This window comes from Lepisosteus oculatus, chromosome 19 (assembly GCF_040954835.1).
Source record: "Lepisosteus oculatus isolate fLepOcu1 chromosome 19, fLepOcu1.hap2, whole genome shotgun sequence".
NCBI lineage: Eukaryota > Metazoa > Chordata > Actinopteri > Semionotiformes > Lepisosteidae > Lepisosteus > Lepisosteus oculatus.
In genome coordinates, this window is record NC_090714.1 from 165,531 (window position 1) to 226,478 (window position 60,948).

A 60,948-nucleotide genomic window follows, 5' to 3' on the forward strand; every position below is an offset into this window, starting at 1 on the left:
TGTCACACTGCGTGCTTGAATATCACGAGATTCAGTTCATTCTTTCCTGCAGGTTAACTTCCTGTTTGACATTGTACCGCTGTCACTTCTTTACAAACTCATAACTCGCCGTGTTCAATTTTGTGTTGAGTTACAGGAACCTCAGCATCAGATGAAATATTCTCCAGCGCCCCAGGGAGACTGGGGGACTTGCCAGATTTTCAGCTTTATTACTGGGTCCTTCGGCTCAGGGCTGTTGAGCAAAGTGCTCCCCTCTGCTGGAGAGCCACAGGGGCACTACAGAGCGGCCTCGTCTCCCCTGCTCCTGTGAGAAATACCGTACACAGCATGGTTTCAGGGGCATCGTGGATACAGCTGTCGTTTAGGAGGGTTCTGCTGGTCTGCAGAGACCTGCATGGGGTACTGACATACAGACGACGTGATGGATGGATGGATTGATTAAAACCCGCATTCATTTCTTTCTTTTTTTTTAATGATATAATATTAGCATGCCCAAAGGGGTTGGGCAGCCAGTTGACCTTGGACCCCTAGAGGATTTTATTCTCCTTACTGAGGAGCCTTTGGTTCCTTTCCTCCATTGTCTTCAGTTCTGTATTCACAAAATGTATATTTACTTGCACTGTTAAGCACCTTGGGGCAACCTTGTTGTGAAAGGCGCTATATGAAAATAAATTGAATTGAATGACAGAGTCACGGCTTTTCCAGTTTCCTCTCCTATTATCTTCTTTATCTGCACTCTAAAGCACAGCGAAACCTTGAACCTTTCAACTGGACCACTGCCGTTCTACATCACAATGACTTTAACTAGGACGGAGACTTGAATGGGATGAAAAAGGAAAAGGCATTATTTGCAGGAAGAAATTAAACTGTTACACCTGATCACTTGCTAAACAAAGTGATTCACTGGAGTGGAGGCGGTGAAAGCTTTGTGAATCAACTTACAAAAGGATACATGTAAGAAACGTAGCTCCCATATTTAACCCTTGAAAAATCTCTGAGTGTTATGTGCAGGTGAAAGTATTGTTCAATTATTCTAATAAAGCTCACTCAACTAAGACCCATGTTGGAAAAGTACCAGAGTATTCTCATCTAAGAGGAAATACTAACAAGTAGGATGTTAAAATGAAAAGCATTAAAAACTGAATGATCTTCAGTAGCGAAACGATTACTGAGCTCTGGGTCACGGTGCTCTTCAAAAAAAAATCAAATTTGAGCAGAGACGCCCATGGACAACAGGTGAGTGAATGAGTTGTTTATTTTGTTTCCTGTGAATTATGTAGAATTCACAACGTTTTCCATTTGTACAGGAAAACCATTGCGAGCAGATTCACTTCTTCTGCACTAGAATGAATGATTTCCATCTTCACTCTAGGGTACTGTGCTTTATAGCACTGTATTGTATTCTGCATATATGTCTGTTATGTATACATTTTCTTTCTCACTTTGTCTCTCTATCCATTTGTATCAGTTTTTTGGAGAGCACCATCACACCAGCATCACAACATTTATTCTACTGCCTTATTAAGCAAATGTCTCTGCTAAATTATTTTTATATACAAAACAAGACCACGCATTGAGCAGAGCAACTGAGCAAAAGCACACTATCGATCTATCCAACCCAGAAAAGCACACATCTCTGTGATACAGAGGCTAAGGCAACATGTGAGTAAAGGATTTTGAATCAGCAATTGCGCTGATGAGCCAGTCAGCAATTTTTCAGAAACAGCAAAAATGTCGTCAGCCTCCAGGAGCTGCAGAAGCTTGTGAGATATAAAGGAGTGAAACCAGGGCAGGAGAAACCGATTCCTTCTGCAGGAAGCTGAGGAAAAAGATGCACACCCTGCAGACTGAAAGGAAGACAGCACAAACTATCGGTCATGTCAGCCTAGAAGAAAGTGTAGTGCAGTGTGAGTTGCAACTAAGTTTTTGTTCAATATTTGTTTTGTCTGAAAGAGTCTATTTTGATTAGATGCATGCAACACTATTTCTTTCTCATTCTCTGTCTTTCTATGTCTTATTTGGATCACAAAGCTCATAACCCCGCCAGTTGCTTTGGCTCTGAAAGCATCCCTCAGCAGGGACAGCCCTGATCCCCAAACACAGGGCTGCCCTTCCCACTGCCCGTCTGCTCTCTGCCCAGTGGAAGTAGCGTTTCTGCCCCGCAGCTGTGTGAGAGAAGATGAGCTGAGAGCACTAACCCACCTCTGGAGAGGGAAGAGTCTCGGCCGGAGGGGAGCAGGAGCTGCCGGGCTGCCGCAGACAAGGCGCCGCTGAAATGACAGAGAAATCTTTTAGAATCAAACGTCACCTGGCTCAGTGTTTAAGCTGTAGTACACGATCACATTAGATTATTAAAACATGCAGACTGCCATTTCCATTCTGTACAAACAAAGGGTTTTCCATTGTAGAAAACACCACCGTATATCCAAAGCGGAGTGCACTGGGACTGCAGTCCAGAGAAACCCATCATGTTACAAGAACTGGAGGCCATTTCACACCAAAACTGTACAATAGGATTCTTTCTGCACACCCAGTACTGGGGGCTGTGTCGGAGGCTCCTCACCGGAAGAGACTTGCATTCCTGTTGGCTCCTCTCGTTCTGTGATGATTTTAGCCGTCGAATCGGGCAGGAGGCAGCCGCTCTTCGGGAGCTCTCGTCCCGTGCTATAACTCGGACCACGCGATGGCACAACCGCTTCCTCCGTACAAACAGAAACCCCAACAAGAAATCTGCGCACACTTGGACTCCTGCTGCAGCTGAGCAGTCACGCACACACCTCCTGTTGCTCCCAGAGAGAAACAGGCCCAGGGTCCCAGCGCTGCCACCCGCTGCGCCGCGTCTCTCACCTTTTCACCTCCACATGCAGATCATGACGCGACCGGAGACTCGCCGTTTCAACAACTTTTACAGCTCCGTTGACACGGCAACCACGTTTTATTGACAAAGTAAAATAAACACAGGAGAAAAGTTTGCAAACAAGACTGGAGCTAAAAGAAACACGAGGACAGTGGGTTTGCTTTATGTGCCGAGTCGATAAACCAGCGCTGCAGACACGTGAATAAAAGAAAACATACACACAAGGGAACACAGAAGAGAGAGATAGAAATACAAGAGACGATAAATACGCTGAAATTGTATTAATATAATTAATTCTTACGTTCAATCAAATCAGCGAAACACGGGGGCAGGGCAGCCCAGTGAACTAGAGACTACATTACCCATAAGCCCTGTGGGCGACAACATTTTGACGTCATCGACTCGCGTCTTTTGTATTTTTTATGAGATCAAAAACTACAAGAAAACATAACGCAGCAATCGTATTGTGAGGGATACATGCAATAATACATGTACAGTTAGTGGAAAAAAAGATTAAACAAGGTAAATGCAGATAGGGTCCGTCCATGCTTCAACGTTCTTACTTCTAGACACAGTACGTCTTTACATCTGTTTGAAACTGTTCAAACAGGGTCTCCTGGACACCATTCCGTTAATAATTATGTTGCGCAAGTATAATAATTTTTAAAAATACAAACGATATTTTCATCTTCCTTTCAAGGGGATTAAAATGTAACAAATGTATTCCTTTAAAAGTAAATTAGTCTCTTTCTTTATATAAGTTTGTAAAAAAAAGTCCTGAATTTTTAAAACATTTCTGAGGTACAGAATTTTCAGAGAACCCAAACACCGGAAATAAAAAGATGCCAAAGACCAGCTCTAATCGTGCCATATATTAAAAAAAAACTAAGAATTTTTTATTCCTTTTTTTCCTCCAAGATAAAAGATAGTCCATTCATTTATGCTTCTTTTTTTTTGGCAAAGCCGCATGTCTCCCGCCTCCTGCTGAAATCTCAGCGCCGATTGGACAAAAGCTGCTCACAGTCCGGATCCAGTGGAAGGCTGATCCAGTCTGGGTTTTCCTTAGCCGACAGTCCGGATCCAGTGGAAGGCTGATCCACACCGGGTTTTCCTTAGCCGGCAGTCCGGGTCCAGTGAAAGGCTTTTCCACTCCGGGTTTCCCTTAGCCGACAGGGAGAGAAGGAATCATGACATTGAATACGGGAACAGTGGAGCTGGCGAGATTCAGGGAGGGTTTTCCGGACACATTTGAGTTGATAGTGGAATACACGTTTTTCTTATTGCGCATCAGGAATTTCTGTTGTAAATGTGAATTAGGTTTCTTATTCTAATTCCACACTTCACAAGGATCCCTATCTCATGTCTCTCCAGCGCTGGCTGGGATTACCATTTCAGTGGGCCAGCACTAAGAAACAGGTCTGCACCACCCAGAAAGACAGATTAATTTTTTTCTGTTCAAGCAAGATTGTCAGCTTGTGCCACTGTGAAATCACTTAAAGGTTATTCCTCAGAGACCAGCTCTGCCCCTGTGTTGTTCTACTTACTGTAGTTTTGCAGGACTGAGGCTACAAAGACCTGGCTGTCCATCTTGAAAGGGGCATCACTGTTCCATTTCAGATGGGACACAAGCAGGCAGCCAAAGGGAGCAGAAAACACACTGAGGTGCTGGATCATTCAGGCACATTGTGTCATTGAGAGAAGCTGCTGTAGGAAACCGGAGAAACTGTGCAGAGCTGACCTGGAGACGTGGAGGACATGAGCCAGACAGATGTTCTACTTTAACACTGAAAAGCAAACCTTAATACTGTGCGTAAAAGGCAGAGCTGGGGTGATAAAGGAGAGTCAGAGCGGTGCAGAGAGAGGGCAGGGGAGGTCCAGTCAGTCAAGATGAAGACTAGACAGTGAGAGAGGGACTCTGCAATGGGAGAAAAACTAATGTAGCATTAGTATGAGACCAGTCCATGCGTCAACAGCACAGGCCAACAGAGGAAGGGAGGAAATCAACAGTTTAGGATTCTATATGTGTATTACAAATGAGAAAGTAATAAAGTCCGGCTGTGCCAGGAGATATTTCACACTGTAACGACCTAAGAAAAGCAGTTCATCAGCCTGACAAAGTTTTATTTATCTCATATTCCTTCTTCTTATATTTTTCCACTTTTTGCACAAAATCAAGTAATTATGATCTTTTCTTGATTTTCTTTTCCTGGAAACTAGTTAAGAGATCAGGAGCTCTTGGGATCCTAAGAGGCGACCACTGCATTTAAACGTGAAAGAGTTTTTAATACCATAAACCGATATTGCACTAACCGGAAGCCTTTCCAAATCCTACATGAAAACAGACAGCTTCCCACTTTACAACGCCAGCACGAGTCCGATACAGACGGCTGCATTGGACAGTTTCCCGCACATCAGATACACTCTGTGCAGAATATTAAATAAAGTTCACGATGTACGGAAATACACTGTGTACGTCTTTCCAGACCCTATTCCACTGTTCAGGCCCCAGATGTTCAGCCAGGTCCTTCTCCCAGATCAACTCAACCGCATGACATGCCGATACTCCAGAGTTCCTGTTAATTCAATATAGCTGACAGTCTACATGCGCATACGTTTTAAATACACCTGTGAGCTTGCAAGAACTGCACTGTGAGCTGCAAATCACTTTTTGTTTGATGGCATTTTTTTGTCAAATACACTCTGTGCTGAAAATTAAATTATAGACACTTATGATGAACGGAAAGAGACCCTTTTGTATTTCAATATAGTTTAAGGGCTACATGTTTATAAGTTTTAAAGATCGCTGTAAGTCTCTCCTCAATTCTGACACTATTAGGTGAAGAGTATTTTTACAAAGTAAAGTACAGCTCATACATGTTAGTCTTGAAAGAATCTAGGAGCGTTATTTGGGGACTAAACAATTATACGAATATTTGTGGATGTAATTAATTGTTAAGATCTCTGTTGCAAGATGACAATATCCACGCTGTTACAGTATATTGGAATTTATCATTTGTAAATGGGGTTGTTTTGAAAAAATGTGCATGCTGACCACCCGAAAAGAACTACCAGAACTAACACAAAAACACAACCACACTACTCTGATCTGTGAGCTTTTTGGACAAGCACACGTTCAAGAAGAAAAGCACAAACACAAACAGACAACTCTCAGACATTGGAGGATACTTTCAATGCATAAATTCTATATATCCTATATAATGTAATCTATAGGAGTCCATAAATCAAAACTATTTCTAGGAACAATGGAATCATTGAAATGAATGAAAACCAGCCTCCAGAATGGATCAGTCTGGAAAACATACTGTGAAAATGTCTACCGACAGATCCCAGACACAGAAGCATTAGACCAGAACAACATATATGTAAACCTGAAAATATTCCAATTGGCTATAAGAGACCACCCAACCCCTTAGACTCCCCAGTCACTGAGCAGGAGCCACTAGACAAACCCCAGGCCCTCAGACCACGAAAGGCCTGTGGCCAAGACACAGTCGACAACACTTGACTCAACTGAAGAACAACACTTTGAAACACAACCAGCTACACATACCTCTGACTGACAATCAGTTCATCTGGGGGTTTTCCTGACAGTGAAGTCACTGAAGGACCAGGCACACGGGGCTTTCCATGCCAGTAAAAGGAGGCTCTACAACATCAATCCCCCAATACAATTGGCTCTGAATATTAAAAGTGCAATCAAACCCTTTGCCCTATGCAGCAGGGAAGTGTGGGATCCCTTCACTGAGCAAGATGACACTAAATGGGACAAACAGCCTGTAGATACTCCACGCACAGAGTTCTGTAAAAACATCCTCCCAACTGGAATGCCACAGAATCCTAAACAGACAATACACGCAACACACACTAACTCTGTTAACCATAACATTATGCGATGGTACCATTCATTTTTAACAAATCGTACACAGTATGTCAGGCTCAACAAAACTCTTTCCACGTCACGATCTATGAGCACAGGTGCCCCTCAGGGCTGTGTGAGCTCTCCAGTGCTGTTCACACTTTATACAAAAGATTGTACAAGCAGTAGTCAAAGCATCTTCATTTTCACATTCTCAGACAATACAGCTGTCCTGAACAGCATCGCCAGTTAATGCATAGAGGTAGCAGCTGATCTGTATACATGTCAGAAATCCAAAGGTTTGTGCAATGGCATGACAACAATAGCCTAATTCTCAATGTTAAACAAACAAACGAAATAGTCTTTGATCCCAGAGCAGTTGGTGATCACACGCATGTAGTTATCCACAATGAATTTGTCACTCAGGTTGACGGATACGATCAGGTGCAATCAGGTGGGGATTCTGTTTTCCTGGGGGGGTTTAGTGGTGCACCTTGACTTGCAAATTCATTTTTATTTGATGACAATGTTTTGAGTTGTTTTAAAGAACTTACTGTTTTGATTAGATGTATCAGAGATTGTGACTCTGCTTTTAGCTTCCCATTCCTTCCAAACAAAGGGTCTTCTGTTGTAGAGAACAGCACAGCATATCCAAAGCGAAGCGCAAGGGGACTGCAGTCCAGAGAAACCTGTAAGTTTACAAAGAATGGAGGCAATTTCACACCTCTGGTTGTGCCAGAGGGTCCTCAGTGGAAGAGATACCGGGGTCCCCAGCACTGCTGTCACCTCTTCTGTACTCCTCCTATGCTAACAACTGTGTATCTACTGCTGACTCTGTGAAATGAATCAAGTCTGAAGATGATCCCACCAGAATAAAAAAAAATCTGTAGAGGAAGGAGGTCATTGCTATAGTCAGCACCCCAGAAATCCGGACCCACGAGAACATAAGCAGAGCATGCAAACTCCACACACTCACAGCACCCAAGGAAACCAGACCCACGAGAACATAAGCAGAGCATGCAAACTCCACACACAGCGCACACAAGGAACTCGGACGCACGAGAACATAAGCAGAGCATGCAAACTCCACACACACAGCACCCCCAGGAAACCGGACCCACGAGAACAGGGGCAGAGCATGCAAACTCCACGCAGACAGCACCCCAGGAATTAAATCCAGGGTCTCAGTGCTGGAACCCACTGCGCCGCCGTCTCTCACCTTTTCACCTCCACATGCAGGAGACAGGCAGGTCTCGACCGGAGACCGGAGACTCCTAACTCCTGCAGTAACACACCCAGCAGGACTCGCTCATGGTCCAGTGAGCCCAGCGGTTTGAGTCTGGTTTCCAGCGCTGATGTGTCCCTGATAGTCCTGTCCCACAGCCTGCGAGTCACCGTTTCTTCCTTTTCTTCTGCATAATGTCCACAAAATACTCCAGCTAGCGCTTTCTAGACTAACGTTTCTGCTTTGCTCGCTGATTAGATTAAAAAAGCCATCTGTTTATCTGCTGGAGGTCAGATCGCAACAACTTCTGCAGCACCGTTTCCCCGGCAACCACGTTTTATTTAACAAAGTAAAATAAACACAGGAGGAAAGTTTGCAAACATGCAGGCAGGATGAGCGCTGCAGACACAGGTTTGTGAAATACACAGAACAGAAAACAGAAAGAAAAATACACACTAGAGTACACATAACACAATCAGGGGGACACAATACTCCTGCTCTTTACACAAACAGGTCGGCGCAGCTGTCATGATGTCTCATTTACAAAGAGTCTGAAGATTTGCTCGTCTCTTCCCAGAGCAGCTTCACTCCGGAGAGCAAGAAACAGCTCCTGCCGAGTCCGTCTTGTAAGAGAGACATAGAAATCCGCGACACGATTAATACGCTGAAATTGTATAATTAATTCTGATGCTCAATCAAACCTGCGGAACGCGTGGGCAGCGCACGTGTTCTGTAGTGCGCTATAGAGCACTTGAGAGACTACATCTCCCACAAGCCCTGTGGGCGACTTCCTTTTGACGTCATCGATTCGCGTCTTTTTTCTTTTTAATTAGAACAACAATACATGCCATAAAAACAAGAATACATATAACATAGAGTATAGTCGGGGGTACATACGATAATACATGTACATGTTATGCAAAAAGATGAAACAAGTAATCTTGTTTAATAGTAAACAAAAGCAGATAAGGTCCGTACATGTTTCAAATTGTCTGTACAAACGCATTTACATCCGTTTTAAAGTGTTTAAACATGGGTCCCCTCCCACAGCATGTCGTTAGTTATTATATCGTGGAAGTATCATATTTTTTTAAATACAAACGACATTTTCATATTACTTTCAATGGATTTAAATGTTGCATGATTTTACTTCTTTAAAAGTAATGCCAATATTAGTTTCCTTCTTTACATTAGCTTTCAGAGTTGCTGTCACAAAAGTCACAGTTACCATCTGTTTTGATTTTCAATCTCTGCACAACGAGGATCTGTAAGGAGGCGCTTCAAGATTCGCCGCCATAGACTCGTGTATCTCTGTCGAAAGTGCAGTTCTTTTTGAACTCTTGTAGCAATAAAAATAGATACGATACAAAACAAGAGTATATATAGCAAATCAATAATGTCATCAGGGGTACATAGATAGTATAAAATATTTACACTTCTGAAAAAAAAAATCAATATCTGCACAACAAGTCTTCGACAGCGCTTTGAGACTCACCGCCATAGACTCGTGTATCTCTGTCGCCACCCAGTGGCCATTTCTCGGAAGTATCACCGCACGCCGTAATTCAGTACGGTCCCGGAATAGAAATTCTGATTGGACAAGAGCCGTATCCATCCCGCCTCCTGCCGAAACTCGGCGGTGATTGGTTAAGAGCCGAGTCACTCAAGGTGGGGGCGGTATTTCCGTTTAAGAACACGGAAGTCCGCGGTGATTGGCTAAGAGCGGTGTCACTCACCCAAACGAAAAGGAAGTCCCGCCTTTTCCCACCCAACGGCGTTGATTGGACACACCGTGCGTCACTCTTATGACGTCACTTAACCACGACGGATCCGGATCTGATGCGTGATTAGCGCGACAGCCGGTCCGTCGCTGAGATCGGTGTGGAGCCGCGGCCCAGGATGCTATGGTTCCGCTCTCTGCTCGTCAAGCACTGCGGACTCCCGGAAAACCGTATTGCAGGGCAGAGAGTTATTGAACTCCAGACGTCGCCGGAGAGTTACTTTACTGGCGAGTCGCCTCACGTTGTTGATTAATTCGACCTTATTGTGTTTTCTCTTCTTTAACATTTATATTGCAATAGTAAAAATGCTATTCAATGCACACAAGAGTACATTACAGATCTTACATTACAGACCGGGGTACATTATACAGGCAAATACAGACTAGGTAAGCACAGCTTTCATGTTGGGACATTTAGAAATAGTTTGGAGACGTGCCCTCATGTGTTTCAGATGTGACTTCTTTCCATTTGGAAGCGCCTTACTTCTACCAAGGAAAGAAAAGGCTTCGATAACGAGATCGTAATGAAGAAATAGTAACGATCATTTCATCGATTCTGACATTTATTGGTGAGAAATAGGTGTTATTTTACTGCTGTTATATTGGGCGAGATTTCAAACGGATAATCAAACGAGAACGGGTTTGCCCTGGAATCCATTCCACTGCCGAAACTGAAAGTCAGAGCAACAGAACGGACGTATTGTAAGGCGATTGTGGTGTTGCTCGACCACATCAATTAGGCGAGAAGTACACTCTGCTACTACGACATACGGTCTAATTATTAAATGCTCGATTATTTTTTATCTTTAGGCTATGTACACATATTATAACGAGCAAGTATAATGATTAAGTCAGTGATACATTATATGTTATATTCGGTTCAGCAGTATTGAGCAGTAAAATAACATCTATTTCTCACCAATAAATGTCCGAATTAGAAACCTTCTTTACACAATTGTGCCGATCAATTCAGTGTTTTAATAACAGGACAAAACAAAAACAAACGTGAGGTTTCTGGGCTGCTTTGAAAAAGACAATTATCATCTATATTACTTTTAAATCTCTGCACACTATGTATCTTTACCGGGTCGATTCAATGTACAATATTGTAATGACGCCTTAACCTTATTATTCATACAAAATGTGTTTGACAATCGTCATGTTTTATTCCACTCAGTTTCCCCAAAGAGGTGCTCCAAAATAGTTTGACAAGATATTGTGAGATTGCAAGAGGGATCTTAAGTATTTATTAGTACAAGTAGAACTAAATTGTTTTCCTTGTAGTCTAATAAAGGTTGTAAATCCTTCTATAGTTTCTGATGGGCTACTGTTAGTTTCTTAAAAGCATCAATACCTCTCTAGGAGTAGCTCTGGTTACGACGGATTGTTATCAGACTTATCACAAACATTATATCTATTCATAAAATCTTCTTGATTCTACATTTCATCATCCACACCAGTTAATTTGTTGACCCCACTTATACTATTTTAAACCCAGTTTTCAAAGCACGGGTTTATTTTTTCTCTGTATTCTAGATGATGATATCAATGGGAGGTATGTTTATCTATAAGAGACCACGTGAGGGGAACTTCTTCATGGACGCTGGCACGTTTTGGGGGGGTTTCCAGCATCCAAATGACATTCAAGTAAAAAGTCTATACCCGTTAGTTCCTGAATGAAGTTGACACTTTCCAACAGCCACCAGTTCACTTTTCTGATATGTAAAGAAAGACCAGATACAGAGGAAATGACTTGTAAATACATTTAATTGCTTTGTCCACCTCTGTGTGCTTTCTCAGAGAGACAGTTGTATCCTCAGCCAATTGGGAACACCTGTAATCTCTTTATCCCGTACTTGAACACCCTGAAACTATTTGTTATAGGAGCGTAGGCAGTGGGAAGAGGAGTGGGCTCGTGTCGAATTGCCTTACCCGTTCCCAATCTGCAGGAGGTCCCACGACGGAAGGTAGCTGCTCCAGTCGCTGGAGCTCAGTTCGCTGTCGAAGGAGGACGAGGGCTCTGGCTCGGGGGAATCACGGCTCCACAGCTCCTACCTGTTGCAGAGTGTTTCTGCCCTCCCGATGGCCTCTTTGTTTTAGAAGGATCCATCCCTCTTCGCTTGCTTACACCACAGGTTTCATCGACGATAGTGTGCATCCTGAAGCAGTGAGTAATCGGAAGTTACCGCTGTCACTTCTTCACAAACTCATAACTCGCCGTGTTCAATTTTGTGTTGAGTTACAGGAACCTCAGCATCAGATGAAATATTCTCCAGCGCCCTAGGGAGACTGGGGGACTTGCCAGATTTTCAGCTTTATTACTGGGTCCTTCGGCTCAGGGCTGTTGAGCAAAGTGCTCCCCTCTGCTGGAGAGCCACAGGGGCACTACAGAGCGGCCTCGTCTTCCCTGCTCCTGCCCGTGCCTGTGGACGGCCAGTGTGACCGCGCGCGAGACAAAGTAGTGCATTCGTGGTGTAAATACAGAACGTTCACTAGCTGACTGAGGAAAGTTACAGAGACGGAAGTATACGTTCTGAAATAATGTGAACCACTGTTACTACACACAGACAGACTACTCAAAAATCATGTGGCTTTTTAAGGTCATTTTGTCTGCCTAAAGTATGTTAGATTTGTCACAGCAAAGAGTTTGAATACTTACAGAATGCAGCAGCTAGAATTGTTACTCGGAGCAACAGGTATGAGCGCCCCCTGCTGGCCCCACTAACACCTCTTCCAGCAGCAACCTTAGTTTTTTTCCCAGGAGGTCTCCCATCCAGGTACTGACCAGGCTCACACCTGCTTAGCTTCAGTGGGTTGCCAGTTGTGAGTTGCAGGGTGATATGGCTACTGACGAATAGAAAACTGGATCACCCCAGGGCTGAATCTTCTCCCTCTCTTACACACGTTGTTCATGAACGATTACAAGAGCAAACACATAGACTGACTTCTCACAAAGTGTGTCGATGACACAGTCCCGGTCAGCTTACTAAAGGACCCAGAAAATCACCACGGGCCAGTCTGAACAGTTTCTCGGAATGGTCTGTTGACTTCTCTTTGATGTTTCACGTTACAAGAGCAAAACAATACTCACTGATTTGAGGATAATTGCGCCATCCCTCCAGCCTACTGAAATGAACCGTCAGACTGCAGAAGCTGTCAGTGACTACAGGTCCTTGGGACTGGTCAGAGAAACCTGAGATGAGACAAACGTTGTGAGACCATTTATAAGCTTGTGACCTCAAATTAAACAGAAGTCAGACATTTTCAAAGGGGGCAACACCGCGGCACAGTGCTTAGCATCGCTGCCTCATAGCACCGGGGCCCTGGAGTTGATTCCAGGGGTCCTGTCTGTGTGGAGTCTGCATGTTTGTTCACGCTGCAGGGGACACCTCACCCCCACAGGGCAAACAGACACAAACTCACACCACAGCCCATTTTCCCACAACACAATCAACCCGCCAGTATCAGTCTGTGTTCAGTGCTGGGGAGGTGCCTTGTCCTTGCAGAACAAAAACAAGGTGATCAGGACTGACGGCAAGACTCAGGTATTCAAGTACCCAGTAAATCCAGGGCTCAAATGGGGGAACTGTTTCACGAGCTACACAATATCCTCACACACGATGACAGAGCCTTGGAAAGCCGTGTGGAGAGTGAGGTGCTCGTACCCAGCCGGAGTTAAAAGACCACGCATTGAGCAGAGCAACTGAGCAAGAGCACACTATCGATCTATCCAACCCAGAAAAGCACACATCTCTGTGATACAGAGTGCAGTGTGAGTTGCAACTAAGTTTTTGTTCAATATTTGTTTTGTCTGAAAGAGTCTATTTTGATTAGATGCATGCAACACTATTTCTTTCTCATTCTCTGTCTTTCTATGTCTTATTTGGATCACAAAGTTCATAACCCCGCCAGTTGCTTTGGCTCTGAAAGCATCCCTCAGCAGGGACAGCCCTGATCCCCAAACACAGGGCTGCCCTTCCCACTGCCCGTCTGCTCTCTGCCCAGTGGAAGTAGCGTTTCTGCCCCGCAGCTGTGTGAGAGAAGATGAGCTGAGAGCACTAACCCACCTCTGGAGAGGGAAGAGTCTCGGCCGGAGGGGAGCAGGAGCTGCCGGGCTGCCGCAGACAAGGCGCCGCTGAAATGACAGAGAAATCTTTTAGAATCAAACGTCACCTGGCTCTGTGTTTAAGCTGTAGTACATGATCACATTAGATTATTAAAACATGCAGACTGCCATTTCCATTCTGTACAAACAAAGGGTTTTCCATTGTAGAAAACACCACCGCATATCCAAAGCGGAGTGCACTGGGACTGCAGTCCAGAGAAACCCATCATGTTACAAGAACTGGAGGCCATTTCACACCAAAACTGTAGAACAGGATTCTTTCTGCACACCCAGTACTGGGGGCTGTGTCGGAGGCTCCTCACCGGAAGAGACTTGCATTCCTGTTGGCTCCTCTCGTTCTGTGATGATTTTAGCCGTCGAATCGGGCAGGAGGCAGGCGCTCTTCGGGAGCTCTCGTCCCGTGCTATAACTCGGACCACGCGATGGCACAACCGCTTCCTCCGTACAAACAGAAACTTCAAACAACAAACCCCAACAAGAAATCTGTGCACACTTGGACTCCTGCTGCAGCTGAGCAGTCACGCACACACCTCCTGTTGCTCCCAGAGAGAAACAGGCCCAGGGTCCCAGCGCTGCCACCCGCTGCGCCGCGTCTCTCACCTTTTCACCTCCACATGCAGATCATGACGCGACCGGAGACTCGCCGTTTCAACAACTTTTACAGCTCCGTTGACACGGCAACCACGTTTTATTGACAAAGTAAAATAAACACAGGAGAAAAGTTTGCAAACAAGACTGGAGCTAAAAGAAACACGAGGACAGTGGGTTTGCTTTATGTGCCGAGTCGATAAACCAGCGCTGCAGACACGTGAATAAAAGAAAACATACACACAAGGGAACACAGAAGAGAGAGATAGAAATACAAGAGACGATAAATACGCTGAAATTGTATTAATATAATTAATTCTTACGTTCAATCAAATCAGCGAAACACGGGGGCAGGGCAGCCCAGTGAACTAGAGACTACATTACCCATAAGCCCTGTGGGCGACAACATTTTAACGTCATCGACTCGCGTCCTTTGTATTTTTTATGAGATCAAAAACTACAAGAAAACATAACGCAGCAATCGTATTGTGAGGGATACATGCAATAATACATGTACAGTTAGTGGAAAAAAAGATTAAACAAGATAAATGCAGAAGGGTCCATCCATGCTTCAACGTTCTTACTTCTAGACACAGTACGTCTTTACATCTGTTTTAAACTGTTCAAACAGGGTCTCCTGGACACCATTCCGTTAATAATTATGTTGCGCAAGTATAATAATTTTTAAAAATACAAACGATATTTTCATCTTCCTTTCAAGGGGATTAAAATGTAACAAATGTATTCCTTTAAAAGTAAATTAGTCTCTTTCTTTATATAAGTTTGTAAAAAAAAGTCCTGAATTTTTAAAACATTTCTGAGGTACAGAATTTTCAGAGAACCCAAACACCGGAAATAAAAAGATGCCAAAGACCAGCTCTAATCGTGCCATATATTAAAAAAAAACTAAGAATTTTTTATTCCTTTTTTTCCTCCAAGATAAAAGATAGTCCATTCATTTATGCTTCTTTTTTTTTGGCAAAGCCGCATGTCTCCCGCCTCCTGCTGAAATCTCAGCGCCGATTGGACAAAACCTGCTCACAGTCCGGATCCAGTGGAAGGCTGATCCAGTCTGGGTTTTCCTTAGCCGACAGTCCGGATCCAGTGGAAGGCTGATCCACACCGGGTTTTCCTTAGCCGGCAGTCCGGGTCCAGTGAAAGGCTTTTCCACTCCGGGTTTCCCTTAGCCGACAGGGAGAGAAGGAATCATGACATTGAATACGGGAACAGTGGAGCTGGCGAGATTCAGGGAGGGTTTTCCGGACACATTTGAGTTGATAGTGGAATACACGTTTTTCTTATTGCGCATCAGGAATTTCTGTTGTAAATGTGAATTAGGTTTCTTATTCTAATTCCACACTTCACAAGGATCCCTATCTCATGTCTCTCCAGCGCTGGCTGGGATTACCATTTCAGTGGGCCAGCACTAAGAAACAGGTCTGCACCACCCAGAAAGACAGATTAATTTTTTTCTGTTCAAGCAAGATTGTCAGCTTGTGCCACTGTGAAATCACTTAAAGGTTATTCCTCAGAGACCAGCTCTGCCCCTGTGTTGTTCTACTTACTGTAGTTTTGCAGGACTGAGGCTACAAAGACCTGGCTGTCCATCTTGAAAGGGGCATCACTGTTCCATTTCAGATGGGACACAAGCAGGCAGCCAAAGGGAGCAGAAAACACACTGAGGTGCTGGATCATTCAGGCACATTGTGTCATTGAGAGAAGCTGCTGTAGGAAACCGGAGAAACTGTGCAGAGCTGACCTGGAGACGTGGAGGACATGAGCCAGACAGATGTTCTACTTTAACACTGAAAAGCAAACCTTAATACTGTGCGTAAAAGGCAGAGCTGGGGTGATAAAGGAGAGTCAGAGCGGTGCAGAGAGAGGGCAGGGGAGGTCCAGTCAGTCAAGATGAAGACTAGACAGTGAGAGAGGGACTCTGCAATGGGAGAAAAACTAATGTAGCATTAGTATGAGACCAGTCCATGCGTCAACAACACAGGCCAACAGAGGAAGGGAGGAAATCAACAGTTTAGGATTCTATATGTGTATTACAAATGAGAAAGTAATAAAGTCCGGCTGTGCCAGGAGATATTTCACACTGTAACGACCTAAGAAAAGCAGTTCATCAGCCTGACAAAGTTTTATTTATCTCATATTCCTTCTTCTTATATTTTTCCACTTTTTGCACAAAATCAAGTAATTATGATCTTTTCTTGATTTTCTTTTCCTGGAAACTAGTTAAGAGATCAGGAGCTCTTGGGATCCTAAGAGGCGACCACTGCATTTAAACGTGAAAGAGTTTTTAATACCATAAACCGATATTGCACAAACCGGAAGCCTTTCCAAATCCTACATGAAAACAGACAGCTTCCCACTTTACAACGCCAGCACGAGTCCGATACAGACGGCTGCATTGGACAGTTTCCCGCACATCAGATACACTCTGTGCAGAATATTAAATAAAGTTCACGATGTACGGAAATACACTGTGTACGTCTTTCCAGACCCTATTCCACTGTTCAGGCCCCAGATGTTCAGCCAGGTCCTTCTCCCAGATCAACTCAACCGCATGACATGCCGATACTCCAGAGTTCCTGTTAATTCAATATAGCTGACAGTCTACATGCGCATACGTTTTAAATACACCTGTGAGCTTGCAAGAACTGCACTGTGAGCTGCAAATCACTTTTTGTTTGATGGCATTTTTTGTCAAATACACTCTGTGCTGAAAATTAAATTATAGACACTTATGATGAACGGAAAGAGACCCTTTTGTATTTCAATATAGTTTAAGGGCTACATGTTTATAAGTTTTAAAGATCGCTGTAAGTCTCTCCTCAATTCTGACACTATTAGGTGAAGAGTATTTTTACAAAGTAAAGTACAGCTCATACATGTTAGTCTTGAAAGAATCTAGGAGCGTTATTTGGGGACTAAACAATTATACGAATATTTGTGGATGTAATTAATTGTTAAGATCTCTGTTGCAAGATGACAATATCCACGCTGTTACAGTATATTGGAATTTATCATTTGTAAATTGGGTTGTTTTGAAAAAATGTGGATGCTGCCCACCCGAAAAGAACTACCAGAACTAACACAAAAACACAACCACACTACTCTGATCTGTGAGCTTTTTGGACAAGCACACGTTCAAGAAGAAAAGCACAAACACAAACAGACAACTCTCAGACATTGGAGGATACTTTCAATGCATAAATTCTATATATCCTATATAATGTAATCTATAGGAGTCCATAAATCAAAACTATTTCTAGGAACAATGGAATCATTGAAATGAATGAAAACCAGCCTCCAGAATGGATCAGTCTGGAAAACATACTGTGAAAATGTCTACCGACAGATCCCAGACACAGAAGCATTAGACCAGAACAACATATATGTAAACCTGAAAATATTCCAATTGGCTATAAGAGACCACCCAACCCCTTAGACTCCCCAGTCACTGAGCAGGAGCCACTAGACAAACCCCAGGCCCTCAGACCACGAAAGGCCTGTGGCCAAGACACAGTCGACAACACTTGACTCAACTGAAGAACAACACTTTGAAACACAACCAGCTACACATACCTCTGACTGACAATCAGTTCATCTGGGGGTTTTCCTGACAGTGAAGTCACTGAAGGACCAGGCACACGGGGCTTTCCATGCCAGTAAAAGGAGGCTCTACAACATCAATCCCCCAATACAATTGGCTCTGAATATTAAAAGTGCAATCAAACCCTTTGCCCTATGCAGCAGGGAAGTGTGGGATCCCTTCACTGAGCAAGATGACACTAAATGGGACAAACAGCCTGTAGATACTCCACGCACAGAGTTCTGTAAAAACATCCTCCCAACTGGAATGCCACAGAATCCTAAACAGACAATACACGCAACACACACTAACTCTGTTAACCATAACATTATGCGATGGTACCATTCATTTTTAACAAATCGTACACAGTATGTCAGGCTCAACAAAACTCTTTCCACGTCACGATCTATGAGCACAGGTGCCCCTCAGGGCTGTGTGAGCTCTCCAGTGCTGTTCACACTTTATACAAAAGATTGTACAAGCAGTAGTCAAAGCATCTTCATTTTCACATTCTCAGACAATACAGCTGTCCTGAACAGCATCGCCAGTTAATGCATAGAGGTAGCAGCTGATCTGTATACATGTCAGAAATCCAAAGGTTTGTGCAATGGCATGACAACAATAGCCTAATTCTCAATGTTAAACAAACAAACGAAATAGTCTTTGATCCCAGAGCAGTTGGTGATCACACGCATGTAGTTATCCACAATGAATTTGTCACTCAGGTTGACGGATACGATCAGGTGCGATCAGGTGGGGATTCTGTTTTCCTGGGGGGGTTTAGTGGTGCACCTTGACTTGCAAATTCATTTTTATTTGATGACAATGTTTTGAGTTGTTTTAAAGAACTTACTGTTTTGATTAGATGTATCAGAGATTGTGACTCTGCTTTTAGCTTCCCATTCCTTCCAAACAAAGGGTCTTCTGTTGTAGAGAACAGCACAGCATATCCAAAGCGAAGCGCAAGGGGACTGCAGTCCAGAGAAACCTGTAAGTTTACAAAGAATGGAGGCAATTTTACACCTCTGGTTGTACCAGAGGGTCCTCAGTGGAAGAGATACCGGGGTCCCCAGCACTGCTGTCACCTCTTCTGTACTCCTCCTATGCTAACAACTGTGTATCTACTGCTGACTCTGTGAAATGAATCAAGTCTGAAGATGATCCCACCAGAATAAAAAAAAATCTGTAGAGGAAGGAGGTCATTGCTATAGTCAGCACCCCAGAAATCCGGACCCACGAGAACATAAGCAGAGCATGCAAACTCCACACACTCACAGCACCCAAGGAAACCAGACCCACGAGAACATAAGCAGAGCATGCAAACTCCACACACAGCGCACACAAGGAACTCGGACGCACGAGAACATAAGCAGAGCATGCAAACTCCACACACACAGCACCCCCAGGAAACCGGACCCACGAGAACAGGGGCAGAGCATGCAAACTCCACGCAGACAGCACCCCAGGAATTAAATCCAGGGTCTCACTGCTGGAACCCACTGCGCCGCCGTCTCTCACCTCCACATGCAGGAGACATGCAGGTCTCGACCGGAGACCGGAGACTGGAGACTCCTCACTCCTGCAGTAACACACCCAGCAGGACTCGCTCATGGTCCAGTGAGCCCAGCGGTTTGAGTCTGGTTTCCAGCGCTGATGTGTCCCTGATAGTCCTGTCCCACAGCCTGCGAGTCACCGTTTCTTCCTTTTCTTCCGCATAATGTCCACAAAATACTCCAGCTGGCGCTTTCTAGACTAACGTTTCTGCTTTGCTCGCTGATTAGATTAAAAAAGCCGTCTGTTTATCTGCTGGAGGTCAGATCGCAACAACTTCTGCAGCACCGTTTCCCCGGCAACCACGTTTTATTTAACAAAGTAAAATAAACACAGGAGGAAAGTTTGCAAACATGCAGGCAGGATGAGCGCTGCAGACACAGGCTTGTGAAATACACAGAACAGAAAACAGAAAGAAAAATACACACTAGAGTACACATAACACAATCAGGGGGACACAATACTCCTGCCCTTTACACAAACAGGTCGGCGCAGCTGTCATGATGTCTCATTTACAAAGAGTCTGAAGATTTGCTCGTCTCTTCCCAGAGAAGCTTCACTCCGGAGAGCAAGAAACAGCTCCTGCCGAGTCCGTCTTGCAAGAGAGACATAGAAATCCGCGACACGATTAAACGCTGAAATTGTAGAATTAATTCTGATGCTCAATCAAATCTGCGGAATGCGTGGGCAGCGCACGTGTTCTGTAGTGCGCTATAGAGCACTTGAGAGACTACATCTCCCACAAGCCCTGTGGGCGACTTCCTTTTGACGTCATCGATTCGCGTCTTTTTTCTTTTTAATTAGAACAACAATACATGCCATAAAAACAAGAATACATATAACATAGAGTATAGTCGGGGGTACATACGATAATACATGTACATGTTATGCAAAAAGATGAAACAAGTAATCTTGTTTAATAGTAAACAAAAGCAGATAAGGTCCGTACATGTTTCAAATTGTCTGTACGAACGCATTTACATCCGTTTTAAAGTGTTTAAACATGGGTCTCCTCCCACAGCATTTCGTTAGTTATTATATCGTGGAAGTATCATATTTTTTTAAATACAAACGACATTTTCATATTACTTTCAATGGATTTAAATGTTGCATGATGTTACTTCTTTAAAAGTAATGTCAATATTAGTTTCCTTCTTTACATTAGCTTTCAGAGTTGCTGTCACAAAAGTCACAGTTACCATCTGTTTTGATTTTCAATCTCTACACAACGAGGATCTGTAAGGAGGCGCTTCAAGATTCGCCGCCATAGACTCGTGTATCTCTGTCGAAAGTGCAGTTCTTTTTGAACTCTTGTAGCAATAAAAATAGATACGATACAAAACAAGAGTATATATAGCAAATCAATAATGTCATCAGGGGTACATAGTATAAAATATTTACACTTCTGAAAAAAAAATTCAATATCTGCACAAGAAGTCTTCGACAGCGCTTTGAGACTCACCGCCATAGACTCGTGTATCTCTGTCGCCACCCAGTGGCCATTTCTCGGAAGTGTCACCGCCCGCCGTAATTCAGTGCAGTCCCGGAATAGAAATTCTGATTGGACGAGAGCCGTATCCATCCCGCCTCCTGCCGAAACTCGGCGCTGATTGGTTATGAGCCGAGTCACTCAAGGTGGGGGCGGTATTTCCGTGTAAGAACACGGAAGTCCTCGGTGATTGGCTAGGAGCGGTGACACTCACCCAAACTAAAAGGAAGTCCCGCCTTTTCCAGCCAATGGTGGTGATTGGACAGGCCGTGCGTCACTCTTATGCCGTCACTTAACCACGACGGATCCGGATCTGATGCGTGATTAGCGCGACAGCCGGTCCGTCGCTGAGATCGGTGTGGAGCCGCGGCCCAGGATGCTATGGTTCCGCTCTCTGCTCGTCAAGCACTGCGGACTCCCGGAAAACCGTATTGCAGGGCCGAGAGTTATTGAACTCCAGACGTCGCCGGAGAGTTACTTTACTGGCGAGTCGCCTCGCGTTGTTGATTAATTCGACCTTATTGTGTTTTCTCTTCTTTAACATTTATATTGCAATAGTAAAAATGCTATTCAATGCACACAAGAGTACATTACAGATCACCGGGGTACATTATACAGGCAAATACAGACTAGGTAAGCACAGCTTTCATGTTGGGACATTTAGAAATAGTTTGGAGACGTGCCCTCATGTGTTTCAGATGGGACTTCTTTCCATTTGGAAGCGCCTTACTTCTACCAAGAAAAGAAAAGGCTTCGATAACGAGATCGTAATGAAGAAATAGTAACGATCATTTCAGTGCATTCTGACAGTTATTGGTGCGAAATAGATGTTATTTTACTGCTGTTATATTGGGCGAGATTTCACACGGATAATCAAACGAGAACGGGTTTGCCCTGGAATCCATTCCACTGCCGAATCTGAAAGTCAGAGCAACAGAACGGACGTATTGTAAGGCGACTGTGGTGTTGCTCGACCACATCAATTAGGCGAGAAGTACACTCTGCTACTACGACATACGGTCTAATGATTCCATTTCGATTATTTCTTATCTTTAGGCTATTTACACATATAATAACGAGCAAGTATAATGATTAAGCCAGTGATAAATTATATGTAATATTCGGTTCAGCAGTATTGAGCAGTAAAATAACATCTATTTCTCACCAATAAATGTCCGAATAAGAAACCTCCTTTACACAATTGTGCCGATCAATTCAGTGTTTTAATAACAGGACAAAACAAAAACAAACGTAAGGTTTCTGGGCTGCTTTGAAAAAGACAATTATCATCTATATTACTTTTAAATCTCTGCACACTATGTATCTTTACCGGGTCGATTCAATGTACAATTTTGTAATGACGCCTTAACCTTATTATTCATACAAAATGTGTTTGACAATAGTCATGTTTTATTCCACTCAGTTTCCCCAAAGAGGTGCTCCAAAATAGTTTGACAAGATATTGTGAGATTGCAAGAGGGATCTTAAGTATTTATTAGTACAAGTAGAACTAAATTGTTTTCCTTGTAGTCTAATAAAGGTTGTAAATTCTTCCATAGTTTCTGAGGGGCTACTGTTAGTTTCTTAAAAGCATCAATACCTCTCTAGGAGTAGCTCTGGTTACGACGGATTGTTATCAGACTTATCACAAACATTATATCAATTCAAAAAATCTTCTTGATTCTACATTTCATCATCCACACCAGTTAATTTGTTGACTCCGCTTATACTATTTTAAACCCACTTTTCAAAGCACGGGTTTATTTTTTCTCTGTATTCTAGATGATGATATCAATGGGAGGTATGTTTATCTATAAGAGACCACGTGAGGGGAACTTCTTCATGGACGCTGGCACGTTTTGGGGGGGTTTCCAGCATCCAAATGACATTCAAGTAAAAAGTCTATACCCGCTAGTTCCTGAATGAAGTTGACACTTTCCAACAGCCACCAGTTCACTTTTCTGATATGTAAAGAAAGACCAGATACAGAGGAAATGACTTGTAAACGCATTTAATTGCTTTGTCCACCTCTCTGTGCTTTCTCAGAGAGACAGTTGTATCCTCAGCCAATTGGGAACACCTGTAATCTCTTTATCCTGTACTTGAACACCCTGAAACTATTTGTTATAGGAGCGTAGGCAGTGGGAAGAGGAGTGGGCTCGTGTCGAATTGCCTTACCCGTTCCCAATCTGCAGGAGGTCCCACGACGGAAGGTAGCTGCTCCAGTCGGTGGAGCTCAGTTCGCTGTCGAAAGAGGACGAGGGCTCTGGCTCGGGGGAATCACGGCTCCACAGCTCCTACCTGTTGCAGAGTGTTTCTGCCCTCCCGATGGCCTCTTTGTTTTAGAAGGATCCATCCCTCTTCGCTTGCTTACACCACAGGTTTCATCGACGATAGTGTGCATCCTGAAGCAGTGAGTTATCGGAAGTTACCGCTGTCACTTCTTCACAAACTCATAACTCGCCGTGTTCAATTTTGTGTTGAGTTATAGGAACCTCAGCATCAGATGAAATATTCTCCAGCGCCCCAGGGGGACTTGCCAGATTTTCAGCTTTATTACTGGGTCCTTCGGCTCAGGGCTGTTGAGCAAAGTGCTCCCCTCTGCTGGAGAGCCACAGGGGCACTACAGAGCGGCCTCGTCTTCCCTGCTCCTGCCCGTGCCTGTGGACGGCCAGTGTGACCGCGCGCGAGACAAAGTAGTGCATTCGTGGTGTAAATACAGAACGTTCACTAGCTGACTGAGGAAAGTTACAGAGACGGGAGTATACGTTCTGAAATAATGTGAACCACTGTTACTACACACAGACAGACTACTCAAAAATCATGTGGCGTTTTAAGGTCATTTTGTCTGCCTAAAGTATGTTAGATTTGTCACAGCAAAGAGTTTGAATACTTACAGAATGCAGCAGCTAGAATTGTTACTCGGAGCAACAGGTATGACCACATAACCCCCATACTTATCTCTCTTCATTGGCTTCCTATCATGTACGGGGCGGACTTCAAACTCCTTCTACTTACTTACAAGGCTCTCAGAGGTCAGGCACCTGTCCTGCCTCGCAGGGATACTGCAGAGGAGAAATACCGTACACAGCATGGTTTCAGAGGCCTGTCCGTCATGGGCTGGGCACCATGTGAGTTGAATGCTGCATCAGTGCCATGGATCCAAGAGGGGCATGGTAGATACAGCTATCGTTTAGGAGGATTCTGCTGGTCTGCAGAGACCTGCATGGGGTACTGACATACAGACGACGTGATGGATGGATGGATTGATTAAAACCCGCATTCATTTCTTTCTTTTTTTTTAATGATATAATGTTAGCATGCCCAAGGGGGTTGGGCAGCCAGTTGACCATGGACCCCTAGAGGATTTTATTCTCCTTACTGAGGAGCCTTTGGTTCCTTTCCTCCATTGTCTTCAGTTCTGTATTCACAAAATGTATATTTACTTGCACTGTTAAGCACCTGGGGGCAACCTTGTTGTGAAAGGCGCTATATGAAAATAAATTGAATTGAATGACAGAGTCACGGCTTTTCCAGTTTCCTCTCCTATTATCTTCTTTATCTGCACTCTAAAACACAGCGAAACCTTGAACCTTTCAACTGGACCACTGCCGTTCTACATCACAATGACTTTAACTAGGACGGAGACTTGAATGGGATGAAAAAGGAAAAGGCATTATTTGCAGGAAGAAATTAAACTGTTACACCTGATCACTTGCTAAACAAAGTGATTCACTGGAGTGGAGGCGGTGAAAGCTTTGTGAATCAACTTACAAAAGGATACATGTAAGAAACGTAGCTCCCATATTTAACCCTTGAAAAATCTCTGAGTGTTATGTGCAGGTGAAAGTATTGTTCAATTATTGTAATAAAGCTCACTCAACTAAGACCCATGTTGGAAAAGTACCAGAGTATTCTCCCCTAAGAGGAAATACTAACAAGTAGGATGTTAAAATGAAAAGCATTAAAAACTGAATGATCTTCAGTAGTTAAGTGATTATTGAGCTCTGGGTCACAGTGCTCCTGAAAAAAAAATCAAATTTCAGCAGAGACACCCACGGACAGCAGGTGAGCACCAAGCTGTGCCAGTGTCTAAGTGTATGAATCACAGTTTCAAGGAGCTTTTTTCAGTTTCGTTCCACTGATCGGCCAACACGGGGGGCACTTCAGTCTTACTCGCCCTATTGCATTAAGAAACTGTACAACATTCTCCAATAACCTCACCTAACGAAAAGCAATTTGCGTAGCTGGGAAAGACTGGACTCCCCCACTGGGGATTTTTGTTTTTCATCCCGATGGGGATGTGCACTATATAGAACGTTGCTGGACCCATGTGCAATTGGTGTCATTTCTAATCTAGAGGTCGAAGCTGTGAAACTTTCTAAGAGATGGAAGATCTCTTGCGAGACACCGATTCACAGAAGGGGCTAATGAGATCTTTGCTTGAAGTCTCATTATGCTGCACTATTTCATTTGTCAGTGGGCACGACTCACAGGCATCTAAAATCATTTCAGTGAGGGACTAAACAGGCCTCTCGCAAAGACTCGGGAACGGACACAGACCTTATCATCTCTGCTCCTCGGGAAGCGTACAGAGATCACATTAGATGTGTTGCTCAAGCTCTTTATTGTCACGTACAGTAAACCCAGCAGTGTGGTCAGTGCGGGATGTGTTCTGTCCCGAAGGCAAGGTCGGCAGCCAGAGGAGACCTGAAACACAAGACGGAGAGGTAAGACACTGATTCCGACAGAGAGAGCTTTCACACCGGGTTACCGACAAGAGGAGCAATAAGAGAAGAGTTGTAAAGACACGCCGAAGAGAATATTCTCATCTAAGAGGAAATACTAACAAGTAGGAAGTTAAAACGAAAAGCATTAAAAACTGAATGATCTTCAGTAGCGAAACGATTACCGAGCTCTGGGTCACGGTGCTCTTGAAAAAAAAATCAAATTTGAGCAGAGACGCCCACGGACAGCAGGTGAGTGAATGAGTTGTTTATTTCCATTTGTACAGGGAAACCATTGCGAGCAGATTCACTTCTTCTACACTCGAATGAATGATTTCCATCTTCACTCTAGGGTACTCTGCTTTATAGCACTGTATTGTATTCAGCATATATGTCTGTTATGTATACATTTTCTTTCTCACTTTGTCTCTCTGTCCATTTGTATCAGTTTTTTGGAGAGCACCATCACACCAGCATCACAACATTTATTCTACTGCCTTATTAAGCAAATGTCTCTACTAAATTCTTTTTATATAGAAAACATATTTTTGGACATGATATACACAAATGGCTAATTATACCTTCTGATAATATTTCCATCTTAGAAATGAAGCATTTCTCTCCTGCAGTTTGAGGTTGTTAAATAGAAAACTGGATCACCCCAGGGCTGAATCTTCTCCCTCTCTTACACACGTTGTTCATGAACGATTACAAGAGCAAACACATAGACTGACTTCTCACAAAGTGTGTCGATGACACAGTCCCGGTCAGCTTACTAAAGGACCCAGAAAATCACCACGGGCCAGTCTGAACAGTTTCTCGGAATGGTCTGTTGACTTCTCTTTGATGTTTCACGTTACAAGAGCAAAACAATACTCACTGATTTGAGGATAATTGCGCCATCCCTCCAGCCTACTGAAATGAACCGTCAGACTGCAGAAGCTGTCAGTGACTACAGGTCCTTGGGACTGGTCAGAGAAACCTGAGATGAGACAAACGTTGTGAGACCATTTATAAGCTTGTGACCTCAAATTAAACAGAAGTCAGACATTTTCAAAGGGGGCAACACCGCGGCACAGTGCTTAGCATCGCTGCCTCATAGCACCGGGGCCCTGGAGTTGATTCCAGGGGTCCTGTCTGTGTGGAGTCTGCATGTTTGTTCACGCTGCAGGGGACACCTCACCCCCACAGGGCAAACAGACACAAACTCACACCACAGCCCATTTTCCCACAACACAATCAACCCGCCAGTATCAGTCTGTGTTCAGTGCTGGGGAGGTGCCTTGTCCTTGCAGAACAAAAACAAGGTGATCAGGACTGACGGCAAGACTCAGGTATTCAAGTACCCAGTAAATCCAGGGCTCAAATGGGGGAACTGTTTCACGAGCTACACAATATCCTCACACACGATGACAGAGCCTTGGAAAGCCGTGTGGAGAGATAGGTGCTCGTACCCAGCCGGAGTTAAAAGACCACGCATTGAGCAGAGCAACTGAGCAAGAGCACACTATCGATCTATCCAACCCAGAAAAGCACACATCTCTGTGATACAGAGTGCAGTGTGAGTTGCAACTAAGTTTTTGTTCAATATATGTTTTGTCTGAAAGAGTCTATTTTGATTAGATGCATGCAACACTATTTCTTTCTCATTCTCTGTCTTTCTATGTCTTATTTGGATCACAAAGTTCATAACCCCGCCAGTTGCTTTGGCTCTGAAAGCATCCCTCAGCAGGGACAGCCCTGATCCCCAAACACAGGGCTGCCCTTCCCACTGGCCGTCTGCTCTCTGCCCAGTGGAAGTAGTGTTTCTGCCCCGCAGCTGTGTGAGAGAAGATGAGCTGAGAACACTAACCCACCTCTGGAGAGGGAAGAGTCTCGGCCGGAGGGGAGCAGGAGCTGCCGGGCTGCCGCAGACAAGGCGCCGCTGAAATGACAGAGAAATCTTTTAGAATCAAACGTCACCTGGCTCAGTGTTTAAGCTGTAGTACACGATCACATTAGATTATTAAAACATGCAGACTGCCATTTCCATTCTGTACAAACAAAGGGTTTTCCATTGTAGAAAACACCACCGCATATCCAAAGCGGAGTGCACTGGGACTGCAGTCCAGAGAAACCCATCATGTTACAAGAACTGGAGGCCATTTCACACCAAAACTGTAGAACAGGATTCTTTCTGCACACCCAGTACTGGGGGCTGTGTCGGAGGCTCCTCACCGGAAGAGACTTGCATTCCTGTTGGCTCCTCTCGTTCTGTGATGATTTTAGCCGTCGAATCGGGCAGGAGGCAGGCGCTCTTCGGGAGCTCTCGTCCCGTGCTATAACTCGGACCACGCGATGGCACAACCGCTTCCTCCGTACAAACAGAAACTTCAAACAACAAACCCCAACAAGAAATCTGTGCACACTTGGACTCCTGCTGCAGCTGAGCAGTCACGCACACACCTCCTGTTGCTCCCAGAGAGAAACAGGCCCAGGGTCCCAGCGCTGCCACCCGCTGCGCCGCGTCTCTCACCTTTTCACCTCCACATGCAGATCATGACGCGACCGGAGACTCGCCGATTAGATAAAAAAAGCCATCTGTTTCAACAACTTTTACAGCTCCGTTGACACGGCAACCACGTTTTATTGACAAAGTAAAATAAACACAGGAGAAAAGTTTGCAAACAAGACTGGAGCTAAAAGAAACACGAGGACAGTGGGTTTGCTTTATGTGCCGGGTCGATAAACCAGCGCTGCAGACACGTGAATAAAAGAAAATATACACACAAGGGAACACAGAAGAGAGACATAGAAATACAAGAGACGATAAATACGCTGAAATTGTATTAATATAATTAATTCTAACGTTCAATCAAATCAGCGAAACACGTGGGCAGGGCAGCCCAGTGAACTACAGAGACTACATTACCCATAAGCCCTGTGGGCGACAACATTTTGACGTCATCGACTCGCGTCTTTTGTATTTTTTATGAGATCAAAAACTACAAGAAAACAACGCAGCAATCGTATTGTCAGGGGTACATGCAATAATACATGTACAGGTTATGGAAAAAAAGATTAAACAAGGTAAATGCAGATAGGGTCCGTCCATGCTTCAACGTTCTTACAACTAGACACAGTACGTCTTTACATCTGTTTGAAACTGTTCAAACATGGTCTCCTCTCACACCATTCCGTTGATAATTATGTTGCGCAAGTATAAACATTTTTTAAAATACAAACGATATTTTCATCTTCCTTTCAATGGAATTAAAATGTAACAAATGTATTCCTTTAAAAGTAAATTAGTCTCTTTCTCTATATAAGTTTGTAAAAAAGTCCTGAATGTTTATAAGCCACAACATAACCAAAATAAATGTTGTTAGCTTTCAGGGCTGCTTTCAGAAAGGTCACAGTTATCATCTATATTGATGATCAATCTCCGCATAAGTCTTTCCAATAGCGCTTTAAGACTCGTGTATCTCTGTCGCCGCCCAGTGGACATTTCTCGGAAGTGTCACCGCCTGTCGGAACTCGGAAAAGCCCCGGGACTGAAGCCGTGTGACTAGACAAGAGCCGCATGTCTCCCGCCTCCTGCTGAAATCTCAGCGCCGATTGGACAAAACCTGCTCACAGTCCGGATCCAGTGGAAGGCTGATCCAGTCTGGGCTTTCCTAAGCCGACAATCCGGATCCAGTGGAAGGCTTACCCACTCCGGGTTTCCCTTAGCCGGCAGTCCGGGTCCAGTGGAAGGCTGATCCACTCCGGGTTTCCCTTAGCCGACAGGGAGAGAAGGAATCATGACATTGAATACGGGAACAGTGGAGCTGGCGAGATTCAGGGAGGGTTTTCCGGACACATTTGAGTTGATAGTGGAATAAACGTTTTTCTTATTGCGCATCAGGAAATTCTGTTGTAAATGTGAATTAGGTTCCTTATTCTAATTCCACACTTCACAAGGATCCCTATCTCATGTCTCTCCAGCGCTGGCTGGGATTACCATTTCAGTGGGCCAGCACTAAGAAACAGGTCTGCACCACCCAGAAAGACAGATTAATTTTTTCCTGTTCAAGCAAGATTGTCAGTTTGTGCCACTGTGAAATCACTTAAAGGTTATTCCTCAGAGACCAGCTCTCCCCCTGTGTTGTGCAGTCAGTCAAGATGAAGACTAGACAGTGAGAGAGGGACTCTGCAATGGGAGAGAAACTAATGTAGCATTAGTATGAGACCAGTCCCTGCGTCAACAACACAGGCCAACAGAGGAAGGGAGGAAATCAACAGTTTAGGATTCTATATGTGTATTACAAATGAGAAAGTAATAAAGTCCGGCTGTGCCAGAAGATATTTCACACTGTAACGACCTAAGAAAAGCAGTTCATCAGCCTGACAAAGTTTTATTTATCTCATATTCCTTCTTCTTATATTTTTCCACTTTTTGCACAAATCCAAGTAATTATGATCTTTTCTTGATTTTCTTTTCCTGGAAACTAGTTAAGAGATCAGGAGCTCTTGGGAGCCTAAGAGGTGACCTCTGCATTTAAACGTGCAAGAGTTTTTAATACCGATATTGCACTAACCGGAAGCCTTTCCAAATCCTACATGAAAACAGCCAGCTTCCCACTTTACAACGCCAGCATGAGTCCGATACAGACGGCTGCATTGGACCGTTTCCCGCACATCGGAGACACTCTGTGCAGAATATTAAATAAAGTTCACGATGTACGGAAATACACTGTGTACGTCTTTCCAGACCCTATTCCACTGTTCAGGCCCCAGATGTTCAGCCAGGTCCTTCTCCCAGATCAACTCAACCGCATGACATGCCGATACTCCAGAGTTCCTGTTAATTCAATATAGCTGACAGTCTACATGCGCATACGTTTTAAATACACCTGTGAGCTTGCAAGAACTGCACTGTGAGCTGCAAATCACTTTTTGTTTGATGGCATTTTTTGTCAAATACACTCTGTGCTGAAAATTAAATTATAGACACTTATGATGAACGGAAAGAGACCCTTTTGTATTTCAATATAGTTTAAGGGCTACATGTTTATAAGTTTTAAAGATCGCTGTAAGTCTCTCCTCAATTCTGACACTATTAGGTGAAGAGTATTTTTACAAAGTAAAGTACAGCTCATACATGTTAGTCTTGAAAGAATCTAGGAGCGTTATTTGGGGACTAAACAATTATACGAATATTTGTGGATGTAATTAATTGTTAAGATCTCTGTTGCAAGATGACAATATCCTCGCTGTTACAGTATATTGGAATTTATCATTTGTAAATTGGGTTGTTTTGAAAAAATGTGGATGCTGCCCACCCGAAAAGAACTACCAGAACTAACACAAAAACACAACCACACTACTCTGATCTGTGAGCTTTTTGGACAAGCACACGTTCAAGAAGAAAAGCACAAACACAAACAGACAACTCTCAGACATTGGAGGATACTTTCAATGCATAAATTCTATATATCCTATATAATGTAATCTATAGGAGTCCATAGATCAAAACTATTTCTAGGAACAATGGAATCATTGAAATGAATGAAAACCAGCCTCCAGAATGGATCAGTCTGGAAAACATACTGTGAAAATTTCTGCCGACAGATCCCAGACACAGAAGCATTAGACCAGAACAACATATATGAAAACCGGAAAATATTCCAATTGGCTATAAAAGACAACCCAACCCCTTAGACTCCCCAGTCACTGAGCAGGAGCCACTAGACAAACTCCAAGCCCTCAGACCACGAAAGGCCTGTGGCCAAGACACAGTCGACAACACTTGACTCAACTGAAGAACAACACTTTGAAACACAACCAGCTACACATACCTCTGACTGACAATCAGTTCATCTGGGGGTTTTCCTGACAGTGAAGTCACTGAAGGAGCAGGCACACGGGGCTTTCCATGCCAGTAAAAGGAGGCTCTACAACATCAATCCCCCAATACAATTGGCTCTGAACATTAAAAGTGCAATCAAACCCTTTGCCCTATGCAGCAGGGAAGTGTGGGATCCCTTCACTGAGCAAGATTACACTAAATGGGACAAACAGCCTGTAGATACTCCACGCAGAGTTCTGTAAAAACATCCTCCCAACTGGAATGCTACAGAATCCTAAACAGACAATACACGCAACACACACTAACTCTGTTAACCATAACATTATGGGATGGTACCATTCAATTTTAACAAATCGTACGCAGTATGTCAGGCTCAACAAAACTCTTTCCAAGTCACGATATACAAACAAACGAAATAGTCTTTGATCCCAGAGCAGTTGGTGATCACACGCATGTAGTAATCCACAATGAATTTGTCACTCAGGTTGACGGATACGATCAGGTGCGATCAGGTGGGGATTCTGTTTTCCTGGGGGGGTTTAGTGGTGCACCTTGACTTGCAAATTCATTTTTATATGATGACAATGTTTTGGTTTGTTTTAAAGAACTTACTGTTTTGATTAGATGTATCAGAGATTGTGACTCTGCTTTTAGCTTCCCATTCCTTCCAAACAAAGGGTCTTCTGTTGTAGAGAACAGCACAGCATATCCAAAGCGAAGCGCAAGGGGACTGCAGTCCAGAGAAACCTGTAAGTTTACAAAGAATGGAGGCAATTTCACACCTCTGGTTGTGCCAGAGGGTCCTCAGTGGAAGAGATACCGGGGACCCCAGCACTGCTGTCACCTCTTCTGTACTCCTCCTATGCTAACAACTGTGTATCTACTGCTGACTCTGTGAAATGAATCAAGTCTGAAGATGATCCCACCAGAATAAAAAAAAAATCTGTAGAGGAAGGAGGTCATTGCTATAGTCAGCACCCCAGAAATCCGGACCCACGAGAACATAAGCAGAGCATGCAAACTCCACACACTCACAGCACCCAAGGAAACCAGACCCACGAGAACATAAGCAGAGCATGCAAACTCCACACACAGCGCACCCAAGGAACTCGGACGCACGAGAACATAAGCAGAGCATGCAAACTCCACACACACAGCACCCCCAGGAAACCGGACCCACGAGAACATAAGCAGAGCATGCAAACTCCACGCAGACAGCACCCCCAGGAAACCAGACCCATGAGAACGGGGCAGAGCATGCAAACTCCACACAGACAGCACCCCAGGAATTAAATCCAGGGTCTCAGTGCTGGAACCCACTGCGCCGCCGTCTCTCACCTTTTCACCTCCACATGCAGGAGACAGGCAGGTCTCGACCGGAGACCGGAGACCGGAGACTCCTCACTCCTGCAGTAACACACCCAGCAGGACTCGCTCATGGTCCAGTGAGCCCAGCGGTTTGAGTCTGGTTTCCAGCGCTGATGTGTCCCTGATAGTCCTGTCCCACAGCCTGCGAGTCACCGTTTCTTCCTTTTCTTCCGCATAATGTCCACAAAATACTCCAGCTGGCGCTTTCTAGACTAACGTTTCTGCTTTGCTCGCTGATTAGATTAAAAAAGCCATCTGTTTATCTGCTGGAGGTCAGATCGCAACAACTTCTGCAGCACCGTTTCCCCGGCAACCACGTTTTATTTAACAAAGTAAAATAAACACAGGAGGAAAGTTTGCAAACATGCAGGCAGGATGAGCGCTGCAGACACAGGCTTGTGAAATACACAGAACAGAAAACAGAAAGAAAAATACACACTAGAGTACACATAACACAATCAGGGGGACACAATACTCCTGCTCTTTACACAAACAGGTCGGCGCAGCTGTCATGATGTCTCATTTACAAAGAGTCTGAAGATTTGCTCGTCTCTTCCCAGAGCAGCTTCACTGCGGAGAGCAAGAAACAGCTCCTGCCGAGTCCGTCTTGTAAGAGAGACATAGAAATCCGCGACACGATTAATACGCTGAAATCGTATAATTAATTCTGATGCTCAATCAAATCTGCGGAACGCGCGGGCAGCGCACGTGTTCTGTAGTGCGCTATAGAGCACTTGAGAGACTACATCTCCCACAAGCCCTGTGGGCGACTTCCTTTTGACGTCATCGATTCGCGTCTTTTTTCTTTTTAATTAGAACAACAATACATGCCATAAAAACAAGAATACATATAACATAGAGTATAGTCGGGGGTACATACGATAATACATGTACATGTTATGCAAAAAGATTAAACAAGTAATCTTGTTTAATAGTAAACAAAAGCAGATAAGGTCCGTACATGTTTCAAATTGTCTGTACAAACGCATTTACATCCGTTTTAAAGTGTTTAAACATGGGTCCCCTCCCACAGCATGTCGTTAGTTATTATATCGTGGAAGTATCATATTTTTTTAAATACAAACGACATTTTCATATTACTTTCAATGGATTTAAATGTTGCATGATTTTACTTCTTTAAAAGTAATGCCAATATTAGTTTCCTTCTTTACATTAGCTTTCAGAGTTGCTGTCACAAAAGTCACAGTTACCATCTGTTTTGATTTTCAATCTCTGCACAACGAGGATCTGTAAGGAGGCGCTTCAAGATTCGCCGCCATAGACTCGTGTATCTCTGTCGAAAGTGCAGTTCTTTTTGAACTCTTGTAGCAATAAAAATAGATACGATACAAAACAAGAGTATATATAGCAAATCAATAATGTCATCAGGGGTACATAGATAGTATAAAATATTTACACTTCTGAAAAAAAAATCAATATCTGCACAACAAGTCTTCGACAGCGCTTTGAGACTCACCGCCATAGACTCGTGTATCTCTGTCGCCACCCAGTGGCCATTTCTCGGAAGTGTCACCGCCCGCCGTAATTCAGTACGGTCCCGGAATAGAAATTCTGATTGGACGAGAGCCGTATCCATCCCGCCTCCTGCCGAAACTCGGCGCTGATCGGATATGAGCCGAGTCACTCAAGGTGGGGGCGGTATTTCCGTTTTAGAACACGGAAGTCCGCGGTGATTGGCTAGGAGCGGTGTCACTCACCCAACGAAAAGGAAGTCCCGCCTTTTCCCACCCAACGGCGTTGATTGGACACACCGTGCGTCACTCTTATGACGTCACTTAACCACGACGGATCCGGATCTGATGCGTGATTAGCGCGACAGCCGGTCCGTCGCTGAGATCGGTGTGGAGCCGCGGCCCAGGATGCTATGGTTCCGCTCTCTGCTCGTCAAGCACTGTGGACTCACGGAAAACCGTATTGCAGGGCAGAGAGTTATTGAACTCCAGACGTCGCCGGAGAGTTACTTTACCGGCGAGTCGCCTCCCGTCGTTGATTAATTCGACCTTATTGTGTTTTCTCTTCCTTAACATTTATATTGCAATAGTAAAAATGATATTCAATGCACACAAGAGTACATTACAGATCACCGGGGTACATTATACAGGCAAGTACAGACTAGGTAAGCACAGCTTTCATGTTGGGACATTTAGAAATAGTTTGGAGACGTGCCCTCATGTGTTTCAGATGTGATTTCTTTCCATTTGGAAGCGCCTTACTTCTACCAAGAAAAGAAAAGGCTTCGATAACGAGATCGTAATGAGGAAATAGTAACGATCATTTCGGTGCATTCTGACATTTATTGGTGAGAAATAGATGTTATTTTACTGCTGTTATATTGGGCGAGATTTCAAACGGATAATCAAACGAGAACGGGTTTGCCCTGGAATCCATTCCACTGCCGAATCTGAAAGTCAGAGCAACAGAACGGACGTATTGTAAGGCGACTGTGGTGTTGCTCGACCACATCAATTAGGCGAGAAGTACACTCTGCTACTACGACATACGGTCTAATGATTCCATTTCGATTATTTCTTATCTTTAGGCTATTTACACATATAATAACGAGCAAGTATAATGATTAAGCCAGTGATAAATTATATGTAATATTCGGTTCAGCAGTATTGAGCAGTAAAATAACATCTATTTCTCACCAATAAATGTCCGAATAAGAAACCTCCTTTACACAATTGTGCCGATCAATTCAGTGTTTTAATAAGAGGACAAAACAAAAACAAACGTAAGGTTTCTGGGCTGCTTTGAAAAAGACAATTATCATCTATATTACTTTTAAATCTCTGCACACTATGTATCTTTACCGGGTCGATTCAATGTACAATTTTGTAATGACGCCTTAACCTTATTATTCATACAAAATGTGTTTGACAATAGTCATGTTTTATTCCACTCAGTTTCCCCAAAGAGGTGCTCCAAAATAGTTTGACAAGATATTGTGAGATTGCAAGAGGGATCTTAAGTATTTATTAGTACAAGTAGAACTAAATTGTTTTCCTTGTAGTCTAATAAAGGTTGTAAATTCTTCCATAGTTTCTGAGGGGCTACTGTTAGTTTCTTAAAAGCATCAATACCTCTCTAGGAGTAGCTCTGGTTACGACGGATTGTTATCAGACTTATCACAAACATTATATCTATTCAAAAAATCTTCTTGATTCTACATTTCATCATCCACACCAGTTAATTTGTTGACCCCGCTTATACTATTTTAAACCCACTTTTCAAAACACGGGTTTATTTTTTCTCTAGCCGCTAGTTCCTGAATGATTAAATTAGGGGAAACATACACCACCTACTTTGCTTAATTTTGTAAATAATACTCTGTCGGTATCAGTATTAGATGCTCTAAACCCTGTAGCATTTAGGCCTCCTTCTGCCTGTGTTTGACAAATAACAACCATGAATATTTTTTTTTTATTTTACAGTGGTAAAGAACATCAAATCACATCTCTTTTTGGATTTTTGAAAATCTTAATACCAAGATATTTAATCACATCTTTTACATGTATATTACGTATGGAGCAGACACTTTCCAACAGCCACCAGTTCACTTTTCTGATATGTAAAGAAAGACCAGATACAGAGGAAATGACTTGTAAACGCATTTAATTGCTTTGTCCACCTCTGTGTGCTTTCTCAGAGAGACAGTTGTATCCTCAGCCAATTGGGAACACCTGTAATCTCTTTATCCCGTACTTGAACACCCTGAAACTATTTGTTATAGGAGCGTAGGCAGTGGGAAGAGGAGTGGGCTCGTGTCGAATTGCCTTACCCGTTCCCAATCTGCAGGAGGTCCCACGGCGGCAGGTAGCTGCTCCAGTCGCTGGAGCTCAGTTCGCTGTCGAGGGAGGACGAGGGCTCTGGCTCGGGGGAATCACGGCTCCACAGCTCCTACCTGTTGCAGAGTGTTTCTGCCCTCCCGATGGCCTCTGTGTTTTAGAAGGATCCATCTCTCTTCGCTTGCTTACACCACAGGTTTCATCGACCATAGTGTGCATCCTGAAGCAGTGAGTTATCGGTCTTATTTCTGCTGAGAAACAGTTCAAGCACTCACAAAACAATAACCAGGAGACGGTATATGAAAAAGTATTGTAAGACTTGCAGAGTAGATTTGAATAGACAGTGGATGTCACACTGCGTGCTTGAATATCACGAGATTCAGTTCATTCTTTCCTGCAGATTAACTTCCTGTTTGACATTGTACCGCTGTCACTTCTTCACAAACTCATAACTCGCCGTGTTCAATTTTGTGTTGAGTTACAGGAACCTCCGCATCAGATGAAATATTCTCCAGCGCCCCAGGGAGACTGGGGCACTTGCCAGATTTTCAGCTTTATTACTGGGTCCTTCGGCTCAGGGCTGTTGAGCAAAGTGCTCCCCTCTGCTGGAGAGCCACAGGGGCACTACAGAGCGGCCTCGTCTTCCCTGCTCCTGCCCGTGCCTGTGGACGGCCAGTGTGACCGCGCGCGAGACAAAGTAGTGCATTCGTGGTGTAAATACAGAACGTTCACTAGCTGACTGAGGAAAGTTACAGAGACGGGAGTATACGTTCTGAAATAATGTGAACCACTGTTACTACACACAGACAGACTACTCAAAAATCATGTGGCTTTTTAAGGTCATTTTGTCTGCCTAAAGTATGTTAGATTTGTCACAGCAAAGAGTTTGAATACTTACAGAATGCAGCAGCTAGAATTGTTACTCGGAGCAACAGGTATGACCACATAACCCCCATACTTATCTCTCTTCATTGGCTTCCTATCATGTACGGGGCGGACTTCAAACTCCTTCTACTTACTTACAAGGCTCTCAGAGGTCAGGCACCTGTCCTGCCTCGCAGGGATACTGCAGAGGAGAAATACCGTACACAGCATGGTTTCAGAGGCCTGTCCGTCATGGGCTGGGCACCATGTGAGTTGAATGCTGCATCAGTGCCATGGATCCAAGAGGGGCATGGTAGATACAGCTATCGTTTAGGAGGATTCTGCTGGTCTGCAGAGACCTGCATGGGGTACTGACATACAGACGACGTGATGGATGGATGGATTGATTAAAACCCGCATTCATTTCTTTCTTTTTTTTTAATGATATAATGTTAGCATGCCCAAGGGGGTTGGGCAGCCAGTTGACCTTGGACCCCTAGAGGATTTTATTCTCCTTACTGAGGAGCCTTTGGTTCCTTTCCTCCATTGTCTTCAGTTCTGTATTCACAAAATGTATATTTACTTGCACTGTTAAGCACCTTGGGGCAACCTTGTTGTGAAAGGCGCTATATGAAAATAAATTGAATTGAATGACAGAGTCACGGCTTTTCCAGTTTCCTCTCCTATTATCGTCTTTATCTGCACTCTAAAACACAGCGAAACCTTGAACCTTTCAACTGGACCACTGCCGTTCTACATCACAATGACTTTAACTAGGACGGAGACTTGAATGGGATGAAAAAGGAAAAGGCATTATTTGCAGGAAGAAATTAAACTGTTACACCTGATCACTTGCTAAACAAAGTGATTCACTGGAGTGGAGGCGGTGAAAGCTTTGTGAATCAACTTACAAAAGGATACATGTAAGAAACGTAGCTCCCATATTTAACCCTTGAAAAATCTCTGAGTGTTATGTGCAGGTGAAAGTATTGTTCAATTATTGTAATAAAGCTCACTCAACTAAGACCCATGTTGGAAAAGTACCAGAGTATTCTCCCCTAAGAGGAAATACTAACAAGTAGGATGTTAAAATGAAAAGCATTAAAAACTGAATGATCTTCAGTAGTTAAGTGATTATTGAGCTCTGGGTCACAGTGCTCCTGAAAAAAAAATCAAATTTCAGCAGAGACACCCACGGACAGCAGGTGAGCACCAAGCTGTGCCAGTGTCTAAGTGTATGAATCACAGTTTCAAGGAGCTTTTTTCAGTTTCGTTCCACTGATCGGTCAACACGGGGGGCACTTCAGTCTTACTCGCCCTATTGCATTAAGAAACTGTACAACATTCTCCAATAACCTCACCTAACGAAAAGCAATTTGCGTAGCTGGGAAAGACTGGACTCCCCCACTGGGGATTTTTGTTTTTCATCCCGATGGGGATGTGCACTATATAGAACGTTGCTGGACCCATGTGCAATTGGTGTCATTTCTAATCTAGAGGTCGAAGCTGTGAAACTTTCTAAGAGATGGAAGATCTCTTGCGAGACACCGATTCACAGAAGGGGCTAATGAGATCTTTGCTTGAAGTCTCATTATGCTGCACTATTTCATTTGTCAGTGGGCACGACTCACAGGCATCTAAAATCATTTCAGTGAGGGACTAAACAGGCCTCTCGCAAAGACTCGGGAACGGACACAGACCTTATCATCTCTGCTCCTCGGGAAGCGTACAGAGATCACATTAGATGTGTTGCTCAAGCTCTTTATTGTCACGTACAGTAAACCCAGCAGTGTGGTCAGTGCGGGATGTGTTCTGTCCCGACGGCAAGGTCGGCAGCCAGAGGAGACCTGAAACACAAGACGGAGAGGTAAGACACTGATTCCGACAGAGAGAGCTTTCACACCGGATTACTGACAAGAGGAGCAATAAGAGAAGAGTTGTAAAGACACGCCGAAGAGAATATTCTCATCTAAGAGGAAATACTAACAAGTAGGAAGTTAAAATGAAAAGCATTAAAAACTGAATGATCTTCAGTAGCGAAACGATTACCGAGCTCTGGGTCACGGTGCTCTTGGAAAAAAAATCAAATTTGAGCAGAGACGCCCACGGACAGCAGGTGAGTGAATGAGTTGTTTATTTCCATTTGTACAGGGAAACCATTGCGAGCAGATTCACTTCTTCTACACTAGAATGAATGATTTCCATCTTCACTCTAGGGTACTCTGCTTTATAGCACTGTATTGTATTCAGCATATATGTCTGTTATGTATACATTTTCTTTCTCACTTTGTCTCTCTGTCCATTTGTATCAGTTTTTTGGAGAGCACCATCACACCAGCATCACAACATTTATTCTACTGCCTTATTAAGCAAATGTCTCTACTAAATTCTTTTTATATAGAAAACATATTTTTGGACATGATATACACAAATGGCTAATTATACCTTCTGATAATATTTCCATCTTAGAAATGAAGCATTTCTCTCCTGCAGTTTGAGGTTGTTAAATAGAAAACTGGATCACCCCAGGGCTGAATCTTCTCCCTCTCTTACACACGTTGTTCATGAACGATTACAAGAGCAAACACATAGACTGACTTCTCACAAAGTGTGTCGATGACACAGTCCCGGTCAGCTTACTAAAGGACCCAGAAAATCACCACGGGCCATTCTGAACAGTTTCTCGAAATGGTCTGTTGACTTCTCTTTGATGTTTCACGTTACAAGAGCAAAACAATACTCACTGATTTGAGGATAATTGCGCCATCCCTCCAGCCTACTGAAATGAACCGTCAGACTGCAGAAGCTGTCAGTGACTACAGGTCCTTGGGACTGGTCAGAGAAACCTGAGATGAGACAAACGTTGTGAGACCATTTATAAGCTTGTGACCTCAAATTAAACAGAAGTCAGACATTTTCAAAGGGGGCAACACCGCGGCACAGTGCTTAGCATCGCTGCCTCATAGCACCGGGGCCCTGGAGTTGATTCCAGGGGTGCTGTCTGTGTGGAGTCTGCATGTTTGTTCACGCTGCAGGGGACACCTCTCCCCCACAGGGCACACAGACACAAACTCACACCACAGCCCATTTTCCCACAACACAATCAACCCGCCAGTATCAGTCTGTGTTCAGTGCTGGGGAGGTGCCTTGTCCTTGCAGAACAAAAACAAGGTGATCAGGACTGACGGCAAGATTCAGGTATTCAAGTACCCAGTAAATCCAGGGCTCAAATGGGGGAACTGTTTCACGAGCTACACAATATCCTCACACACGATGACAGAGCCTTGGAAAGCCGTGTGGAGAGTGAGGTGCTCGTACCCAGCCGGAGTTAAAAGACCATGCATTGAGCAGAGCAACTGAGCAAAAGCACACTATCGATCTATCCAACCCAGAAAAGCACACATCTCTGTGATACAGAGGCTAAGGCAACATGTGAGTAAAAGATTTTGAATCAGCAATTGTGCTGATGAGCCAGTCAGCAATTTTTCAGAAACAGCAAAAATGTCATCAGCCTCCAGGAGCTGCAGAAGCTTGTGAGATATAAAGGAGTGAAACCAGGGCAGGAGAATCTGATTCCTTCTGCAGGAAGCTGAGGAAAAAGATGCACACCCTGCAGACTGAAAGGAAGACAGTACAAACTATCGGTCATGTCAGCCTAGAAGAAAGTGTAGTGCAGTGTGAGTTGCAACTAAGTTTTTGTTCAATATTTGTTTTGTCTGAAAGAGTCTATTTTGATTAGATGCATGCAACACTATTTCTTTCTCATTCTCTGTCTTTCTATGTCTTATTTGGATCACAAAGCTCATAACCCCGCCAGTTGCTTTGGCTCTGAAAGCATCCCTCAGCAGGGACAGCCCTGATCCCCAAACACAGGGCTGCCCTTCCCACTGCCCGTCTGCTCTCTGCCCAGTGGAAGTAGCGTTTCTACCCGCAGCTGTGTGAGAGAAGATGAGCTGAGAGCACTAACCCACCTCTGGAGAGGGAAGAGTCTCGGCCGGAGGGGAGCAGGAGCTGCCGGGCTGCCGCAGACAAGGCGCCGCTGAAATGACAGAGAAATCTTTTAGAATCAAACGTCACCTGGCTCAGTGTTTAAGCTGTAGTACACGATCACATTAGATTATTAAAACATGCAGACTGCCATTTCCATTCTGTACAAACAAAGGGTTTTCCATTGTAGAAAACACCACCGCATATCCAAAGCGGAGTGCACTGGGACTGCAGTCCAGAGAAACCCATCATGTTACAAGAACTGGAGGCCATTTCACACCAAAACCGTAGAACAGGATTCTTTCTGCACACCCAGTACTGGGTGCTGTGTCGGAGGCTCCTCACCGGAAGAGACTTGCATTCCTGTTGGCTCCTCTCGTTCTGTGATGATTTTAGCCGTCGAATCGGGCAGGAGGCAGGCGCTCTTCGGGAGCTCTCGTCCCGTGCTATAACTCGAAACACGCGATGGCACAACCGCTTCCTCCGTACAAACAGAAACTTCAAACAACAAACCCCAACAAGAAATCTGCGCACACTTGGACTCCTGCTGCAGCTGAGCAGTCACGCACACACCTCCTGTTGCTCCCAGAGAGAAACAGGCCCAGGGTCCCAGCGCTGCCACCCGCTGCGCCGCGTCTCTCACCTTTTCACCTCCACATGCAGATCATGACGCGACCGGAGACTCGCCGTTTCAACAACTTTTACAGCTCCGTTGACACGGCAACCACGTTTTATTGACAAAGTAAAATAAACACAGGAGAAAAGTTTGCAAACAAGACGGGAGCTAAAAGAAACACGAGGACAGTGGGTTTGCTTTATGTGCCGGGTCGATAAACGAGCGCTGCAGACACGTGAATAAAACAAAATATACACACAAGGGAACACAGAAGAGAGACATAGAAATACAAGAGACGATAAATACGCTGAAATTGTATTAATATAATTAATTCTAACGTTCAATCAAATCAGCGAAACACGGGGGCAGGGCAGCCCAGTGAACTACAGAGACTACATTACCCATAAGCCCTGTGGGCGACAACATTTTGACGTCATCGACTCGCGTCTTTTGTATTTTTTATGAGATCAAAAACTACAAGAAAACATAACGCAGCAATCGTATTGTCAGGGGTACATGCAATAATACATGTACAGGTTATGGAAAAAAAGATTAAACAAGGTAAATGCAGATAGGGTCCGTCCATGCTTCAACGTTCTTACAACTAGACACAGTACGTCTTTACATCTGTTTGAAACTGTTCAAACAGGGTCTCCTCTCACACCATTCCGTTAATAATTATGTTTCATAACAAATGTATTCCTTTAAAAGTAAATTAGTCTCTTTCTCTATATAAGTTTGTAAAAAAGTCCTGAATGTTTATAAACCACAACATCACCAAAATAAATGTTGTTAGGTTTCAGGTCTGCTTTCAGAAAGGTCACAGTTATCATCTATATTGATGATCAATCTCCGCATAAGTCTTTCCAATAGCGCTTTAAGACTCGTGTATCTCTGTCGCCGCCCAGTGGACATTTCTCGGAAGTGTCACCGCCTGTCGGAACTCGGAAAAGTCCCGGGACTGAAGCCGTGTGACTAGACAAGAGCCGCATGTCTCCCGCCTCCTGCTGAAATCTCAGCGCCGATTGGACAAAAGCTGCTCACAGTCCGGATCCAGTGGAAGGCTGATCCAGTCTGGGTTTTCCTTAGCCGACAGTCCGGATCCAGTGGAAGGCTGATCCACACCGGGTTTTCCTTAGCCGGCAGTCCGGGTCCAGTGAAAGGCTTTTCCACTCCGGGTTTCCCTTAGCCGACAGGGAGAGAAGGAATCATGACATTGAATACGGGAACAGTGGAGCTGGCGAGATTCAGGGAGGGTTTTCCGGACACATTTGAGTTGATAGTGGAATACACGTTTTTCTTATTGCGCATCAGGAATTTCTGTTGTAAATGTGAATTAGGTTTCTTATTCTAATTCCACACTTCACAAGGATCCCTATCTCATGTCTCTCCAGCGCTGGCTGGGATTACCATTTCAGTGGGCCAGCACTAAGAAACAGGTCTGCACCACCCAGAAAGACAGATTAATTTTTTTCTGTTCAAGCAAGATTGTCAGCTTGTGCCACTGTGAAATCACTTAAAGGTTATTCCTCAGAGACCAGCTCTGCCCCTGTGTTGTTCTACTTACTGTAGTTTTGCAGGACTGAGGCTACAAAGACCTGGCTGTCCATCTTGAAAGGGGCATCACTGTTCCATTTCAGATGGGACACAAGCAGGCAGCCAAAGGGAGCAGAAAACACACTGAGGTGCTGGATCATTCAGGCACATTGTGTCATTGAGAGAAGCTGCTGTAGGAAACCGGAGAAACTGTGCAGAGCTGACCTGGAGACGTGGAGGACATGAGCCAGACAGATGTTCTACTTTAACACTGAAAAGCAAACCTTAATACTGTGCGTAAAAGGCAGAGCTGGGGTGATAAAGGAGAGTCAGAGCGGTGCAGAGAGAGGGCAGGGGAGGTCCAGTCAGTCAAGATGAAGACTAGACAGTGAGAGAGGGACTCTGCAATGGGAGAAAAACTAATGTAGCATTAGTATGAGACCAGTCCATGCGTCAACAGCACAGGCCAACAGAGGAAGGGAGGAAATCAACAGTTTAGGATTCTATATGTGTATTACAAATGAGAAAGTAATAAAGTCCGGCTGTGCCAGGAGATATTTCACACTGTAACGACCTAAGAAAAGCAGTTCATCAGCCTGACAAAGTTTTATTCATCTCATATTCCTTCTTCTTATATTTTTCCACTTTTTGCACAAAATCAAGTAATTATGATCTTTTCTTGATTTTCTTTTCCTGGAAACTAGTTAAGAGATCAGGAGCTCTTGGGATCCTAAGAGGCGACCACTGCATTTAAACGTGAAAGAGTTTTTAATACCATAAACCGATATTGCACTAACCGGAAGCCTTTCCAAATCCTACATGAAAACAGACAGCTTCCCACTTTACAACGCCAGCACGAGTCCGATACAGACGGCTGCATTGGACAGTTTCCCGCACATCAGATACACTCTGTGCAGAATATTAAATAAAGTTCACGATGTACGGAAATACACTGTGTACGTCTTTCCAGACCCTATTCCACTGTTCAGGCCCCAGATGTTCAGCCAGGTCCTTCTCCCAGATCAACTCAACCGCATGACATGCCGATACTCCAGAGTTCCTGTTAATTCAATATAGCTGACAGTCTACATGCGCATACGTTTTAAATACACCTGTGAGCTTGCAAGAACTGCACTGTGAGCTGCAAATCACTTGTTTGATGGCATTTTTTTGTCAAATACACTCTGTGCTGAAAATTAAATTATAGACACTTATGATGAACAGAAAGAGACCCTTTTGTATTTCGATATAGTTTAAGGGCTACATGTTTATAAGTTTTAAAGATCGCTGTAAGTCTCTCCTCAATTCTGACACTATTAGGTGAAGAGTATTTTTACAAAGTAAAGTACAGCTCATACATGTTAGTCTTGAAAGAATCTAGGAGCGTTATTTGGGGACTAAACAATTATACGAATATTTGTGGATGTAATTAATTGTTAAGATCTCTGTTGCAAGATGACAATATCCACGCTGTTACAGTATATTGGAATTTATCATTTGTAAATTGGGTTGTTTTGAAAAAATGTGGATGCTGCCCACCCGAAAAGAACTACCAGAACTAACACAAAAACACAACCACACTACTCTGATCTGTGAGCTTTTTGGACAAGCACACGTTCAAGAAGAAAAGCACAAACACAAACAGACAACTCTCAGACATTGGAGGATACTTTCAATGCATAAATTCTATATATCCTATATAATGTAATCTATAGGAGTCCATAAATCAAAACTATTTCTAGGAACAATGGAATCATTGAAATGAATGAAAACCAGCCTCCAGAATGGATCAGTCTGGAAAACATACTGTGAAAATGTCTACCGACAGATCCCAGACACAGAAGCATTAGACCAGAACAACATATATGTAAACCTGAAAATATTCCAATTGGCTATAAGAGACCACCCAACCCCTTAGACTCCCCAGTCACTGAGCAGGAGCCACTAGACAAACCCCAGGCCCTCAGACCACGAAAGGCCTGTGGCCAAGACACAGTCGACAACACTTGACTCAACTGAAGAACAACACTTTGAAACACAACCAGCTACACATACCTCTGACTGACAATCAGTTCATCTGGGGGTTTTCCTGACAGTGAAGTCACTGAAGGACCAGGCACACGGGGCTTTCCATGCCAGTAAAAGGAGGCTCTACAACATCAATCCCCCAATACAATGGGCTCTGAATATTAAAAGTGCAATCAAACCCTTTGCCCTATGCAGCAGGGAAGTGTGGGATCCCTTCACTGAGCAAGATGACACTAAATGGGACAAACAGCCTGTAGATACTCCACGCACAGAGTTCTGTAAAAACATCCTCCCAACTGGAATGCCACAGAATCCTAAACAGACAATACACGCAACACACACTAACTCTGTTAACCATAACATTATGCGATGGTACCATTCATTTTTAACAAATCGTACACAGTATGTCAGGCTCAACAAAACTCTTTCCACGTCACGATCTATGAGCACAGGTGCCCCTCAGGGCTGTGTGAGCTCTCCAGTGCTGTTCACACTTTATACAAAAGATTGTACAAGCAGTAGTCAAAGCATCTTCATTTTCACATTCTCAGACAATACAGCTGTCCTGAACAGCATCGCCAGTTAATGCATAGAGGTAGCAGCTGATCTGTATACATGTCAGAAATCCAAAGGTTTGTGCAATGGCATGACAACAATAGCCTAATTCTCAATGTTAAACAAACAAACGAAATAGTCTTTGATCCCAGAGCAGTTGGTGATCACACGCATGTAGTTATCCACAATGAATTTGTCACTCAGGTTGACGGATACGATCAGGTGCGATCAGGTGGGGATTCTGTTTTCCTGGGGGGGTTTAGTGGTGCACCTTGACTTGCAAATTCATTTTTATTTGATGACAATGTTTTGAGTTGTTTTAAAGAACTTACTGTTTTGATTAGATGTATCAGAGATTGTGACTCTGCTTTTAGCTTCCCATTCCTTCCAAACAAAGGGTCTTCTGTTGTAGAGAACAGCACAGCATATCCAAAGCGAAGCGCAAGGGGACTGCAGTCCAGAGAAACCTGTAAGTTTACAAAGAATGGAGGCAATTTTACACCTCTGGTTGTACCAGAGGGTCCTCAGTGGAAGAGATACCGGGGTCCCCAGCACTGCTGTCACCTCTTCTGTACTCCTCCTATGCTAACAACTGTGTATCTACTGCTGACTCTGTGAAATGAATCAAGTCTGAAGATGATCCCACCAGAATAAAAAAAAATCTGTAGAGGAAGGAGGTCATTGCTATAGTCAGCACCCCAGAAATCCGGACCCACGAGAACATAAGCAGAGCATGCAAACTCCACACACTCACAGCACCCAAGGAAACCAGACCCACGAGAACATAAGCAGAGCATGCAAACTCCACACACAGCGCACACAAGGAACTCGGACGCACGAGAACATAAGCAGAGCATGCAAACTCCACACACACAGCACCCCCAGGAAACCGGACCCACGAGAACAGGGGCAGAGCATGCAAACTCCACGCAGACAGCACCCCAGGAATTAAATCCAGGGTCTCACTGCTGGAACCCACTGCGCCGCCGTCTCTCACCTCCACATGCAGGAGACATGCAGGTCTCGACCGGAGACCGGAGACTGGAGACTCCTCACTCCTGCAGTAACACACCCAGCAGGACTCGCTCATGGTCCAGTGAGCCCAGCGGTTTGAGTCTGGTTTCCAGCGCTGATGTGTCCCTGATAGTCCTGTCCCACAGCCTGCGAGTCACCGTTTCTTCCTTTTCTTCCGCATAATGTCCACAAAATACTCCAGCTGGCGCTTTCTAGACTAACGTTTCTGCTTTGCTCGCTGATTAGATTAAAAAAGCCGTCTGTTTATCTGCTGGAGGTCAGATCGCAACAACTTCTGCAGCACCGTTTCCCCGGCAACCACGTTTTATTTAACAAAGTAAAATAAACACAGGAGGAAAGTTTGCAAACATGCAGGCAGGATGAGCGCTGCAGACACAGGCTTGTGAAATACACAGAACAGAAAACAGAAAGAAAAATACACACTAGAGTACACATAACACAATCAGGGGGACACAATACTCCTGCCCTTTACACAAACAGGTCGGCGCAGCTGTCATGATGTCTCATTTACAAAGAGTCTGAAGATTTGCTCGTCTCTTCCCAGAGAAGCTTCACTCCGGAGAGCAAGAAACAGCTCCTGCCGAGTCCGTCTTGCAAGAGAGACATAGAAATCCGCGACACGATTAAACGCTGAAATTGTAGAATTAATTCTGATGCTCAATCAAATCTGCGGAATGCGTGGGCAGCGCACGTGTTCTGTAGTGCGCTATAGAGCACTTGAGAGACTACATCTCCCACAAGCCCTGTGGGCGACTTCCTTTTGACGTCATCGATTCGCGTCTTTTTTCTTTTTAATTAGAACAACAATACATGCCATAAAAACAAGAATACATATAACATAGAGTATAGTCGGGGGTACATACGATAATACATGTACATGTTATGCAAAAAGATGAAACAAGTAATCTTGTTTAATAGTAAACAAAAGCAGATAAGGTCCGTACATGTTTCAAATTGTCTGTACGAACGCATTTACATCCGTTTTAAAGTGTTTAAACATGGGTCTCCTCCCACAGCATTTCGTTAGTTATTATATCGTGGAAGTATCATATTTTTTTAAATACAAACGACATTTTCATATTACTTTCAATGGATTTAAATGTTGCATGATGTTACTTCTTTAAAAGTAATGTCAATATTAGTTTCCTTCTTTACATTAGCTTTCAGAGTTGCTGTCACAAAAGTCACAGTTACCATCTGTTTTGATTTTCAATCTCTACACAACGAGGATCTGTAAGGAGGCGCTTCAAGATTCGCCGCCATAGACTCGTGTATCTCTGTCGAAAGTGCAGTTCTTTTTGAACTCTTGTAGCAATAAAAATAGATACGATACAAAACAAGAGTATATATAGCAAATCAATAATGTCATCAGGGGTACATAGATAGTATAAAATTTTTACACTTCTGAAAAAAAAATTCAATATCTGCACAAGAAGTCTTCGACAGCGCTTTGAGACTCACCGCCATAGACTCGTGTATCTCTGTCGCCACCCAGTGGCCATTTCTCGGAAGTGTCACCGCCCGCCGTAATTCAGTGCAGTCCCGGAATAGAAATTCTGATTGGACGAGGGCCGTATCCATCCCGCCTCCTGCCGAAACTCGGCGCTGATTGGTTATGAGCCGAGTCACTCAAGGTGGGGGCGGTATTTCCGTGTAAGAACACGGAAGTCCTCGGTGATTGGCTAGGAGCGGTGACACTCACCCAAACTAAAAGGAAGTCCCGCCTTTTCCAGCCAATGGTGGTGATTGGACAGGCCGTGCGTCACTCTTATGCCGTCACTTAACCACGACGGATCCGGATCTGATGCGTGATTAGCGCGACAGCCGGTCCGTCGCTGAGATCGGTGTGGAGCCGCGGCCCAGGATGCTATGGTTCCGCTCTCTGCTCGTCAAGCACTGCGGACTCCCGGAAAACCGTATTGCAGGGCCGAGAGTTATTGAACTCCAGACGTCGCCGGAGAGTTACTTTACTGGCGAGTCGCCTCGCGTTGTTGATTAATTCGACCTTATTGTGTTTTCTCTTCTTTAACATTTATATTGCAATAGTAAAAATGCTATTCAATGCACACAAGAGTACATTACAGATCACCGGGGTACATTATACAGGCAAATACAGACTAGGTAAGCACAGCTTTCATGTTGGGACATTTAGAAATAGTTTGGAGACGTGCCCTCATGTGTTTCAGATGGGACTTCTTTCCATTTGGAAGCGCCTTACTTCTACCAAGAAAAGAAAAGGCTTCGATAACGAGATCGTAATGAAGAAATAGTAACGATCATTTCAGTGCATTCTGACAGTTATTGGTGCGAAATAGATGTTATTTTACTGCTGTTATATTGGGCGAGATTTCACACGGATAATCAAACGAGAACGGGTTTGCCCTGGAATCCATTCCACTGCCGAATCTGAAAGTCAGAGCAACAGAACGGACGTATTGTAAGGCGACTGTGGTGTTGCTCGACCACATCAATTAGGCGAGAAGTACACTCTGCTACTACGACATACGGTCTAATGATTCCATTTCGATTATTTCTTATCTTTAGGCTATTTACACATATAATAACGAGCAAGTATAATGATTAAGCCAGTGATAAATTATATGTAATATTCGGTTCAGCAGTATTGAGCAGTAAAATAACATCTATTTCTCACCAATAAATGTCCGAATAAGAAACCTCCTTTACACAATTGTGCCGATCAATTCAGTGTTTTAATAACAGGACAAAACAAAAACAAACGTAAGGTTTCTGGGCTGCTTTGAAAAAGACAATTATCATCTATATTACTTTTAAATCTCTGCACACTATGTATCTTTACCGGGTCGATTCAATGTACAATTTTGTAATGACGCCTTAACCTTATTATTCATACAAAATGTGTTTGACAATAGTCATGTTTTATTCCACTCAGTTTCCCCAAAGAGGTGCTCCAAAATAGTTTGACAAGATATTGTGAGATTGCAAGAGGGATCTTAAGTATTTATTAGTACAAGTAGAACTAAATTGTTTTCCTTGTAGTCTAATAAAGGTTGTAAATTCTTCCATAGTTTCTGAGGGGCTACTGTTAGTTTCTTAAAAGCATCAATACCTCTCTAGGAGTAGCTCTGGTTACGACGGATTGTTATCAGACTTATCACAAACATTATATCTATTCAAAAAATCTTCTTGATTCTACATTTCATCATCCACACCAGTTAATTTGTTGACTCCGCTTATACTATTTTAAACCCACTTTTCAAAGCACGGGTTTATTTTTTCTCTGTATTCTAGATGATGATATCAATGGGAGGTATGTTTATCTATAAGAGACCACGTGAGGGGAACTTCTTCATGGACGCTGGCACGTTTTGGGGGGGTTTCCAGCATCCAAATGACATTCAAGTAAAAAGTCTATACCCGCTAGTTCCTGAATGAAGTTGACACTTTCCAACAGCCACCAGTTCACTTTTCTGATATGTAAAGAAAGACCAGATACAGAGGAAATGACTTGTAAACGCATTTAATTGCTTTGTCCACCTCTCTGTGCTTTCTCAGAGAGACAGTTGTATCCTCAGCCAATTGGGAACACCTGTAATCTCTTTATCCTGTACTTGAACACCCTGAAACTATTTGTTATAGGAGCGTAGGCAGTGGGAAGAGGAGTGGGCTCGTGTCGAATTGCCTTACCCGTTCCCAATCTGCAGGAGGTCCCACGACGGAAGGTAGCTGCTCCAGTCGGTGGAGCTCAGTTCGCTGTCGAAAGAGGACGAGGGCTCTGGCTCGGGGGAATCACGGCTCCACAGCTCCTACCTGTTGCAGAGTGTTTCTGCCCTCCCGATGGCCTCTTTGTTTTAGAAGGATCCATCCCTCTTCGCTTGCTTACACCACAGGTTTCATCGACGATAGTGTGCATCCTGAAGCAGTGAGTTATCGGAAGTTACCGCTGTCACTTCTTCACAAACTCATAACTCGCCGTGTTCAATTTTGTGTTGAGTTATAGGAACCTCAGCATCAGATGAAATATTCTCCAGCGCCCCAGGGGGACTTGCCAGATTTTCAGCTTTATTACTGGGTCCTTCGGCTCAGGGCTGTTGAGCAAAGTGCTCCCCTCTGCTGGAGAGCCACAGGGGCACTACAGAGCGGCCTCGTCTTCCCTGCTCCTGCCCGTGCCTGTGGACGGCCAGTGTGACCGCGCGCGAGACAAAGTAGTGCATTCGTGGTGTAAATACAGAACGTTCACTAGCTGACTGAGGAAAGTTACAGAGACGGGAGTATACGTTCTGAAATAATGTGAACCACTGTTACTACACACAGACAGACTACTCAAAAATCATGTGGCGTTTTAAGGTCATTTTGTCTGCCTAAAGTATGTTAGATTTGTCACAGCAAAGAGTTTGAATACTTACAGAATGCAGCAGCTAGAATTGTTACTCGGAGCAACAGGTATGACCACATAACCCCCATACTTATCTCTCTTCATTGGCTTCCTATCATGTACGGGGCGGACTTCAAACTCCTTCTACTTACTTACAAGGCTCTCAGAGGTCAGGCACCTGTCCTGCCTCGCAGGGATACTGCAGAGGAGAAATACCGTACACAGCATGGTTTCAGAGGCCTGTCCGTCATGGGCTGGGCACCATGTGAGTTGAATGCTGCATCAGTGCCATGGATCCAAGAGGGGCATGGTAGATACAGCTATCGTTTAGGAGGATTCTGCTGGTCTGCAGAGACCTGCATGGGGTACTGACATACAGACGACGTGATGGATGGATGGATTGATTAAAACCCGCATTCATTTCTTTCTTTTTTTTTAATGATATAATGTTAGCATGCCCAAGGGGGTTGGGCAGCCAGTTGACCATGGACCCCTAGAGGATTTTATTCTCCTTACTGAGGAGCCTTTGGTTCCTTTCCTCCATTGTCTTCAGTTCTGTATTCACAAAATGTATATTTACTTGCACTGTTAAGCACCTGGGGGCAACCTTGTTGTGAAAGGCGCTATATGAAAATAAATTGAATTGAATGACAGAGTCACGGCTTTTCCAGTTTCCTCTCCTATTATCTTCTTTATCTGCACTCTAAAACACAGCGAAACCTTGAACCTTTCAACTGGACCACTGCCGTTCTACATCACAATGACTTTAACTAGGACGGAGACTTGAATGGGATGAAAAAGGAAAAGGCATTATTTGCAGGAAGAAATTAAACTGTTACACCTGATCACTTGCTAAACAAAGTGATTCACTGGAGTGGAGGCGGTGAAAGCTTTGTGAATCAACTTACAAAAGGATACATGTAAGAAACGTAGCTCCCATATTTAACCCTTGAAAAATCTCTGAGTGTTATGTGCAGGTGAAAGTATTGTTCAATTATTGTAATAAAGCTCACTCAACTAAGACCCATGTTGGAAAAGTACCAGAGTATTCTCCCCTAAGAGGAAATACTAACAAGTAGGATGTTAAAATGAAAAGCATTAAAAACTGAATGATCTTCAGTAGTTAAGTGATTATTGAGCTCTGGGTCACAGTGCTCCTGAAAAAAAAATCAAATTTCAGCAGAGACACCCACGGACAGCAGGTGAGCACCAAGCTGTGCCAGTGTCTAAGTGTATGAATCACAGTTTCAAGGAGCTTTTTTCAGTTTCGTTCCACTGATCGGCCAACACGGGGGGCACTTCAGTCTTACTCGCCCTATTGCATTAAGAAACTGTACAACATTCTCCAATAACCTCACCTAACGAAAAGCAATTTGCGTAGCTGGGAAAGACTGGACTCCCCCACTGGGGATTTTTGTTTTTCATCCCGATGGGGATGTGCACTATATAGAACGTTGCTGGACCCATGTGCAATTGGTGTCATTTCTAATCTAGAGGTCGAAGCTGTGAAACTTTCTAAGAGATGGAAGATCTCTTGCGAGACACCGATTCACAGAAGGGGCTAATGAGATCTTTGCTTGAAGTCTCATTATGCTGCACTATTTCATTTGTCAGTGGGCACGACTCACAGGCATCTAAAATCATTTCAGTGAGGGACTAAACAGGCCTCTCGCAAAGACTCGGGAACGGACACAGACCTTATCATCTCTGCTCCTCGGGAAGCGTACAGAGATCACATTAGATGTGTTGCTCAAGCTCTTTATTGTCACGTACAGTAAACCCAGCAGTGTGGTCAGTGCGGGATGTGTTCTGTCCCGAAGGCAAGGTCGGCAGCCAGAGGAGACCTGAAACACAAGACGGAGAGGTAAGACACTGATTCCGACAGAGAGAGCTTTCACACCGGGTTACCGACAAGAGGAGCAATAAGAGAAGAGTTGTAAAGACACGCCGAAGAGAATATTCTCATCTAAGAGGAAATACTAACAAGTAGGAAGTTAAAACGAAAAGCATTAAAAACTGAATGATCTTCAGTAGCGAAACGATTACCGAGCTCTGGGTCACGGTGCTCTTGAAAAAAAAATCAAATTTGAGCAGAGACGCCCACGGACAGCAGGTGAGTGAATGAGTTGTTTATTTCCATTTGTACAGGGAAACCATTGCGAGCAGATTCACTTCTTCTACACTCGAATGAATGATTTCCATCTTCACTCTAGGGTACTCTGCTTTATAGCACTGTATTGTATTCAGCATATATGTCTGTTATGTATACATTTTCTTTCTCACTTTGTCTCTCTGTCCATTTGTATCAGTTTTTTGGAGAGCACCATCACACCAGCATCACAACATTTATTCTACTGCCTTATTAAGCAAATGTCTCTACTAAATTCTTTTTATATAGAAAACATATTTTTGGACATGATATACACAAATGGCTAATTATACCTTCTGATAATATTTCCATCTTAGAAATGAAGCATTTCTCTCCTGCAGTTTGAGGTTGTTAAATAGAAAACTGGATCACCCCAGGGCTGAATCTTCTCCCTCTCTTACACACGTTGTTCATGAACGATTACAAGAGCAAACACATAGACTGACTTCTCACAAAGTGTGTCGATGACACAGTCCCGGTCAGCTTACTAAAGGACCCAGAAAATCACCACGGGCCAGTCTGAACAGTTTCTCGGAATGGTCTGTTGACTTCTCTTTGATGTTTCACGTTACAAGAGCAAAACAATACTCACTGATTTGAGGATAATTGCGCCATCCCTCCAGCCTACTGAAATGAACCGTCAGACTGCAGAAGCTGTCAGTGACTACAGGTCCTTGGGACTGGTCAGAGAAACCTGAGATGAGACAAACGTTGTGAGACCATTTATAAGCTTGTGACCTCAAATTAAACAGAAGTCAGACATTTTCAAAGGGGGCAACACCGCGGCACAGTGCTTAGCATCGCTGCCTCATAGCACCGGGGCCCTGGAGTTGATTCCAGGGGTCCTGTCTGTGTGGAGTCTGCATGTTTGTTCACGCTGCAGGGGACACCTCACCCCCACAGGGCAAACAGACACAAACTCACACCACAGCCCATTTTCCCACAACACAATCAACCCGCCAGTATCAGTCTGTGTTCAGTGCTGGGGAGGTGCCTTGTCCTTGCAGAACAAAAACAAGGTGATCAGGACTGACGGCAAGACTCAGGTATTCAAGTACCCAGTAAATCCAGGGCTCAAATGGGGGAACTGTTTCACGAGCTACACAATATCCTCACACACGATGACAGAGCCTTGGAAAGCCGTGTGGAGAGATAGGTGCTCGTACCCAGCCGGAGTTAAAAGACCACGCATTGAGCAGAGCAACTGAGCAAGAGCACACTATCGATCTATCCAACCCAGAAAAGCACACATCTCTGTGATACAGAGTGCAGTGTGAGTTGCAACTAAGTTTTTGTTCAATATATGTTTTGTCTGAAAGAGTCTATTTTGATTAGATGCATGCAACACTATTTCTTTCTCATTCTCTGTCTTTCTATGTCTTATTTGGATCACAAAGTTCATAACCCCGCCAGTTGCTTTGGCTCTGAAAGCATCCCTCAGCAGGGACAGCCCTGATCCCCAAACACAGGGCTGCCCTTCCCACTGGCCGTCTGCTCTCTGCCCAGTGGAAGTAGTGTTTCTACCCGCAGCTGTGTGAGAGAAGATGAGCTGAGAGCACTAACCCACCTCTGGAGAGGGAAGAGTCTCGGCCGGAGGGGAGCAGGAGCTGCCGGGCTGCCGCAGACAAGGCGCCGCTGAAATGACAGAGAAATCTTTTAGAATCAAACGTCACCTGGCTCAGTGTTTAAGCTGTAGTACACGATCACATTAGATTATTAAAACATGCAGACTGCCATTTCCATTCTGTACAAACAAAGGGTTTTCCATTGTAGAAAACACCACCGCATATCCAAAGCGGAGTGCACTGGGACTGCAGTCCAGAGAAACCCATCATGTTACAAGAACTGGAGGCCATTTCACACCAAAACTGTAGAACAGGATTCTTTCTGCACACCCAGTACTGGGGGCTGTGTCGGAGGCTCCTCACCGGAAGAGACTTGCATTCCTGTTGGCTCCTCTCGTTCTGTGATGATTTTAGCCGTCGAATCGGGCAGGAGGCAGGCGCTCTTCGGGAGCTCTCGTCCCGTGCTATAACTCGGACCACGCGATGGCACAACCGCTTCCTCCGTACAAACAGAAACTTCAAACAACAAACCCCAACAAGAAATCTGTGCACACTTGGACTCCTGCTGCAGCTGAGCAGTCACGCACACACCTCCTGTTGCTCCCAGAGAGAAACAGGCCCAGGGTCCCAGCGCTGCCACCCGCTGCGCCGCGTCTCTCACCTTTTCACCTCCACATGCAGATCATGACGCGACCGGAGACTCGCCGATTAGATAAAAAAAGCCATCTGTTTCAACAACTTTTACAGCTCCGTTGACACGGCAACCACGTTTTATTGACAAAGTAAAATAAACACAGGAGAAAAGTTTGCAAACAAGACTGGAGCTAAAAGAAACACGAGGACAGTGGGTTTGCTTTATGTGCCGGGTCGATAAACCAGCGCTGCAGACACGTGAATAAAAGAAAATATACACACAAGGGAACACAGAAGAGAGACATAGAAATACAAGAGACGATAAATACGCTGAAATTGTATTAATATAATTAATTCTAACGTTCAATCAAATCAGCGAAACACGTGGGCAGGGCAGCCCAGTGAACTACAGAGACTACATTACCCATAAGCCCTGTGGGCGACAACATTTTGACGTCATCGACTCGCGTCTTTTGTATTTTTTATGAGATCAAAAACTACAAGAAAACAACGCAGCAATCGTATTGTCAGGGGTACATGCAATAATACATGTACAGGTTATGGAAAAAAAGATTAAACAAGGTAAATGCAGATAGGGTCCGTCCATGCTTCAACGTTCTTACAACTAGACACAGTACGTCTTTACATCTGTTTGAAACTGTTCAAACATGGTCTCCTCTCACACCATTCCGTTGATAATTATGTTGCGCAAGTATAAACATTTTTTAAAATACAAACGATATTTTCATCTTCCTTTCAATGGAATTAAAATGTAACAAATGTATTCCTTTAAAAGTAAATTAGTCTCTTTCTCTATATAAGTTTGTAAAAAAGTCCTGAATGTTTATAAGCCACAACATAACCAAAATAAATGTTGTTAGCTTTCAGGGCTGCTTTCAGAAAGGTCACAGTTATCATCTATATTGATGATCAATCTCCGCATAAGTCTTTCCAATAGCGCTTTAAGACTCGTGTATCTCTGTCGCCGCCCAGTGGACATTTCTCGGAAGTGTCACCGCCTGTCGGAACTCGGAAAAGCCCCGGGACTGAAGCCGTGTGACTAGACAAGAGCCGCATGTCTCCCGCCTCCTGCTGAAATCTCAGCGCCGATTGGACAAAACCTGCTCACAGTCCGGATCCAGTGGAAGGCTGATCCAGTCTGGGCTTTCCTAAGCCGACAATCCGGATCCAGTGGAAGGCTTACCCACTCCGGGTTTCCCTTAGCCGGCAGTCCGGGTCCAGTGGAAGGCTGATCCACTCCGGGTTTCCCTTAGCCGACAGGGAGAGAAGGAATCATGACATTGAATACGGGAACAGTGGAGCTGGCGAGATTCAGGGAGGGTTTTCCGGACACATTTGAGTTGATAGTGGAATAAACGTTTTTCTTATTGCGCATCAGGAAATTCTGTTGTAAATGTGAATTAGGTTCCTTATTCTAATTCCACACTTCACAAGGATCCCTATCTCATGTCTCTCCAGCGCTGGCTGGGATTACCATTTCAGTGGGCCAGCACTAAGAAACAGGTCTGCACCACCCAGAAAGACAGATTAATTTTTTCCTGTTCAAGCAAGATTGTCAGTTTGTGCCACTGTGAAATCACTTAAAGGTTATTCCTCAGAGACCAGCTCTCCCCCTGTGTTGTGCAGTCAGTCAAGATGAAGACTAGACAGTGAGAGAGGGACTCTGCAATGGGAGAGAAACTAATGTAGCATTAGTATGAGACCAGTCCCTGCGTCAACAACACAGGCCAACAGAGGAAGGGAGGAAATCAACAGTTTAGGATTCTATATGTGTATTACAAATGAGAAAGTAATAAAGTCCGGCTGTGCCAGAAGATATTTCACACTGTAACGACCTAAGAAAAGCAGTTCATCAGCCTGACAAAGTTTTATTTATCTCATATTCCTTCTTCTTATATTTTTCCACTTTTTGCACAAATCCAAGTAATTATGATCTTTTCTTGATTTTCTTTTCCTGGAAACTAGTTAAGAGATCAGGAGCTCTTGGGAGCCTAAGAGGTGACCTCTGCATTTAAACGTGCAAGAGTTTTTAATACCGATATTGCACTAACCGGAAGCCTTTCCAAATCCTACATGAAAACAGCCAGCTTCCCACTTTACAACGCCAGCACGAGTCCGATACAGACGGCTGCATTGGACCGTTTCCCGCACATCGGAGACACTCTGTGCAGAATATTAAATAAAGTTCACGATGTACGGAAATACACTGTGTACGTCTTTCCAGACCCTATTCCACTGTTCAGGCCCCAGATGTTCAGCCAGGTCCTTCTCCCAGATCAACTCAACCGCATGACATGCCGATACTCCAGAGTTCCTGTTAATTCAATATAGCTGACAGTCTACATGCGCATACGTTTTAAATACACCTGTGAGCTTGCAAGAACTGCACTGTGAGCTGCAAATCACTTTTTGTTTGATGGCATTTTTTGTCAAATACACTCTGTGCTGAAAATTAAATTATAGACACTTATGATGAACGGAAAGAGACCCTTTTGTATTTCAATATAGTTTAAGGGCTACATGTTTATAAGTTTTAAAGATCGCTGTAAGTCTCTCCTCAATTCTGACACTATTAGGTGAAGAGTATTTTTACAAAGTAAAGTACAGCTCATACATGTTAGTCTTGAAAGAATCTAGGAGCGTTATTTGGGGACTAAACAATTATACGAATATTTGTGGATGTAATTAATTGTTAAGATCTCTGTTGCAAGATGACAATATCCTCGCTGTTACAGTATATTGGAATTTATCATTTGTAAATTGGGTTGTTTTGAAAAAATGTGGATGCTGCCCACCCGAAAAGAACTACCAGAACTAACACAAAAACACAACCACACTACTCTGATCTGTGAGCTTTTTGGACAAGCACACGTTCAAGAAGAAAAGCACAAACACAAACAGACAACTCTCAGACATTGGAGGATACTTTCAATGCATAAATTCTATATATCCTATATAATGTAATCTATAGGAGTCCATAGATCAAAACTATTTCTAGGAACAATGGAATCATTGAAATGAATGAAAACCAGCCTCCAGAATGGATCAGTCTGGAAAACATACTGTGAAAATTTCTGCCGACAGATCCCAGACACAGAAGCATTAGACCAGAACAACATATATGAAAACCGGAAAATATTCCAATTGGCTATAAAAGACAACCCAACCCCTTAGACTCCCCAGTCACTGAGCAGGAGCCACTAGACAAACTCCAAGCCCTCAGACCACGAAAGGCCTGTGGCCAAGACACAGTCGACAACACTTGACTCAACTGAAGAACAACACTTTGAAACACAACCAGCTACACATACCTCTGACTGACAATCAGTTCATCTGGGGGTTTTCCTGACAGTGAAGTCACTGAAGGAGCAGGCACACGGGGCTTTCCATGCCAGTAAAAGGAGGCTCTACAACATCAATCCCCCAATACAATTGGCTCTGAACATTAAAAGTGCAATCAAACCCTTTGCCCTATGCAGCAGGGAAGTGTGGGATCCCTTCACTGAGCAAGATTACACTAAATGGGACAAACAGCCTGTAGATACTCCACGCAGAGTTCTGTAAAAACATCCTCCCAACTGGAATGCTACAGAATCCTAAACAGACAATACACGCAACACACACTAACTCTGTTAACCATAACATTATGGGATGGTACCATTCAATTTTAACAAATCGTACGCAGTATGTCAGGCTCAACAAAACTCTTTCCAAGTCACGATATACAAACAAACGAAATAGTCTTTGATCCCAGAGCAGTTGGTGATCACACGCATGTAGTAATCCACAATGAATTTGTCACTCAGGTTGACGGATACGATCAGGTGCGATCAGGTGGGGATTCTGTTTTCCTGGGGGGGTTTAGTGGTGCACCTTGACTTGCAAATTCATTTTTATATGATGACAATGTTTTGGTTTGTTTTAAAGAACTTACTGTTTTGATTAGATGTATCAGAGATTGTGACTCTGCTTTTAGCTTCCCATTCCTTCCAAACAAAGGGTCTTCTGTTGTAGAGAACAGCACAGCATATCCAAAGCGAAGCGCAAGGGGACTGCAGTCCAGAGAAACCTGTAAGTTTACAAAGAATGGAGGCAATTTCACACCTCTGGTTGTGCCAGAGGGTCCTCAGTGGAAGAGATACCGGGGACCCCAGCACTGCTGTCACCTCTTCTGTACTCCTCCTATGCTAACAACTGTGTATCTACTGCTGACTCTGTGAAATGAATCAAGTCTGAAGATGATCCCACCAGAATAAAAAAAAAATCTGTAGAGGAAGGAGGTCATTGCTATAGTCAGCACCCCAGAAATCCGGACCCACGAGAACATAAGCAGAGCATGCAAACTCCACACACTCACAGCACCCAAGGAAACCAGACCCACGAGAACATAAGCAGAGCATGCAAACTCCACACACAGCGCACCCAAGGAACTCGGACGCACGAGAACATAAGCAGAGCATGCAAACTCCACACACACAGCACCCCCAGGAAACCGGACCCACGAGAACATAAGCAGAGCATGCAAACTCCACGCAGACAGCACCCCCAGGAAACCAGACCCATGAGAACGGGGCAGAGCATGCAAACTCCACACAGACAGCACCCCAGGAATTAAATCCAGGGTCTCAGTGCTGGAACCCACTGCGCCGCCGTCTCTCACCTTTTCACCTCCACATGCAGGAGACAGGCAGGTCTCGACCGGAGACCGGAGACCGGAGACTCCTCACTCCTGCAGTAACACACCCAGCAGGACTCGCTCATGGTCCAGTGAGCCCAGCGG

At 44.0% G+C, this 60,948-nt stretch overlaps 9 long non-coding RNA genes across 9 annotated transcripts; 1 reads left to right on the forward strand and 8 right to left on the reverse strand.

Moving 5' to 3' along the window:
• Window positions 1–2,903: 2,903 nt before the first annotated feature.
• Window positions 2,904–5,757, reverse strand: LOC138224272 (uncharacterized). Its single transcript, XR_011182690.1, has 2 exons — window positions 4,402–5,757; window positions 2,904–4,018 (listed from the first exon to the last, which is right to left on the reverse strand). It is a non-coding gene; the product is annotated as an uncharacterized lncRNA (long non-coding RNA).
• An 8,764-nt stretch (window positions 5,758–14,521) lies between these two features.
• LOC138224231 (uncharacterized) lies at window positions 14,522–16,452 on the reverse strand. Its single transcript, XR_011182614.1, has 2 exons — window positions 16,019–16,452; window positions 14,522–15,635 (listed from the first exon to the last, which is right to left on the reverse strand). It is a non-coding gene; the product is annotated as an uncharacterized lncRNA (long non-coding RNA).
• A 9,247-nt stretch (window positions 16,453–25,699) lies between these two features.
• Window positions 25,700–27,193, reverse strand: LOC138224301 (uncharacterized). The gene is made up of 2 exons (XR_011182743.1): window positions 26,699–27,193; window positions 25,700–25,801 (listed from the first exon to the last, which is right to left on the reverse strand). It is a non-coding gene; the product is annotated as an uncharacterized lncRNA (long non-coding RNA).
• A 1,218-nt stretch (window positions 27,194–28,411) lies between these two features.
• Window positions 28,412–32,469, reverse strand: LOC138224258 (uncharacterized). The gene is made up of 2 exons (XR_011182665.1): window positions 32,261–32,469; window positions 28,412–29,574 (listed from the first exon to the last, which is right to left on the reverse strand). It is a non-coding gene; the product is annotated as an uncharacterized lncRNA (long non-coding RNA).
• Window positions 32,470–35,809: 3,340 nt separating this feature from the next.
• LOC138224259 (uncharacterized) lies at window positions 35,810–38,348 on the forward strand. The gene is made up of 2 exons (XR_011182666.1): window positions 35,810–37,053; window positions 37,310–38,348. It is a non-coding gene; the product is annotated as an uncharacterized lncRNA (long non-coding RNA).
• Window positions 38,349–39,434: 1,086 nt separating this feature from the next.
• LOC138224256 (uncharacterized) lies at window positions 39,435–40,544 on the reverse strand. The gene is made up of 2 exons (XR_011182663.1): window positions 40,434–40,544; window positions 39,435–39,536 (listed from the first exon to the last, which is right to left on the reverse strand). It is a non-coding gene; the product is annotated as an uncharacterized lncRNA (long non-coding RNA).
• Window positions 40,545–42,388: 1,844 nt separating this feature from the next.
• On the reverse strand, window positions 42,389–44,427 carry LOC138224257 (uncharacterized). Its single transcript, XR_011182664.1, has 2 exons — window positions 43,860–44,427; window positions 42,389–43,476 (listed from the first exon to the last, which is right to left on the reverse strand). It is a non-coding gene; the product is annotated as an uncharacterized lncRNA (long non-coding RNA).
• A 9,115-nt stretch (window positions 44,428–53,542) lies between these two features.
• On the reverse strand, window positions 53,543–55,018 carry LOC138224292 (uncharacterized). Its single transcript, XR_011182730.1, has 2 exons — window positions 54,542–55,018; window positions 53,543–53,644 (listed from the first exon to the last, which is right to left on the reverse strand). It is a non-coding gene; the product is annotated as an uncharacterized lncRNA (long non-coding RNA).
• A 1,235-nt stretch (window positions 55,019–56,253) lies between these two features.
• LOC138224234 (uncharacterized) lies at window positions 56,254–60,311 on the reverse strand. The gene is made up of 2 exons (XR_011182617.1): window positions 60,103–60,311; window positions 56,254–57,416 (listed from the first exon to the last, which is right to left on the reverse strand). It is a non-coding gene; the product is annotated as an uncharacterized lncRNA (long non-coding RNA).
• Window positions 60,312–60,948: the final 637 nt, after the last annotated feature.